Source organism: Nicotiana sylvestris, chromosome 10 (genome assembly GCF_000393655.2).
Source record: "Nicotiana sylvestris chromosome 10, ASM39365v2, whole genome shotgun sequence".
Classification (NCBI taxonomy): domain Eukaryota; kingdom Viridiplantae; phylum Streptophyta; class Magnoliopsida; order Solanales; family Solanaceae; genus Nicotiana; species Nicotiana sylvestris.
In genome coordinates, this window is record NC_091066.1 from 22463871 (window position 1) to 22533982 (window position 70112).

Here is a 70112-nt window from a genome sequence, read left to right on the forward strand (position 1 = left end):
TGCATACCCTCTATCCTCCTAGCAATGCTCACCACCTGCTGATAAGAAATATCCATCTCCAACTCACGATCCATGATAGACCTGATGCTGGTAATAAGCCCCTCAATAAACCGGTGAACCCTCTCGCGAACAGTAGAAACCAAGGCTGGGGCATGTCTAGCCAAACTGGTGTAACAGACAGCATACTCCGAGACAGTCATAGTACCCTAGCACAAATGCTCAAACTTTGCGCGCCATGCGTCCCTGAGGCTCTGAGGAACGAACTCTCTCAGGAACATATCTGAAAACTGAGCCCAAGTCAGTGAAGCTGCTCATCCGGACTGTCTAACTCATAGGTGTGCCACCACTCATAGATGGCCCCTCGAAGATGGAAGGCAGTGAAAGCAACCCCACTCGATCCTGATATACCCATAGTGAGGAGGATACAGTGACACTCCTCCAGAAATCTCAAGGCATCATCTGATGCTAACCCACTGAATATAGGAGGATCATACTTCTTGAAAATCTCAACTCTCCGCTGCTCATCCTCTGAGCCGCTGCCCTGTCCTCGGGCTGACCTGGGACTAGAGGCTGTACAGGAATAATCTCTAGGACCTGATCAACATGCATTCGCTGCTCAAGAGTGCGGGCGGCGGGAGTCTGTGCTCCTCCCTGGCCTGAGATGTGGCTGCAGCAAGGGGAAACAACCATGCCTGAGTCAGAGTGGTGTACATGCTCATGAACTACGCAAGAGTCTCCTGAAGAGCTGGAGTAGTAGTAGTAGTAGTAGGCGTATCAGGTGCCTGGACTCCGGCTGGAACTGCTGGTGGTACCTCGGCGGCAGCTCACGCAGGTGCTCTGGCTGCACCACGTGCGCGTCCTCGGCCTCTGCCCCGGGCCCGACCTCTGACGGCTGGAGTAGGGGACGCGGGTGCCTGATCATCTCGAGTAGCGTGTGTCCTCACCATCTGTGAGAGAATAGATGACAGAAGTTTAGAATTGTCACATCAAAATCTCGCACGAAAAGGAAATCAAATGAAGTGGAATTTTCCTAATAGTTACATAGCCTCTCGCAGATAAGTACATACGTTTCCGTACCGATCTACGAGACTCTAATAAACCAGCTTGTGATTCATGACTCCTATGAACCTAGAGCTCTGATACCAACTTGTCACGACCCCGATTCGCCCTCCGTGAACCATCGTGATAACACCTAGTTTTAATTATAAAGCTGAAAAGTGATTAGTTTGTGCTATTACTAGGACAAATGTTACTATTGGACCCAATATAAGCATGATTTATTTGTAGGTTCTGATAGGTTTTTGTTCTAAGTTTTGACTATATAACCATTTTAAGCTGCTTTCTCCAATAGGTAATAACTCCAGTCTCCATAAGTTGCAAAATAAACACACAAAATAAACAAATAAATAAAAGATCCCCCAAATTTTGAAAGAAATTTTCAAGCAAGAGAAATATTTGATGAATCTGTAATAAGCTAGCACATCAAATCAATGTACCCTTATCCATTTTCTCTTTGACATGAAATGAGACCATAAACCTCAAAAGTTCCAAAAGAATACCAGTAAATTTGACTTCTAAGCTTTAATGAACGTTAACAATGGAGAGAAATGTTTCTTATTGAAAATATTTTTGGTGGGAAATATTTTTTTCTCGAGAAATCTATTTTTTTGAATATTTTCTAGAATTTATGTGTATATAAAAGTAGAGGTTAGCATATAGTACTCATGGAAAACTTTATTTTTTTCAAGTGTTTGTTTGAATAGTAAAATAGATGACATACAATAATCGTATAAGGTGAATGATAAAATATGAAAATACCCCACCTTCAACAAAATAAAGCATAATATCTCTACTAGTGTTAGAATTTTATAAAGGCAACTATTTCGGTCTTATAGGTAAATTTATATAAAAGCTTTGAAAAATATTATCTTCCACAATAAAATAATATTATCTTCCATAATAAAATAATATTTACAGTGAACTGAATATATAATAGTGGTAAAACTTCTTCTACTGAACATACTATTGAAAACCTTTTTACTAAAGTAAATACCGGATGGTTAGCCTTGCATAAACTACTACTGATTGAAGGAAGTAAGAATATGTAGTTTCACTTCCACTAACAATATAACAATTCTTGTCTGATATGATATCACTTTAATGTTAAATAGAAATAATTGTCTACAATAAGTACATATTGAATCCTAGAAAATAAGGTACTTAAGGCTTGTTTGGTACTAGAGATAAGGGATAATTAATTCCGGGATTAAAGTTAAGATGAGTTTATTTCACGTTTGATTGGGATAAAGTCATGATATAACTAATCCTGGGATTTTTGAATTTTTTATCCATATAGGATATTAAGATAACTAATCCCGAAATAATTAATCATGAATAACTTGTTTCCCAACTAAACGACCCCTTAATCTTCCACATACAACTAATTAAACTACATTAATAATATAAAAAAATATTTTGACCATGTCAATATATATAACTCAAATATAAAGAGAAAATAAACTTCCACACAACTAACATAAGTTAATTTCTCTTTCTTTTTGCCAAAATATATTTTCTTCAGGTAAAACATATTTCCAATAATAAAAATGATTTCTCGAGAAAAAAAAGTTTCAAAAAAAATTTGTAATTACTCATTCTCTAGAGAAGAAATATTGCAGTGTTTACTTTTAAAAAAGAGAGGCAAAAAAAAAAAACTATATATAATAAAGTATTTAATACTACTCCTTCACACTGTGTAAATAAAAGGGATAGATAAGATTATTTATCATCCACTATTATCTATATAAAAAAATACTCATCTCCTCTTCTCCAATCCAGTGACCCTAATCCCATTTTCCTCTAAACCCATCTTCTCCTTCCTTCTATTTTCTTCAATTTCCCAGATTCTTCTGGGACTACAGTAGTAATATTCAGGTTCTGATTCTTTTTACCTAATTTTTTCTATGCTTATATTGGTTAATCATATATTAAAGTTTGGGATAATTTATAGTTTGGTATTTGGGTTTCTGTTTATTTGTTTGAAATTTTGAGCTAGTTAATCTGTTTAGTCTCTCAAGAGTTGTACTCGTCAAATTCTTGCTAATTGAGTGGTAAAGTTTGTACCTTTTTTGGCTGTTGTTTGTTTATTTGAGTTGCTTTGAGCTGTTTTTTTTTAACTATTTTATTTTGTTGTATTTTTTTTTTCTCTACTTGTTCCTTAGCTAATTTTTTCTTATTTCTCTTTGCAAATCAAACATAGGGGTAAAGGTAAGATTCTGAGAACTACTAGTTTTGGAAAAATTTGAATCTCTGTCTTAAAAGATAAGTAATTTTTTAAATAATGACAAGTTATTGAGTATTAGAATGAAATGGGCCCAATCAAATTAATTTGGGACTGAAGCATAGTTGGTTGATTGAGTTTGAAAATGAATATGTAAAAATGTGTCTTCAGCTTGTACTAATTGCACTTTGTTAACGTATAGGAGCTTCGTTTGAACATATACTGAGTATTAGAATGAGACGAGGCTAAACTGGAGTAAAGCGGAAAGTATGGATTCATATAGCTGACACCAACTAGTTTGGGTTGAGGTTTAGTAGTTGTTAGTATTTATGGTGGATTCTTAGCTCTTTCGTAAAGTGCCTGTCTTTATAAGGATATGAGGTAGCTCAACCCTTTGAAAACTCTATTAAGCACTTCATAGGGTCGTGGTTGACTTGCTACGGATTTCAACTTCCAGACTCACCCCTTAGCTAAATACTCAAAAGTATTTAATTCTTAGGTGGTATTTAGGGTCACCTCGTGTAACTGGGGCTATCTTGAAGGAATGGATAATTCACTTGTCGTTTTGTTAAAAACCATTTTCTAGAGCCAAAGATCCCTTATAGTTGGTTCTGATTTCCAGCACAATTCAGACTTACTTATTTTGCCACCTGATTTCTCTATGAAAAATTTCGGAAATAGAAAGAAACCAAAGAGCATCCAAAGGGGTAGAAAATGCTTCTGGAAGTTAAGAGGGATTGAGTTTCCTATACAGCACCAATGAGATATGAAGTTAGAGGACATTCATATATATATATATATATATGTGTGTGTGTGTGTGTGTGTGTGTTAGCTTAATTCTTCCCTCTCAGATCAAAGAAGTTAATACATATATATATGTGTGTGTGTCTGTTTGCTAGCCTGCTTAATGAGTCTAGTAGAGGTTTTGTATGTGTGTGTTGTCAACCAAAATCCCCAATTTCTTCCCTCTCCTCTGCATTTCACCAATATCCCCGAATTTCTTCTCCTTCCTTTGCATTTCACCCAGTTCCCCATGTTTTGCATATTCATTGCCTAGCATTGTTTGTTGATATTTTGTTATAATGCAGCAATATTGAATAACTTGAATAGACTTCAGCTACATCCTGATGGAGTTGAACTAAATCCAAAAGATTGAACCAATCTTTTGTCATCCAAAGTTTTGCCCTTTCACTTCTCGTCTACTCCAATACTTTCTCTTACAAATTTGGCGTGTAACCACTGTCATTTTTTTCTGTGGTAAATTCACCTTCCCCAATATCAATTCCCCCTACCTCACCCAACTTCTCCTTCATCTTCACAAGAACAACATTGCACATTTGTCTTTTCGCCTTGGACTGTGGCTCCTCATATTTGTTACTTCATATCTACCTTGTTCTTCACTCTTCTTCCTTCTTTCTTGTCTTATACTCTTGTTCATGTTGTTAGGATTTTGTTTGTACTGAAACTGATGAGTTGAACTAAATTGGGTTATCAGTTTTATGGGCCTTTAAGTGGTCTATCTGGGGTTTTCCAAGAGCTTACAACAACAACAACAACAACAACCCAGTAAAATCCCACAAGTGGGGAAGAGTTTTCCAAGAGCTTGAAATTTGAATAATCTGATGGAAATTACTGAAGTTTTTTTATCATTCCAAATATCGAGGAATAGGGGATAGTTGGTACAAAATGGTGTTGAGTTTAACTTTTTAATAGAGACCAAAAGGCTTCCCCTATCAGTGTGTTGCAACAACCTATTAGGGGCATATAAAGAAGATGAAAAAAGGGGACTATGGTACAATGCTAACCTACTACATCCATGTGGTTAGTTAGCAAAACCCACATGTGTGTGTGATTGTATATTCTCATATTTGTTCAATCTAGCCATGGAACTTTGGCTACTCAATCCTTGATTGTGCTGTTACTACTCGGCAGTTGTGTAGTGTTTCAGCTCTTATATCTAGGAGGCTAGACCAAATTTGGTTTATATGACATTGAATCATGTCTCAGACTTATGGTACATATTCTGTTACATTGATTCTATAATCATGCATTAACTCTTGTCGAGTATGTATACTATTTCTCTAATTTTTCTGGGCAATTCTGTGTTTCAGTTATCACTCTTCTCCTTGCACAGTGCCTATATTTTTTAGCTTCTTCTGGATCAAAAGATATGAACCTTCACCTGGTATCAGGTTTTTGAATTGATAATTTGTTGATTTCTGCTGATTTATCTTTCAATTGTGACATCGCATACTATTATCTGTTAGGCATCTGGAAGATCTGGTATTTTTTTATATCAGAAGAGAGATTTTCTGATTATTACTTTATCCTGGGCAGGTCCATCATGGCTAGAGCTTTAGTTCAGTCGACAAACATCCCATCGTCAGTTGCCGGTGAAAGGACGACAAAATTCAATGGATCTGGGAAAACGAACAGAACTGTTAAAATGCTATGCAGTGCACAATCTCCTTCGCTAAGGCTGCGGGATTTTTCAGGATTGCGAGGATGCAATGCAATAGATACACTAGTTAGATCTGAACAAACTCTCCAATCCAAGGTAGCAGCTGCAACTTCTGTGAGACGACCACGAGGTTGCCGATTTGTACCAAAAGCAATGTTTGAGCGCTTCACAGAGAAGGCAATAAAAGTCATTATGCTTGCACAAGAAGAGGCCAGACGACTTGGTCACAATTTTGTTGGCACAGAGCAGATTCTGTTAGGGCTTATTGGTGAGGGAACTGGTATTGCTGCTAAAGTTCTTAAATCCATGGGAATTAATTTGAAAGATGCTCGTGTGGAAGTGGAGAAGATAATTGGAAGGGGTAGTGGATTTGTTGCCGTTGAGATCCCTTTTACGCCTCGTGCCAAGCGTGTTTTGGAACTCTCTCTGGAGGAGGCCCGCCAGCTAGGTATCCTTATTTAACTGTCAATATTTGTTGAATTACCTTTGAGACTTGCCGTAAAGATGGTTCTCCTGTTGAGTCTGATTCTCGTGTTGCTTCATTAACAGCTTTGGTTATCGTTTCTGTGCCAAATTGGAGTTATTAAAATATCATGATTTTCTTTCCCTTTTGCTTGCCTTTCTAGTCTTCTACATGCACCAACGCGGTTGTTAGTTGAAATATTTATTCAAATTTTTTTTGAGAAAGAAAAAATATTTATTCAATTTATTAACTAGTTGTTAATTCAGGGCATAACTATATTGGTTCGGAGCACTTGCTACTTGGGTTGCTACGTGAAGGTGAAGGTGTGGCTGCCCGTGTCCTTGAAAATTTGGGCGCTGACCCCAGTAACATCCGCACTCAGGCAAGTAGTAAATCTCACATGCTTCCTCTGAGTAGTTTTATTCTACTTTGAGTGTAGTTTAATTTCTTGACTTCATTGTAATCAGAGCTTATTGGTTCTTTTTTCTGAAAATAGGTGATCCGAATGGTTGGAGAGAGTAATGAGGCTGTTGGTGCTAGCGTTGGAGGTGGAAGTTCTGGCCAAAAAATGCCTACACTGGAGGAGTACGGAACAAATTTGACAAAGTTAGCTGAAGAGGTAACTTCAAAAGTATTTATAATATGAGTGGACACTTTTCAATAATTTGAGTTTGCTATTTGTTAGGGAAAATTAGATCCTGTTGTTGGAAGACAACTGCAAATTGAACGGGTCACTCAAATCTTGGGTCGGCGGACTAAGAACAACCCTTGTCTTATTGGAGAACCAGGTGTTGGCAAAACAGCTATTGCTGAGGGTCTGGCACAAAGAATTGCAAACGGTGATGTCCCTGAAACAATTGAGGGGAAGAAGGTACACGTGTGATAACATGCAGAATGTTATGTTTAACTGTCCCCTTTCTTCTACCAGTTGTCGTATAGTATGGTGGATCCAGAAGCTGAGCTACTGTCGTGCTGGTCCAGTCTAGTCTGCTTTTTTATTCACAAGGATTAGGTTCAAATTAATATGCATGCTGTCTCCCTAAATTGAAAGATTTCAAAATCATTTTCCTAGTATCTTCATGTTTTCTTGAAATTTAGATATATATTTTTATGTGATATTTGCTCTCTTGGCTTATTTCTTTTTATTAGTAAATTGATTTATGGATCTATGTTTCTAACTAATTGAACAAAAACGATTTTAGCATCCCTGTTGAACTTAATTCTTAGCTCAAGCTAAAGTGAGCTCAAGTAATAAGGTTCAAACCTATTTGTGCGAATCTCATCTATCTGGAATTAGGCTGGATATTTCGTGCATGATGCAGCTACTTTTCTTCGTGTCCTTAAAGAGTTACTTTTTGGTAATGATTAGGTGATAACTCTTGATATGGGTTTGCTTGTTGCTGGGACAAAATACCGTGGAGAGTTTGAGGAAAGGCTAAAGAAGCTGATGGAGGAAATCAAACAGAGTGATGAAATAATACTATTTATCGATGAAGTGCACACCTTGATCGGGGCTGGAGCTGCAGAGGGGGCCATCGATGCTGCAAACATCTTGAAACCTGCCCTAGCTCGAGGTGAACTACAGGTTAGTTATCCTGGTTGTCTTGTTCTTCTCTTTCTGTCCTTTCTGGAAATTAAAACGAGAATTATGAATATTTCTCAAGGACAATCTAATGCTCTAGCTGATATATCATTGTGTTAACATGCATTTTCCTGGCACAACCCCATAAGAAGGTCAAAAATTATTTAACTACTCAATATGTGAACTAAACAGGAGAATTTTTTTTTATCTCCAAGTACCAACTCAATAGTATTTACTTGGCTTCTTGTCAGTGTATTGGAGCTACCACACTAGATGAATACAGAAAGCATATTGAGAAAGATCCTGCATTGGAGAGGCGATTCCAGCCAGTTAAGGTCCCTGAACCTACTGTTGATGAAACCATTCAGATTCTGAAAGGGCTTCGTGAGAGATATGAGATTCATCACAAGCTTCGTTACACTGACGAGGCATTAGAGGCTGCTGCCCAGCTCTCATACCAGTACATCAGGTATCTAATATATATCCTTTGTACTTTTCTCGCTTTGGGTTGTCGATGCATTGCTACCTTGAAGAAATGTGTTTTGCTTACCGAGTTTGTTTGTACACATAAAGTTCAACTTAGTTTATGATAGTAAAATGTGATAATAAAGGTTGGTATTTTTCCTTTTTCATTTTCTTTTGGTTTGCCAGCATCTAATTACGTTCTATGCTTATTTCTGTCCAGAAAAAAACTTGTCATGGATTCCGTGATATTGATTTTACTGTATGTTTTTATATTTTCCTCATTCTGCAACACGATACATCTTTTCACTTGCATCTTCGGATTTCAGTGACCGTTTTCTGCCTGATAAAGCAATTGACTTGATTGATGAAGCTGGTTCTCGTGTTCGACTTCGCCATGCACAGGTACAGAATGCTCCCTTAATCTCTATTATAATCTGTCATTGCCCTATTATTTGTAGAGTGACAATGCTTTGTTGTTGCCTTGCAGCTCCCTGAGGAAGCAAAAGAGCTTGAGAAAGAGCTTCGTCAAATCACAAAGGAGAAGAATGAAGCTGTCCGCGGTCAGGATTTCGAAAAGGTACTGTCTCTTTTACGTACATCTAATTAATCCCTTTAAAATGCCTGTTTTCTTATCAATAGTGTTGAACTATTTTCTTATCAAGTATTCTAATTGTTGAATTTCCTAATTAGATGGATTTGAATTAATGGACAGGCTGGGGAATTACGTGATAGAGAAATGGATCTTAAGGCACAGATCACGGCCCTCATAGACAAAAACAAAGAGATGAGCAAGGCTGAAAGTGAGGCTGGAGATACAGGTCCGCTTGTGACTGAAGCAGATATTCAGCACATTGTCTCTTCTTGGACTGGCATCCCTGTTGAGAAGGTCTCGACTGACGAATCTGATCGCCTCCTAAAAATGGAAGAAACACTTCACACTCGAATCATTGGCCAGGATGAAGCTGTCAAAGCCATTAGTCGTGCCATTCGACGTGCGAGGGTTGGGCTCAAGAATCCCAACCGACCTATTGCTAGTTTCATCTTTTCTGGTCCAACTGGTGTTGGGAAATCAGAACTGGCAAAGTCACTGGCTGCATATTACTTTGGTTCCGAAGAAGCAATGATCCGGCTTGATATGAGTGAGTTTATGGAGAGACACACAGTCTCTAAGCTCATCGGATCACCCCCAGGTTATGTTGGTTACACAGAAGGTGGTCAATTGACTGAAGCCGTAAGGCGACGACCTTATACTGTTGTGCTCTTTGATGAAATTGAGAAGGCTCATCCCGATGTCTTCAACATGATGCTTCAAATTCTTGAAGATGGAAGGCTGACAGACAGCAAGGGGAGAACTGTCGATTTCAAGAACACACTTCTCATCATGACATCAAATGTTGGAAGTAGTGTGATAGAGAAAGGTGGCCGTCGTATAGGTTTTGATCTCGATTATGATGAGAAGGATAGCAGTTACAATCGTATCAAGAGCTTAGTGACTGAAGAATTGAAACAGTACTTCAGGCCGGAGTTTTTGAACAGATTGGATGAGATGATTGTATTCCGTCAGCTCACAAAGTTAGAGGTTAAGGAGATAGCTGATATCATGCTCAAGGAGGTATTTGAGAGGCTGAAGGGTAAGGAGATAGAACTTCAAGTGACAGAGAGGTTTAGAGATAGGGTGGTTGATGAAGGATATAACCCGAGCTATGGAGCACGGCCTCTGAGAAGAGCTATCATGAGACTGTTAGAGGACAGCATGGCGGAGAAAATGCTTGCAGGTGAGATCAAAGAAGGTGATTCAGTTATTGTGGACGTGGATTCAGACGGCAATGTGACTGTCCTCAATGGCAGTAGTGGTACTCCCTCAGACCCCGCTCCGGAGCCTATCCCTGTGTAGATCAAGTGATCATGTTTTAGAGTTCGTTTCTGTTGGCCACTAAGCTTCCCTGGGCATATGAAGCAACTTGTGGGTTTATCTTTGGGGCCTTTGGGTAAAATCTTGCCACGTTGAGAAGGCAGCATCCTTTCTATGTTGAGCTTTAAGGATTTTACAAAAATATACGATGTTGGATTAATTGGATCAGGATTGTAGTTCTTCACAAGAAAGTGTTGTATTAGCTAGACACTCCTTACCAAAAACATATCTGACTTATTATAGGTGGCAGTTAACCTTGTCCTCAGCTTTGGTCTTGCTGTCCTCATTTGTGATCCTGTGATTTTCTTGCTTCTTTGCCTCTTCTCATTATATTTTGGCTCAGGTCACAATGGCCCAAGGGCTGATATAACAAAGATTCTGCTAAGGTTGCTTCTGAATGTATTTTGTGAGTCCTGCTAGTTTTGTTTGTAATAAATGGTTGAACAACGTGTCTCTTCAAAAAACCCTGTGCCACGTAATTGGCAGTCTTTCTTCAAACTAATGAGTTCTTACGCATTTAAAACACTTGTGATGTACAGTCGATTGACTCAGAAAATTTTGTGCAAGTGGTGGTGACGAAAATGTTACCAAGTGGCACTCTTGTGCAGCAGAGGGTTCAAGGCACACTTCGTAAAGATCACTAAAATCTTAATACCATAGAAAGTCCAGGGAAAGCGAAGCGCTGGGCTGGAAAAGAAGGGAAGCGATGATTGTTTCATTTATTGAAAAGCAGTACACAAGGCTAATAAATTAAAACCAAAGCTTAACATGATATATTGCTCAAAGTTGGAGATGCAGCATGAGGCTTGTTTCGTGGCAGGAATAACTAGCAACGCTAACTCAGTAACATTCTTTTTTATAAAGAAATCAGCAACATCTGTTTGTTGTCCGAGATGTGAAGTTACAGGGAATCACATCAGATACTGAAAGAACTGTAGCTGGCGACTGGACACAAGAGCCAAGGACTCTGACGAGGTGGCTTGCACAAGATCCATGAACTATGATGCTTGTTTAGTGGCAAAAAAGATCAACTTATCAATAGCCATTCAGCAATGCCTATGTGCAGAGCAAGCTGAAGTTTCAAATGAATCACCATCTGATTCTGATGGAGCAGTGGCTGGGTACAAGATCCAGGAAACATCTTATGGTATCAATCCAGCTAACTATCACCAAGGCCTCTAAATGCCCGCATTAATGAACTATGTTCTGCACCCATTTCGATCAACAGAGCCAATTCTGTTTTGTCAGGGCAAGCTCCGCGCCTCCAGTACTCTACCAAATGCACCAAATCGACCCCCTGAAGACTGTCAGTCCAAGCATTTGGGAGTTTACCCCTTATTATGGCTCCCTGATGTTTGCAAAAGGAGCTGGTAACATACGGGTGTCAACAAGGGGTTAAACTACAGAGACAGCAGTAACTTCCTCAATAAGAATTGTTTGCAATAACCAAATACTATGATCTTTTCTTCAACTCCTATGATCAAAATTTGAATGATTACCAATACATGTTCAGCCGGACGACCACAACTGCTGATACAAAATATGTAGGGTACTAGAAGCAGTTGGATACCAGTAGTACATAAATTAACAGGAGACAAGGTATGCTGTGTATCAACTTCTTAATTACATCTAGAGTTGCTAGGATAATTGTTAAAAACTAGGTATGTACATATCGAAATTAACAAAAGCAAGACTATGACCAGGCTGATAATGTGTGTATACTGTGTATAGATAAGTCACCATAAGTTGGCTCCAAAAGGGGTCGAAGCTGCATCTATATGGAGAGACCAGCCATCCAGAAGTTAAAAGGGACTTAATATGGCAGGTAACTACCTTCAGAAATCCCCAAAAAAGCAACAGCTGGGTGGATGTAGTCTTTTCCGCAGATTTTATGAACCTGTCAAATTACATCAAAAGTTGTCAAGTTACTAGAAACTGCAGAAGGGCAACTCTCAGCCCACGTCCCCAGGGCGAAAAATAGCAGAAATAATAAAGCAGCAGCAAATAATTAGCCAACTGAGATTTTCTTTTCCTTTTGTTCTTTTGCATTTTACTTTTCAATACCTCAACTCGGAGGACATGCTAAGAACCTTCAAGACTGGATTCAGAAGGAAGTTGCAGATCCTTCACTTCTTTAGCATCAGAGCCTTCTGCAACAGAAGAATTGTCCTCACCTTTTGAATTGAGAGACCCTGGGTTCATTCGCTGCACCTCTTCTTTCGTGTAGATGAAAATCTTGCACACCATACCACAAAATTCTCTGTTTCACCAAGACCAACAGGTAAAAAAGCAGCATAAGAATCCAGATAACTGCAAAACTTAAGAAGCACCATAAAGATAATCATCTTTCATCCTTTATGCATCACAAGAAAAGATGAAAGGACTTACTGCCATGGATCATCTCCAACAAGCATCATGTCACCCTCATCATCAGTATATACAACCAGCCAGTTCTTGTTCTGAGCCTTGAGCTCACCATTAAAATAAAAAAGGTGATCCAGTTCAGCTATCAATTCTTCATAGTTATTGAACTTTGCAAGATCCACAGACCTTCCAAGGGCTGTACCATGTTTATGAACCTGAATTTAAAATAACCCAAACTATTAACGCTTCACAAAACGTCACAAGCCAAAGTTAAGCCAAATGACTAGGTGTAAACCTTGGTGCAACTCCTTGTTGAATTTATAAGGCCCTTGCCCTCTCTATCTCGAGTACCAAGATGAGACGTTTGGAATTGTTTCTCCTGATCATTAACTGTGATCCCATTATCTAGTACCTTTGATCCCTTTGATTGCTCAGACCTTAGATCAGATTCAGTTGCAGGGAATTGATGTGGATGTATACCAAAATGCATGTTACTTGCTGAGTCGATCAGTGAATTATTTTGCAACTTGACAGGATCTATGGAAGCAGATTTACTTACAAGGGGAATGCCAAATAGTTTGCAATTCCCCTCTTTGGGTTTCACGGCTTCGGGCTGTAGCAAAGCCATTGGTTTAGGCATTATTTCTCCAGAATGAGTGGACATCTGAATATAAGGCAACACAGATTGGGGCATTAACCAATTTCCCTGCTGATTGTCAATTCTATGACCAGGGAGGGTTGGATACTCGTTAAAACCACTACACTTAGATGTTTCCCGCATTTGATAAAGAGTATCAGCCCCCTTCAATCCTGAATCCATCAGATTAAGTGAGAGACCAGAAGACGCTAGAGACCATTGTTTTCCCAGTAAGCTGAAATCATTTTCCTTGTCCAGTGCTTGTCGCTTCACCAAGCTAGCAGGAAGTGCTGTTTGGCCCCCAGCGGGTAAATGGAGACCGTGGGAGGAACTCACTTGCACCCCAAAACCCGATAATAAATCTGTAAAAGATGATTCAGGCCTCCCTAAAGGAAGCCATTTATCTGATAGACATCTCCTTGATGCAGAATGAACATCAGTCTTCTCATCATCCAGTGACGGTGGCCATACAATTGGCTTCTCAGAAGAATCTGACCCATTATTTTCTACAAAATTGCCTCTCAAGGTCGAAATTTCTTGACCTTGCAAGACCCTTGAAAACCCACTGGCTTGTGAAGGGCCTGCAGTTCTTTTGGATGAACCTTTAAGAAAGTGCAAGAAGTACATAACAAACACTCAGCTTGAAATGTAGATATAAAGGCAGTGCAGGATATGGAATTCAAATATAAGGGTGAGTTATATACCTTCCCTAGTAAGAACAGAAGAATCAGGAGACGAGGGCAGAACATTTGATCGAGGCCTTTTTGGCCTTGGTATTGGAAGTGGATTAAGGGCAGGAGGGCTAAGAGCTGGCTCTATTTTCCAGGGTGAAACTCGGTCTGGCCTAGGAATAGCAGAAGTTTCATCCCATCGAACCTTAAAAACACATTCAATAATGATACTTCAGTGTTATATATGGGAGAAAAGATAACCAACCAAAGTGAAGTACCTTCAGGCATCTCCATTTGGACTCAGGCCACCTGTTGGGGTCACCATCTTCAATGCCAACTATAGTGCCAGTAAACCTATAAGATTTTGGAGTAAACTACAAAATCAGGGGTTTTGAGAAAGGTAATTTGTTTACCATAAAACAACACCAAAATAGTATGGTTTTGATTTGAAAGCTCACAAACACAAGTATGCTCGATTAATATCAAAGTCAAAACCACCAAGTATCACATTTAATATTAAAGAAGGAAAATGCTCCTTCCAGTGATGCTAACATACCTCTGTTCTGGAGCTTCTTCACCTTCAAACCTCATTTTAAACCTCATCCCGATGGAGTAATTGTTTTTCACAGACTCCATATACTGGTCATATGGAACTATAAAATCAGCAGGGCTCGTCCTATAATACATAACGAAATTCCAATCCCTTCATCAAATAGATTTTAATTTAAGGAACAAGCTTATACTAATTTTCCACTGGTACTTCGGATCAGTTACCTTGGTTTGTAATATACTGTGAACATTGTTTTCGTCTGAATGGCATGCCAAGCTGTAGCAAGGACACCGAGATGCATGCTATGACTGGATATCACTGATGATGGAGCATTACCCTGCTGTCTCATGGCATGTCTGACTCCAACACGAAGCTCCCCGTTCTCACCTCTAACAATAGAGTATCAACATTTCATAAGTTAAGGATCACAAGAGAATGGAGAAAAGAGAAGGTATGCCAATGCCAACCTAAGAAATATGAATGCATCCCCGGCAACAAGCCTTTTCGAACTTACAAAGACACTCCAACCACTCTGAAGGAGGTGCCTCCTAGGCTGGCCTGAAATTTGACTGATAGCATGAAAACAAAATGTAGGAAACATAACAGGAACAACCAACTAATGCATTGAAATAGCACCCGTTACATCAAGCAATAGTGCTTAACACTCTCAAAAGCAAATTCCCCATGCCACCAAAATAAAGTTAAACGGAAGGGGGTGAAAAGATCAATAAAACACCATTAATCACACAAGCAAAAAAAAAGAAAACATAAGTCTCTGAATCACACTAGCAAATTTTTCTTTACCATCCCTCCTCCAGCAAGAAATCCAAGTGTCTGTTCCTCATCCTGAATCTATCGCGTTGTTGAGAAATCATAGCATTGTGTTGTTTCCTTGAGTTATTTATATAAAGCCCACATTAAGGGTGTCAAACGGGCCGGGTTGGCCCGGTTCCGGCCCGGACCAGCCTGGTAGTAAGGGGCCAGGCCGGGCTGGGTTGGAACGGGAACCGACCTGTGCCGCGGAAAATTTCAATACCGGATAACCGGTCCAACCCAGTAAGGTCTTGTCAACCGTGAACCGGTTATAACCGGACCGGATCAACGGCTAGTTCAAATTTATTTTTTTTAAATAGTCTTGACCGTTGGCAACGGTCAACTGCCATTTTGACCGTTGCCCAACGGCTAATTTGCAATAACAGCCCTTTTTTGGGCATGTTTTTTCAAAAATAACACTTCTATTATTTACTAATTTATCCCTTTGAAAGACTATAAATAGAGCCCCTTTTCTTCATTTCTTCACTCATTTCTCAATTCTCAAACCCAAATTCTGAATTGTCATTCTCTCATTCTTCACCTAAAATGCTATCAACTATTGGGCTCTCATTTTTTTGGAATTTTATTTATGGTATTATTTGAAGTTTGAAGTTTGAAGTTTCAACAGTTGAAGTTTATTCGTGGTAACGTCGGAGTTGCGAAATTCAATTTCAAGACTTCAAAAATCATCAACTGTTCAATTTATTGTGGAATTCGGTGCACTCGTTACAACTCTTTCTCTTATTTAATATTTTATTTGCATATTTAATTTTTATTAGTAGTTTACAATATGTTTAATGCTGCAAAACGGGTTTGTAACAAGATTGCTAATTGGGGTAATCGAGGAAATAGAAAAAGAGGTGCTACTTCAACTTCTGGTAGTAATTTAAATGACTTTACACATGTTTCTGAAACATCATCGGATAACAATATAGATTATGAACAATTATAGGAAGATTATGATATAGAAGATAATGAATTAGAAATTGAAAATGAGACACCACCTACACCTGTAGTGTTGGAGTTGGTAGCAGGGGTGGTGGTCGTGGCACTAGTAGTAGACCACTTGTGGCCCCGACTACTAGTCATCGGAGAAGGAGAAGTAAAGTTTGAAAATATTTTGAGGAAATAGAGAATATTGATAGAGTTAGATGCAAAATTTGTAAAGATGATTTTAAACATAAAATTGGAGAAAGTTCTGGGGGACTGGGACACTTAGTAGACATCTGAGAATTACTCATCCTATAGAATAGGGCTCTAATTTAGATGAAAATTAAGGAACTCTAAACCCTAGTACTCGAGGACTTATGAAATATGATAAAATGAAGGATCTTGAGGAGTTAGCAAAAATGATTGCTTTGGGTTGTTTACCTTTTTCTTTTGCTTCTTCATCATATCTTATTATGTGTATTCAAAGGATTTATAATCCTTTATTTAAAGGTATCCCTAGAAGTACTTGTAGATCTGATATCTTTAGATTTAGACTTCATGGACAATATGAGACATACATACGTTATTTGTTTGACCACCTTCTTTGTAGAGTTTCTCTAACTTCTGATATTGACCATGTTGTTAATGGAAATGATTATTTGACAATTACATGTCATTGGATAGATGATAATTATTGTATGCAAAAACGTATTATCACTTTTAAATATGATGAAGATCAGAGTCATATTGCTATTTTTATAAGTACTACTATTTGCAAAGTTGTTGCATTTAACAATCTTAATAAAAAAAAGATATTGTATGTCTTTTGATAATGCTTCTAACAATAATGACGCTATTTCAATATTAAGACTGCATTTGCAACCACCACTTGATGAAATTTTTCATGTTAGGTGTGCATGTCATATTTATAATTTAATTGTTAAAAGTGACCTTGATTTATTTTTGACTGAGATTACTCATGTTAGAAGAGCAGTTGGTGTTATTCAAGGAAAAAATAGACAATCTAGAATTAGGGAATTTAAGACTAAGTGTACCGAACATAACCTTAACCCCAGATTCATGTCAGATGAAATTGTTACTAGATAGAATTATACATATTTATTTTTAAGATGTTGTTACAAATATAGATTGCCTATAACTGAAGTTGCTAATATGCATTATACTGATCCAAACCGTATGTTAACAACTAATACTTGGGATGCCATTAATGATGTTAAATTTTTACATAAATTTTATACAGCTACTATTGAATTTTCTAGAGCTTATTACCCTACTATTACTATGACTTTAGTACATATAGCTGAAATTTCTTTTCTACTCTCTGATTTCAAGAAGAAAGAAAATATAAGGACGTTGTTGAAAGAATGCAAGCAAAATTCAAAAAATATTTCTTTCCAATTCCTCCTATTTACTTAATTGGTGATGTTTCAAATCCTTCTATTAAGATGTCTAATTATCACCAATTAATCGATGTTTTATATACTTATATGGAGATTGGACCAACTGAAACCCCAGATATATATTGTTGTATGAATAAGCTAAATGATTATTTACAACAATTATATAATTATTATGCAAATACAATTGATGATGATGCTAATAATGTAGGCAATGTTTTTCATTGTACGACTTCTACTACATCTGCTATTATAGGGATGAAGATGAAGGCCTTGATGATTTTAATATTTGGTCTACATTTCTTTCCACTCAAACCAGTAGCAGGAACATTGATGAACTTCATTTTTACTTGCAAAAGCAAACAAAGCCTCGCACAAAGGAATTTTTACCGTTGGCATGGTGACATGAAATGAAAAGCAATTTCCTGTTCTTTCCGCAATGGCTCAGGACGTGCTAAATGTGCCAATTTCAACTATTGCATCAGAGAGCGCATTTAGTCAAGCAAGACAACAACTAGGAGGCACCCGTCACTTATTGGGAAGCAATACTTTGGAAGTTTTAGTATATTTCAAAGACTGGATTAGATCAGAACGAAGAAATCAAGGACGTGAAGATGTTGATAAACCAGAAGACGAGGAACTTGGAGATATATTAACATATGGTAACCCATCTGAATTCAACACTCCAGAAGATGGCCAAGAAGTTCATATTGATTATGAAGAACTTACTAGGGCAATGCAAAACCTTTGAAGTTTGAAAATTATATTTAATAATTCAAATTTGAATTTACTCTTTTTTCTTTAGTTTAGTTGTTGTAAATGCAAACTTTAATTTGCAAGTTTGAATTTAAAAAAATAACTTGCAAATTATAAGTTAAATTTTTTTTCATCTTCAGTGTATTATCTTAAATTCTTAATGAAATATTCAAATATAAGGCTTTTAAAGCCTTTGAAATTTATTCAAACATTCTTTTTATAAGATTGTTTTTATGGTTTACATTTTCACTTTATTTTAATATAAATTATGATAGTTATACAAAATACACCCAAAAAAAAAACTGGGCCAGCCCGGCACATTAGACCCGGAACCGTTCCGATTCAATTTTCCATCGGTAAGACCGGTATTTTGAAACCGGTACCGAGACCAGCCGACTTCCTTTTCCTCTAGCCCGGCCCGGCCCCTTAACACCCTTAGCCAAAATACAATATGACATGTAAGTGGCTTATTACTAAAATACAAGGGATGCCCCTCCCAGTGTTCAGAAAAACGAGCGCTTCGTCGCTTAAAGCGCGAAGCGACTCGACGCGACAATGTGTCGCTTCCAGCTCCTTAAGGCGACGTGATCTGCAGAAGTGCACACTTCACTGGAAAAAGCGAGGAAGCGAGGAAGCGGTGAAAGCGATAAAACGAGCGCTTTTGTGAAAAAAACGCAGGGGCCTTTTTAAAAAAAAAAAACTTTGGGTCTCAAACAAAACAGACCCTAAATTGACAAAAAACCCCAATCCCCTTCTTCGACCAAAAACAGAGGCCTCGACCAGTCGCTCTTCTTCTTCTTCAGTCGACAAAAAAGCTAGGGTTCCATCTTCTTCTTCTTCAGTCGCTCGACCAGTCGACCTCGAAGACCTTACCCAGGTAATTTCTTCTCCTTTCTTCTTCAGTTCTTCTCGTTTTTTTTCTTTTTTCTTTCTTCTGCTTTCTTCTTCAAACCAGTCGCTCTTCTTCTTCTTCTTCATTTTTCTTCTTCTTCTTTCTTTCTCTATTTCTACTTTCTACAGTCCAGAATAGAGTAAGGAACCATTTTTTCTCTTTTTCCTTTTCGTTCGATTATTATATATCAGCATATATATTTAATTATTATATGTATTTCATTTATTATTGTATTTCAGCATATAAAATTAAATTATTATTATATTTCAGCATATAAAATTAATTATATATATGTATTACTTTTAGTTTATGCGATTTTTTTAAATGTATATTTCAGTTTATATAATTAATTATTATATATATTATTATTATATGTATTTTCAGTTTATTGATTATGTTTTTTTCTTATATCTTAATAGGGATATTAAAATGTCTCAAAGTTCGAAAGAGAAAGACCCGGCTTGGCGATATGGCGAGAGAGTTAATGAGAAGAATACAAATGTTGTATGCAAGTTTTGCAACAAGATTACAACGGGTGGCATTTATCGCTTTACATACCATCTAATTGGTGGCGATAGAAACGTCACAAGTTGTCCGAAATGTCCACCGGAGGTGAGAGAAGAAATAAAGAATTTTGTTGAGAAGAAGAAGGTGCAGAAAAATCAAATGGTTCATCAACCAATGGTGACCAATCTTGATGATGATGATGATGATATTGAAGAATTGTCACTTCCAACAAAACGGGGAAGAGATGGGTCAAGCCATGGATCATTGACTAAAGGTCCTATGGATTGCTACTTCTCAAAGAAGCCGGGAGCAAAGGGCGGTGGAAAAGATGTACAAAAAATTGCTAAAGACATTTTGAGGGATCGTGCGGTTAGAGCTTTTGCACGATGGGTCTATGATGTTGGGCTCCCCTTCAATTGTGTCAACTATGACATTTTTGGAGACTTTATTGAGGTCGTTGGTCAATACGGACCTGGAATGAAGCCTCCCACTTACCATGAAATAAGAGGTCCTTATCTAAATAAGGAAGTGGAGGAGACTAATAAAATTGTTGAGGAGCATAAAGTTGTGTGGAACAAGTACGGTTGCTCCATTATGATGGATAAGTGGACGGCAAGAACGGGGAAAATGATTATTAATGTGTTGGTGAATTCTCCCCGGAGAAGTTTGTTTCTTGAGTCCATTGATGCTAGTGACACATCCACTGACCACATCAAAATGTTCACCTTGTTTCAGAACACCATCGAAAAGATTGGTCCAAGCAAAGTTGTTCAAGTGGTCACTGATAATGCAAGTAAAAATAAGAAAGCGGGTGGCATGATTGAAGGAGCGTACAAGAATGTCTATTGGACTCCATGTGCGGCTCATTGTATCAACTTGATGTTCGGTGACATTTTCAGGGAAAAACCCTTCTCTACAGTTTTTGGCCAGGGCGTTAGGTTACATTCTTATATTTCTCAGCGGCCCTTGTTATTGAATATGATGAGAAGATTCACCATGCAAAAAAATTTGGTGAAACCGGGCAAGACAAGGTTTGCCACTGCTTTCTTGACTTTGCATAGTATCTACTGTCAAAAAGACAATTTGAGAAAGATGGTCACTTCAGAGTAATGGAGCAAGAGTAAATTTGCAAAGGAAAGTGCGGGGAAAGAGGTTGCACGCCTTATTCTTTCTTATTCTTTTTGGAATAATGTTCTTCATGCTCTTAAAATTGGTGGCCCTTTGGTTAAAGTACTCCGTTTGGTGGATGGGGAGGCAAAACCATCAATGGGCTACCTCTATGAAGCTATGGATAGGGCCAAGGAGGCTATTCAAGCATCATTTAATGATGAGCAGAAATATGCAAAGGTCTTTCAGATCATTGATGCAAGATGGGATGAGCAACTTCATAGACCTTTGCATGCAGCTGGACTTATTCTGAACCCATCACTCTTTTATGAGCAGCATGAGAAGAATTCATTGGCTAAAGAAGTGTGGACAGGATTCCATCAGGTTGTTATCAAGTTGAACCCAGATGAAGACTTGCAAGAAAAGATTGTAGATCAGCTTGCTACTTACAAGGCAGTTGAAGGACTTTTTGATCTCCGACTTGCTATTAAACAAAGAACGATGAAGTCGCCAGGTGACCAAGTGTTTCTATATTTTATAGCTCTAACTTCAATGTATTTTTTATACTTATTAACTCTTGAACATTTTTTTTGACTTCTATAGTTGAATGGTGGGACCAATATGGTGTAAAGATTTCGGAGTTACAGGCTTTCGCCATCAAAGTTCTAAGCTTAACTTGTAGCTCATCCGGATGTGAAAGGAACTGGAGTGTTTTTGAATACGTGAGAAATAAAAAGTATTATTTCGTGTTTTGAGATAAAGTAAATTATATCTCAATTGTCCAAACTCCTACTAATTAGTTGACACATCTTTTTTGCAGATTCATACAAAGAAAAGGAATCGACTAACCTTGAAGCGCCTCCATAATCTAGTGTTCATAAAATACAATAGAGCATTGAGGCGTCGCTAAAACCACCGCAATATAATTGATCCAATTCTTTTGGACAATATTGATGAGGTTAATGAGTGGCTAACCGGAGTCCCCGAAAACTGTGAACATTTAGAAGTATTTGAAGGCGACTCCGATTTCACTTAGGGTGATGTTGCGGTTGGTAGTGGAGTTGGGGAGGATTCTTATAGTTTAAGGAGATATACTCCAAGTTCAAGTTCTATTAGGAAGGGAAAAAGTGTGGGTACTACAAGTCGATCCCTATCCCTAATTGATGAAGATGAAGGTGATCATGAAGAGGAAGAGGAAGATGATGAGCAATATGAAGATAATAGAGGAATTCAAGATTTTGACAATCTTGAAGGAGAAGAAGAGTAGAAGAATAAGATATTGATTCTAGTAATTTAGTAGCTTTGATTTTGCTTGTCCTATGGTTTGTGGAAGGTTTGGTGGTACCTAGTACCTACTTTTAAGTATTTAAATTGAAGTTTTTGATTATTTATAATTTTACATTATGTTTTTTAAGAATTGCGCTTCACTTTAATAAAGCGTGCGCTTCGCTTTTGAAACGAAGCGAGCCCTTGCCGCTTTTTTGTGCTTCGCGCTCTCCAAAACACTGGCCCCTCCACATCCCTTTTCTTTGTCCAGATTTATGCAAACTATTATCAGCACAAAAATTTTCAATGTTTCCGAAGTCAAGATTTATTGTCACTAACTCACAATATTCCAACTTTGTAATAGGCATGATATATGAACAAACAAATTTTATAACGAAGACATGAAGATACATATTAAATAGGCTATAATCTATGAAATAGCAACGTTGTGATGGTGCAAATTTATGTCTGCAAAGATTGACCCAAAAGGAAGTAAAGGTGGGTATGTCACATAATATAAAGGCACAAGGTGATTAAGAATGCATTGAGCATCATACCCCGAAATATGTGCCTGAAGCGCCACTCATTTGCGTGCAAATCTTTGGCCACCAACTCCTGTGTTGGAGGTTGCCGAGACATATCCTATAACAAAAAATTAACCACCATAAGCCACTTACATTATCCAAATACAGGCACATTAACTGTATTGAGAAACAATTCTTCTGACCAGAGGAGGGAGGCATTCATCAGCATGCCGTCTCAAGACAGAAAAGCCTCCATGAGTGCTGGTATCAGAGGCAGTTAGTGTCTTACAAAAAGAGTGCACATGGAATCGTGGTGGCGAAGGGGGCATCGGTTCCTTTGTAACTGCACTTTCATCTTGCTACAAAGAACATTCCATTAATTTAGATGTCCAACTCGAACATCAGAATTTAAAGTCTCAAAACGATGTAGGAATTTCAAAAAAAAAAAAAAAAAAAAAAGTAATTCTTAGTTAGCAAATTGTAAACTTACATTTGGTTCTGGCATCAAAGTCACTTGTGCGAACACCTCATCAGTATCTGGTTCAGCCTGAGAATACACATGAATCAAAACATTAGCACCAATATTGAATAATCCTTAATGGATTAGCAATCATCAAGAAAAGTTAACAAGGGAAAGCTAAGCTACACAACTATATGGGACACAACAAGACTTTGTATTCAACAATAAAAGTTACCTTCAATAGGACGTTAATTACACGGCAGAGGATCTTAGAAGGAAGATTATACACTGGCATCTGCTGGTCTGAAACTTGATTGGTTGATGCTTCAACCTAGCATACAAACACATCAAATCACTCCAACCTCAAAAAAATTAGTCACAACTACAACTAAAGCTCCTAATTTGCCCTAGAGAACCCCTAATTTGTCTTACAATACAAAGAATTCATGATTAGAAGGTGTTGAATTGAGTGACCACCTTCTAAAAACTTAAGTTGATAAAGAGGTGACACATTTATTTATTATTACTCCTTTCGTCCCAATTCTCAATTTACGTGGGGTGTTTGACTTGGAAACATGTTATAAAGATTTGTATGACTATAAATTATTTTATTAAAGGAAAAACATGAAGTTTAAAGTTAAATGTTTATAAACATAAAAAGATACCATTCTTTTTGGGACATGGGGAGTATTTATATCTTCAATACGCCTCTTGACATCCGGGCCTAATACTTTTTCTGAGTCAAGCATGTGGAGTTCGTTTTGATAATAAGTGGTGGATCTCCGTCTACATACTATGTCGAATTGTTCAACCACCTCAGCTAAATCGAGTGGGAATGGAGCAAAATGGATATGAAGCCTAGTTAATTCATTGACACAACTATGGTTTACGAAATTAATTAAGCTCATACACGGTTTTAGAAAGGACGTGTATAGACGCAAACCTGTTCAATATGACCTTGTGGGAAATAGAACACTAGCTCACCCTCGCGTGGCACTGTCACAAGCGGACCTGCACATGCACGCCATAGCTCCGTGTACAACGCTCTCTCCGCATCAACTTTAAACAAAAAAACAAACGAAAAATATCAAATTATGAAATAAATTTGTAACGACCCGAACCGTTGTTTCCTGTATTTTCGTCTCGTATTCCCCGTTAAATGCTTATTCATGTTTCAATATGTGTACTTGGTGAATTTGAGTCAATTCGGATCGAGTTTGGTATGAAATGGGACAATTAGTCTCTTTAAGGAAGAATTAGTTTGGAAAAGTCAACCGGACGTTGACTTGTGAGTTAGAAGGCTCGGAATTGAATTCCGATGATTCGGTTAGTTCCGGGGGATGATTTAAGGCCTAGGAGCGCAATCGGGATTAATTTTGGAGGTCCGGTGAAGAAATTAGCTCATTTTGGCGAAGTTAGTATTTTGGCGATTTCCGGTTGATAGGTGAAATTTTGATCCGACGGTCGGAATGGAGTTCCGAGAATTTCTGTAGCTTCGTTATGCCATTTTGGATATGTGTGCAAAATTTCAAGTCATTTGAACATATTTTGGTCGAGTTTTGATCGAAAGCGTGTTTTGGAAGTTTTAAAAGAACTTAGACTTATTCGGTGTAATTCGATAATTTTGGTATTAGTCGAGGCGTTTTGATAATTGGAACAAGTTTGAATAATATTATAAGATGTATTGGTATTTTTGGTTGAGGTCCCGAGGACCTCGGGATGATTTCGGATGGCTAACGGGAACTTTTGAAGTTGGAAATTTCATAATAGACGAAAGTTGTAAATGAGTGCGCACAAGGCCTCACTTTGAACGATAATATATCTTGTTATATAAGGATTTGTGTGAGCTACAACCTATTAAATTAAAGCCCTTTGAGTCTAGTTTCCAACGCAACAAACCGTTCGTCATTTGGAAGTGTATACAGGAAGTTATGACCATTTCACTGCTCAGGTGTCAGAGCGCGCGAAGTATCGCGCGAAGTCGCGCATTTCGCGCGTCTGAGGCAGAATGCTCAGCAAAACGCGCGAACAAACGCGCGAACAACGCGCGAACTATGCGACTGAAGGTTTTTAAGTACTCTAAAGACCGGAAATGAAAGGAATTGAGTCATTTCTCAAGCTTAGGGCTTCCTCTACACCCCAATTCGACCAAGGCACCTAATTGCACTCCTAAGGTAAGATTTTTGGAGTATTTTGAGTTGATTACTACTCCCAAACACTTATATTAACATGGATTGATCTTAAAAATCCTTAGATTTTCAAGAAATTCCTTCAAGAACTCAAAGAAGGGTTTTGCAAGATTTCTTCCAAAAGGTAAATCCTACACCTTAGACTCACATATATGGATATATTATGGAAATATGAGTATGAGTCAAGTATTACAACTTATTGTATGGTGGTTGGAAGCCATAAATTCCCTATTTAAATACATGAACATGGTAGGGATTTAGAGGTGTTTATTTGATGGAATTTTTGTTGGTTTGGGTGTGAATGGTTGATCACACATGTGATGTTAGGAGTATAAATTGTTAAAGAATAATAGTGTGATGAATTGTTGGTTAATGGTGATAGTTGGAGGAACCAATGCTATAGTTAAGAGGTGTAAATATTTATACCTACAAGATGTTTGATAATATGCCTAAATGGCATAATTTATGGGATCTAGTACTAATATTGGCCATATTGAGTGTTATATTGTAGATTGAAGTTACATAACTGTATGGGATCATTATAGTATCATTAAGGGGCGAATTTCAGATATGTATGGTTAAAACCCCGTCTTTAGAAATCGAACTTCATCGAGGTTTGTGTGATTTTTGGCAGATTCGTCACACGAGGAGGCCAATTAGAGAGGCAAGGGCATAGCGAGCTAGAGGTGAGTAATAGATGTAAATGTTGTTCTGAGGGTTTGAAACCCCGGACTTTCACATCGTAACGCTATATTGAGGCGTGACACGCACTCCATGGCGAGTGCGGGGTCGGATACTACTGGGGATTGTGACTTGGTCCACCCCGTGTGATGTTTATACTATACTGGTGATTGATACACATACTTCATTGATATTACTGGGCTTGATGCCATGTTTGGGGCCTTGTGCCGATTTGTAAAATCCTTCGAGGATTGATATTACTGCTTAGCATGATTTGCATATCATTTAATTTCAGTCCAAGGTTTTAAATGCTGTTTTGTAAACTCAGCCATAATTCTAAGTGTTGAAAACTTAAATGATATTTTTAAATGTATTCCGGGCTGGGAACTTCTGTTTTGTAAATGCCCAAGGGGCTTATTATATTATTTTCTGGACTGATTATAAAGTGACTTGAAACAGTGGTAACAATGACACTGTGTGATATACTTGAAATAGTGGTAACAATGACACTGGATGATATACTTGAACAGTGGTAACAATGGCACTGTATGATATAAATTGGTCAGGTAACAATGGCTGACCGGTCAGGTAACAATGACTGACCAAGATATTGCGCTTGGGCTGTAGGAGCCCCTCCGGAGTCTGTACACACCCCCAGTGAGCGCCGTCGACGATAAATAAATAGGGATAGCTCGGGCTGCGCGCCGCAGTGGGTACGGGAATGTACCATCATATGCATTGCATTATATTCATGTATTTGTATCTATACTGTTGTTTAGCTGCTCAGTTCCATATGTTGCTGCATATTTGGATTTTAGCTTACTTTGTGTATTTACTAAGTTTTCTTATCTTCGGACTGTAGTTACTTTTATTACTCACTGGGTCGGAGTACTCACATTACTCCCTGCACCATGTGTGCAGATACAGGCAGAGCTGAGTTCGCTCATGAGCGCTGATTCTTTCCAGGCCAGGCGGTGACTAGGAGTAACGAGGTAGTTGTTGACGTCCGCAACCCCGTTTTCTCCCTTATCTTTGTTATTTATGATAATTCTAGACTTTGTAAAATATTAGTAAACTTTGTAGTAGCTCATGACTTGTGACACCCCGATTTCGGGCTGAGTTGGGATGGTTTTCCTTGTTCTATCACGTTTATTTCGCATTTAAGATTATATTGCCCATGATTTAGACTTATTCCTGCTAAGTAATTATAAAGAGATGTACTGTTTTGTTGATTGGCTGGCCTTGTCCTCACGAGAGGCGCCATCACGACCGGGTTGGGATTTTGGGTCGTGACAAAATTACCATTAATTACAGAAAAACCCACTAAACTTACCATTTCCGGCGCCGCCGGCAGCGTTGCGGCCATTATCAGAAGCAGCCATTTCTGTACACATACTTCTCAACACAAATCTTTCATTCTCCAAGCACAAAACTTCCTCTCTCAATATATCAACAACTGTTATTTATATATCTTCAACGATATTTGGGGGTGAAGTGATAGTGTGAGGAGACAAAAGAGCTTATTAATGAAGAAAGCCTTTCGTCATTTTAACCATGGTTAAATTTTAACTAGTGTTTTGAAAACCGGCTACAGCCCGTGGAGTTCTGTTTTTTAACCGGTTGAGAAGACAGTGGAGGAGGGGGGGGGGGGCAATTAATAAAAGCGTTTTAACGGCGTGAGACGTTCGCCGTTAGGTGCTGTCGAATGTCCATTGGTTTACAGTTAACGACGTCCGACTTTGACGTTAATAGAAAGTTGTTCTGTTTTACGAGAAGTGGCCCTGTCGTACTATTAACGGACAGAGTAGGATGGTGGGATTTTTCCCTTTTTAAAATTTTTTTTGGGTTTCACACCCAGTGCCGGTACACATATATTTGAATTCGCGTCGCGTAGGGCCCCATTTGATGGGAAGAGTTTTCTATCAATAATTTTTTCATACTCAGGGTTCGAACCCGAGACCTCTAGTTAAGGGAAGAGTAGTCACATCCGTTGTACCACATCCTTCGGTGATAATATACATATAAGTTGCACGTATATGTTTATATCAAATTTAAATATAAGAAAAATATATTAAAAATTTAGAAACTTTAACTTAAACATGTCATAATATTTATAATCAACCCTTAAATATCTCGTGCAATCAATCATTGATATTTGCATTAGAGTAGACTACTTCCATATGTGGCCCTTCCCGGACCGTTCGTGAACGCAAGTTGTGTCATGCACCTGCCCTTTTTTATTTCTAGTTGTTTGACTCAAAAGATATCGGAACATTTCTGAATAAATCAATCAAAGAAAATAAAAGGGTAAATCTTAGCTAAGTTTAATAATCCCTGAACGAAAGACATACAAGGAGGATACAAAGGATAAGATTTCTTTATCTTGTTCAGATGAACCCTTGAACAATCAAGGCCTCAATTGTTTATGTAAGCAAGTGTTATAGCAAGTGTTATAAGTTAGGGAAATGCCCAGAGAGCTTACAATGTTGTTTTACGCTCTATTTATAAGGGACAGACCCCTTCTAAGCCTTAGAAGACAAATCGTAGGGGATATTCGATAGAATATTCTTAATGTCCCCTAGTAGGCCTACACTGCTGCAAAAGTCGTACATTGTCTTGCTCGCCTGTATGTCGTCCCCTGCAGGATGCCGAGTTATGAGAATTTCGTCGTTTGTCATACCTATCAATGGTCGTGGTTGTTCAAATTTTGACTCATACAGTTAGTCCCTCCGCTTGCCGAGGTTGCAACTTGGTGCGCCTTCGATAAGCGGACACCACGCGTTCTTATGGAGAAATTTGATCCTACGAGGCATTACGGCTTGGCCAATAACAAGCGGTCAACGTGCTCAGCAAGGCAGCAGGTGTGAGCACGTGATTTTTGTTTCGCACGACAATCGCTCCAAAAGAAATAAAAAATAATAATAATTGGCCCTGCTGTACAATTTTCGGATTTCTGTGCGGCACTTTGTTGATTTATTTGTGACTTTTGCCCATTTTTATTTTTTCTTATTTATTTATTTATTTAAAACAAAATACAAAATGTGTGTGTCATGCATAATCTGAACCGTAACGTGGTTGTTAAATAGAAAGGCATAAAACGGGCATCTTTGTCCGTGATTTTGTTTTGTTTGATTTTACTTGTTTTGAAATATTTTTAGTGTGTGTGCAAATAATTGTATTGAGTGTGTATTTAATTTTTATTTTTGATTTTTTGCTTAGTTTTGTTTTTAAAATAAATAAGGAAAAGAAATAAAAATAATAATAATAAAAAAAAAGGTCCCTTCTTCTTCCGGATTGGGCCAATTTATTAAAATTGGCCCAAACAAACAATACCCAAACCAGGCCTGCCCGGTCCAGTCCAGCTGATGCCCAGAGAGTCCAAACGACGTCGTATTGATCCAGGTTGATCTGGGCCGTTGATCTCAGATTGATCAACGGCCAAGATCACCTCCCCATAACCCACTAATGGCCCCGACCCGTTTTCACCCGGACCAACCCAAACCCTTTACCCTCAAAACGACACCGTTCCACTTAAGCCCTCAGATCCAGACCGTAGATCTAGATTGATCTAACGGTTGAGATCCGCCCACCCACTAACTATATAAACCCTTTAGCATACCCTGCCCCCCCTAGCCAACACCCCTGCCTTCGTCTTCACCAAACCTGTCCCCTTCAAACCCTAGCCGCCCCTGTATCCTTCACCATGAAAGCCGGCGGCACGGACGCCGGTGACCTCGCCTTTAACACCATAGAACCCCCTTACCGTCCTGAACCCAAACCTATCAACCACACACCTCGAATCCTATCCCACCTTCTCGAATCTTCATTTGAAGATTCGAGTCGGAACCCGATTTACACCAACCGACCCCAGCTTCACACCAGACACTCCCCAGACCCTCCTCGTGACCAAATCATACTTGGTTTGGTCCGAATCTGATCAGGGAAGCATGAATCCCAGATCTGAGTCTTGGAACTTTGTAGTTCTTCGTCACTGGTTCAACCGAAGATATTAAGGTCTAATAGACTTTAATCAAAGTGTTTCTCATCTGAGAAACACTTCGATTAAAGTCCGTTCAGCCTTAAGAAAGGCCTGACCGAGTCCGAGTTAAGGTTTTGATCTTTTACGGTTTAAGGTGAGTTCTTTCTTTTCTTATTTGTTTTGGTTCATTTGTTTGTTGTAAGGGTCTGTTCATGTGCTGTTTGTGTCCTTGACTTTTATCAACTGTGCCTTGACCACTTTGCCTGAACTTCTGTTGTTTGATTAAGCCCTTCCATTTGTTCTGATATTGTGTATGAAAGTGTTGTGCAATTAGCTGATTTTCAATTTGGACTGACTAGTTGACTCCTCGAGTGTAATTCTGTTTAGTCAGTATAATTCGAATCATGCATCGATACTGTTTAAATGTCTGATTTTTGGCTACGATTGTGTATGTTAATGCTAATATAGTCGAGTCGACATATGTCGTCAATTAGTTTCAGCTGTCCGAACAATAACAAATCGACTTACTTCTGCTAAGCATTTGTTGAATCAATTAAGAACCAATTTTGTTTACTTATAGCTGTTGATTTGGATCAGTAATGTAAAAGGGATGTTTGGTTTAAACTCTGAATTGGAGGGCATGTGCACTCGTGCACAGCATGTGCATTGGTGCACCTCATGTGCCTTGTGCACAACCTGTGGCTTGCATTAAAGGTCTTTGTTAAGTTTTAAATAATTTGACAGCATATGCTGTCAGATACATTCTGCTGCCCATACTCTACTTTAACCTCAAAAAATAATAAATATTACTTAAAGTGAGTCTGCCATGGAATATCATGGGTTTTGTTCATACTTAATTAGCCAATTGGAATCTGAAAATGAAAGGCACATGGGAGGGGTACTGTGATATTCTAAACAGGCTGTTAAAAGGGGTAGTATTAAGGCTTATAAATAGAGGGAGGACATCTGATAGAGAGATAGACAGAGATATACACACGGACCCTAAGAGAGAGAAAAATTAGAGGAGGGGAATACACACACTGTGAGGAAAAGGAGGAAGAAAAAGAAAAGGGAGATCTGATAATAGGGACATACAGACATAGAGGGATACCTAGACTGAGAGGATTGAAAAGGGATAGAACTGATTTTAGGAAAACACAGATAGAGAGAGGTTAAGAGATAGAAAGTATACAATCAACAATCAGAAACTGTTGCTTCCTATTGTTATTTGGGTTTCAGTTGTTCAACTTGTTCAATCAATTCTGATTCTTTGAAGTTCCAGTTGTGTCTACTAGTCGAGTGTTTTCATTGGTTTACTACTGGTTTGGTCTTCCTGGAGTTCTGATTTTACTCCACTGGGTGTTGCTGTCATTTGGCTACTTCTTTCTATCGGCCATAGTTGCATTTCTGCACTCGAGCCTGTTCTTGCTGTGTTGCTTTGTTTGCTGCTATCCTGTCCTGCTGCTACTGTTAATTCTGTTTCTTGCTGCTGCTGATTCCCCCATCTTCTTCCTCTTCTCCTTTGCATTTTTCAGTATTTCCAGGTACACATCTCAAGTCTCACATTGGTGTAGCTGATTGTAACATTGAAAAGCATGAATAGAAAGATTTGAAGGAGTTACAATCGCCTGTTATTTACTGACTGCCTTTTCATAAATGTTGTTAAGTTGTGTAAATTTCAGTTTATAGCTAATAGAGAATACATTAGTAAGTCTGTACTTAAGTAAAGTTTATGTTAATCTGAAACTGCAATATTTGATTCGTCTAGTAGCATACAGGATGTAAATACAGTCCATGGAATGTGATACTACTTATACAATTGTTAAACTTAGATTCATTTTTTTAGCATGCTTGAATAGGTAGGGGCAAATGGCTGTTAAATCTAGCCAAATATAATACAGTTTTGAATCATCCAGTTTCGATTCCTTTAGGCAGTTTATAGGACTAGTTTTGAACATCATCAGCTACATCTTTTAATAAGAAACTCCCTTAATCCTGTTTAAGCGATTTGGTTTGAATTCGACTTAAGGATGTTGTTCGGATTTAAGTATTGCATTTCATCAACCTCATATGTAATCTCTTTGTTCGACCAAAGCATTTTCGTAAGGCATGACGTCTTTTCACTTTATAAGTAATTAATCAGAAATTGATAGGAGTCTGGTTTAGGCCAAAGCATATACTTCAATTAGCATACATTTTTCTTTCTTCTATCTCTGGAAACAAAATAATAGAAATGTAGTCACTGTAGGATACCATTTTAAAATAATGAGACGAGCCTCGCCAAATAAAAATGTAAATTGCGGGGCCCTCAATAATTGATCATAATAAATATTTTAGAATTCAGACTAGGCCGTTTAGTGAATCTCACGGCCTTCCACCAAATAATAACGTGCTAGACTCTTCAGGCACGGTTTAAGTAAATTATATTCTTAAATTCGGGTGCACATTGATGTGACCCAAATCCAAATCTCAACAAAGTCAAAATGTGTTGACGATCACGGGCGCATTGATTGTGACGTGGTTCGAGATGCATTTTCACGACGTTGCAATTCTATAAAAATAAGTGATAATGATAAAAGCGGTTTTAAGTTTAATAAAAGCACGTAAGTCATAACATGTATTTAAATCAGATATTTAGCCTTTATAACAATTTAAGCGACCGTGCTAGAACCACGGGATTCGAGGGTGCCTAACACCTTCCCTCGGGTCAACAGAATTCCTTACTTAGAATTTCTGGTTCGCAGACTTCATTTGGAAAAGTCGAAAATTTCCTCGATTTGGGATTCAAGATAAACCGGTGACTTGGGACACCAAAAGCCAAACCTTTCCCAAGTGGCGACTCTGAATTAAATAAATAATCCCATTTCGAATATTGTCACTTAAATTGGAAAAACTCCACCCGCGCATCTTACCCTTCGGGGCCGGGCACGCAAAAAGGAGGTGTGACAGCTCTGGCGACTCTGCTGGGGATTACCCAGAACCACTGGTTCAGGGTTCAAGAATTCGAGCTTAGAATAATTGTTATATTTGGCTTTATTATCTGATATTTATTACATGTTTTGATACAACGTGCTGAATGTTGTCTTTTACCGCTTTGATATTATCTGAACTGTATATAAACTGTGCCGAAACCTTTCTCTTCTTACCTCCGGGGAGAAGCTCGCTGGTCGAGACTCCCTATTCTGTTAGTGTCAATACCTGAAATAAGAAAGAGGTCGGACAAGTTACAAAGCCGGACGATCTCGCGGGTCCCCGGTACGTAGCCCCCTCCTCGACTCGAGTTGTCCGCTCGGGTACACAGTCTAGAACAAATACCCAGGTTACGAACCTAGAATAACTTGACTTCATGCCGGATCCCTAGTAGGAACGCTTATTTGCATCATGTTGCATTTGACTTAGGGGACTCAACACAGGGGTTGGGTCCGTCTAGGACAGGCAACCTGAAATGAAAAGGCCACCCTGCTGCATCCTTTTGTTTTGCGCATTTATGTGCTTTGGTTCCGCATGCTGACCGGTTTCTAAAAAAAAAAAGAGGAAATAGCAGCGTAGGGAGATAATTACTTACTTTGGGAAAAATAAAACCAATGTCCAAGTAGTGTCAAAACCTCGCCGGATTTTTTTCTAAAAAAGAATAAAAGCAAAATTTGTTTTCTTAGTTTGAATTATAAAAAAAAAATATACAAAAATTTTCTTTTCATCATTTCCAAAATAAAAAAAAAGGGTATTTATTTAAAAGAAAAAAAAACGGAAATTCATAATTCAAAAAAAAAAAGAGCGTTGTTTCTTTTGTAGTACCCCTTTTTATAAATTCAGGCTAATAGTCCAAATATTTCCAAAAAAAATTAGTGATAAATATTTTCTTTAATCTTTATCTCTTTTCAGAAAAATAACAAAAAATACGTATTCTTGATTTCTAGGTTTATTTGATTTTCTCTATTCACAATGGCCCGAACTACGCCGGTTTGATTCTCACCGAATGTGAGATACGTAGGCAACCCTCGTCGGGTTCAACCCCCATTTTTGCTAAAATAGCCAAAATCAAAAAAAACAAAACAAAAAGAGTCGTAAATAAATCGGGTGACGCTGTCTTGGCATAAATAGCCGAATGTTCCCGAAAGGGACGCCGGAAGGCTGACTTTGCATAAATAGCCACCTTCGGGTCTTATTTAGCATTTTTATCCAGTAGACCCACACAGCCTTAAAATCTTCGTCCCCGAAATGTTTAAAGGCCGTGTTTTAAAACTCGATCCCCTCTGTAAAAAAAAAAATTGAGTCAGTTCGTTTTGTTAAAATCACCTTAATAAATGTGCAGGATGAGCACGATGCAAAATGAACATTTTTCAATAATGACCAAAATCCCTGTCAAGTTACGGCTATGGTGGAATGATCTAGGTGTTGAAGGACAAAATGAGGTTAAGAAATATCTGAAAGGTCTTGTGGGTTTGTTGGAAATCCAGCCTCGGGGAGATATCATAAGAGCTTTGGTTACCTATTGGGACCCGGCGCACAATGTTTTCCATTTCTCTGATTTTGAACTCACCCCGACTTTGGAAGAAATGGCCGGATACATCGGGAATACTGAACTTCCCTTAACGGAAAAATACTTGGTCGCCCCAAGAGTCGTCACGGTACATCGGTTCCTGGATTCATTGAAAATACCTAGAACAGTCCACAACCCGGATCTGGCAGCCGGATTTTGTACTCCATGCTTCATATATGATAGGTACGGTCACGAGGGGGGATTCAATAATCCAATCAACAAACTGTGCAGCAAAAGAGTTCGTCAGAAGTGGGACGAGCACAGACGGGTAGCGTTCATGATAATGTTCCTGGGCCTCCTGGTATTTCCAAGGAAAGATGGAAATATTGATTTGAAGATATCTGGGGTCGTCAGCACTTTACTCACGCAAAGTGACAGTACTCTCGCGCCTATGGTGGTATCTGACATCTTTCGAGCTCTTACAACTTGTAAAGCTGGGGGAGATTTCTTCGAAGGTTGTAACTTTTTCCTACAGATATGGATGACTGAGCACCTCTGCCATCATTCCGAGATTTTGAGCCATGGTTCCCCGGAAAAGACCTGCATAGAAGAATCTTACACGAGAACCAAAGAGATCATTTTGCCCAAAGGAGTCTTGGCATGGACTTCATTCTTTCAAGCTCTTACGGCCAGCCAAATACAGTGGACGTTGGGATGGTTGCCTGTTGATGAGATCCTATATATGTCTGCAGCTAAAACTCATTTCTTGCTGATGGGGCTTAAGAGCATTCAACCTTACGCACCCTGCCGAGTTTTGAGACAGTTCGGAAGATGCCAGACAGTACCTCATGAGGAAGATCTTAGCGCTCAAGCAGTTGAGATAAGTCCTAACGGACAATTCCCAGAAGCAAAGATTCGCCAAATCTGGAGTGAGTGTCAATATTTGAAATCAGATACTCGCGTACGGGATCGAGCCAAAGGAGAGACGGCGCCAGGTTACCTTGCATAGTATAGAAGGGAATTCGAGCATGAAAGGCCGGCTAAGAGACCCCACATCCGGAATTTTACCGAATCATCACAAAGGCAGTGGGATTGGTTAGCAAAGGAAAGAGGCTATTGCGCCGAAATCAGCAGGTTAAAGCAACAAGTGGAAAGCTTGAAATATGAACACAACGTGCAAGCTGCTACCGATCTAGGAGAGCGGAACAGGTTAATTCAAGAAAATGAAATGCTCATAGCCCAGATCAAACAGATAAGGGTGGATGCGGATAAACAACCAAGGCGTCGATCAGACGAGCAGCTGATAAAAAGGCAAAAAGGTGAAATCAGGGAATGGCAAGATGGTTTGGAGGAATCTGAAAACATCATAGCAGAGCTCAGGGCACAGTGGGATGCAAGAGCAGATGAGCATCGCCGGTACCTGAATCAATTGGAAGGCAACCACGAGAAGACTGTGGCTAAAGTAAAGAGAGAGATGGCTGCACTTGAGATCAAAACAGCTAGTCAGGCCAAGGATTTCCAAATTGAGAGCAGATACTGTTACGACTCAATGGCCCAGATGAAGTTGGAAGTACGGCAACTGAAGCATCAGCATATACAGGATACTCAAGTATTCAAGATATGTAGCGATCAGATAAAACGCCTACTCGTAGAGAAGAAGCAAACCAGAGATAGGATCAAGGCCATTGCCCATGCCATCACCAGACGATGTCTACGATGTGAGAACATGTCCAGCGTTACCGTCCTCTCGGCAGTGATGGGTTATGTCAAGCAGACTATGCATGAGCTGGAGCAACTTGAGAGGGATCTCACGCCTAGGACTGCGGCAAGGCCGAACGATGCCCCGCGGAAACCAATTTTCAAAACCATAATGCACTCATAAGTCAAATCTGTATCTTAGCATCTTCTGCTTGTTTTTCCATCAGGGTGATTTTTAGTCTATTTCGAGTCTAGGTTTATTTTCGAGGTTCGCTTTTTCTTTTTGCAAAATGTAGTTTGTAATAGACCATCTCAACAATAAAGAGGTTGCTTCTTTTACGCTCATTTGTGTTTTTCGAACTACGTAATGATCTCATTCACGTAGGCATCGTGATACGTAGGCAATCCTCATCGGATCCGGTCGCATTTCTTTTACTGCAAAAATAAAAAAAAAAATAATAAAAGAAAAACAAAAGAAAAAAGAGGGGGAAAAACTAATAAATGCCGGAATGACGCATGCTCTCGTAGCAAACATATAGTAATCCACTTAACTGTATAGGTGCATCATGTCCAACGTGAGATTAACTATCTGTTATTTGCTGCAAATTAACCGTGCGTTTGTCGATGAGTTTCCAGGGTTTTCGAAAAGACGGTTGGTTTGGTGAAAGTCTGGCCTCGCACTCATACTTCACGAGGTCAAGGAGAAGTGTTCAACTACCTGTTGTTAGGACCAGAAGCAGTACTCACACTTACTTCACCAGGTCAAAAGGAAGTGTGGAAATGTCTTCAGAAATTCCATTGCAAACAATCCCTGTTTCCGAGGAAAGCTCGATCTCAGCCGTCCTCACACCTGAATCCGCAACTGCGGAGGAAAATAGAATCCTACGGCTCCGCATGTTGGAAATGCTGGACGATTGGAATAATGGGAAAGAGCCGCCAAGTGTCGTCCCCGGATTCCCTGAATTATTCTCCAGGTCAAGTGGAACGTCTAATGTCCCCATAAATTATCCTGCTACCCCATTTGGGTACCCAGCCACCTCCGCCTTCTCTGCTGGATCACCTTCTGAGCCTCATCCCCGAATGTCATCCACTGATGCAAGCATGAACATCTTTACTGCATCGCCTTGCCCGATTACGGCACAGCCTACCACGTACAAACCAAGCTTTGACTCATCCTCTTTTACATTCCAAGCACCATCGTTCTCAATGGAACCAACTAGGTTCGCCACCAGTACTAATCCTCTACCGCCTCAGTGCGAGCTTGCACCCGGGCAGGATCAGAACCCCAGAATTGCAGAACAAAATGAGATTGCCAAGAGAATGAGAAGCCTTGAACAAAGTTTGAAGAATATGCAAGGATTGAGCGGACAAAAGAGCGTCTCTTACGCCGACCTGTGCATGTTCCCTCACGTGCACCTGCCAACGGGTTTCAAGACCCCCAAGTTTGAGAAATACGATGGGCACGGTGACCCCATTGCACATCTTAAGAAATACTGCAACCAATTGCGGGGAGCCGGCGGAAAAGAAGAACTGCTAATGGCATATTTTGGGGAAAGTCTAGTAGGGATAGCTTCAGAATGGTATATGGATCAGGAAATGTCCCGATGGCATATATGGGATGATCTCGCCAGAGATTTTGTAAAACAATTCCAGTATAACATCGACATTGCGCCAGACCGAAACTCTCTGTCGAATTTAAAGAAGAAACCTTCTGAAAGCTTTAGAGAGTATGCTATTAAGTGGCGTGAGCAGGCGTCGAGAGTGAAGCCTCCCATGGATGAAGTGGAAATGGTCACTACCTTTCTCCAGGCTCAAGAGTCTGACTATTTCCAAAACATGATGTCAGCCATGGGTAAGCCATTCGCGGAAGCGATCAAGATTGGAGAGATGGTGGAAAATGGTTTGAAAACAGGTAGGATTCTGAGTCAAGCAGCCATAAGGGCAACCTCCCAGGCCGTCCAAAGCGGGTCCGGAGGAACGACGAGGGGGAAGAAGAAGGAAGAAATGACTATGGCAGCCTCTGAAGCAAGGGAGTATCGTCATCCCAGGCCCCATTTTCCGGAAAGAGCCCCACAACACTACTACCCCCACTCAAATTTGGCATATGCTCATCAACCTTATATGGTCATGAATGCCCAACCTTATAACCATCCACCACAACAAGCCAACCGAGGCCCAGCTCCACCTCCCAGAAATCAGCCTCCTTACCGCAACCACTATAACCCACAACCCCCGCAGAATAACTACCGCCCCCAGGAGCCACCTCGACGGCGGACTTTCACGCCCATCGGTGAACAATACTCTACTTTGTTCCCTAAGCTAGTCCAGTTGGGTTTCTTGCAACCAATTCCCCAAACGAGGCAAAACCCAACATCACCTTCTTACAAAGCCGGAGTCAGATGCGCCTATCATTCAGGGGCCGAGGGACATGATACAAATGACTGCTGGTCGTTGAAAAGAGTGGTCGAAAATTTGATAGAGCAAGGGAAAATAGTGCTAAGGGACGAGGAGATCCCGAACGTAACTAACAAACCATTACCTGCTCACAATAATGGGCCGCTGATCGGAATGATTTGTGAAGACAAAGAGTTCGATCCTGCTTTAAAAGCTATAATTGCCATTGTCGACATGGGGAAGAGGCCCGAAATGGACCAGAAACTAGAAAAGGAGGAAGAGGTCAAGGCTACAAAAAGCAAGCCTGAAAAGAAGGTAGAGAAGAAAGTGGTATCTGTAAAAAATGAAGTTCTTTACATACCACGAGGTCGAGCTGAGAAGACGCAGAACTTCGGGATCAAAAAGACAAAACCTATGTACGTACCGAGAGGGGCCTATGTGGTCTGGGGGACGATTCAACCACCTCGGCTGAATGAGCCAGTGGTTATCGGACGCGTGCCACAAAAGCCAATGACCAACCCGTCCACAGTGCCGTGGAATTATCAAAAGACTTTGGTGATGTACAAAGGTAAAGAGGTCATGGGAGAACTTCCAGAAAATACTTTCATTGGAAGGTATTCAAATACCCAAGAACTGAACAACGCCACACAAAGGCGCTTCCCTCCAAAGAAGCCCGTAAGTGTTGAAGAAGCGGAAGTGTTCCTCCAACAAATGAGAATGCCGGATTACGAAGTGATAGATCAGTTGCGCAAGTACCCTGAGCAAGTATCCATGCTGTCATTATTGATGAGGTCGACCGAGCATCAAAAGATCCTACTGAAAACCCTGAATGAAGCATATGTACCGGTTGAAACCTCGGTGGAACAACTAGAGCGGATGACAGAAAGATTCTTCGCCGTTAACCAAATCTCTTTCAGCAAGAATGATTTACCCCCGGAAGGAGCAGCACACAACAAGGCTTTGCATTTAACAGTTAAATGCGAGGACTACTATGTCAAGCGGGTAATGTTGGATGGGGGATCAGGTGTTGACATTTGCCCGCTTTCCACGCTACAAAGGATGGAAATTGGGACCGGAAGAATCCGACCCAACAATATCTGCGTAAGAGCTTTCGACGGCATCAAGAGAGACACCATGGGAGAAATAGACCTGTTGTTGGTCATAGGACCAGTCAAATTTCAAGTAACCTTCCAGGTGATCGACATGGATACATCCTACAATTTTCTCCTTGGCAGACCTTGGATTCATGCGGCAGGAGCCGTGCCTTCCACTCTTCACCAGATGGTGAAGTTCGAGTACGAAGACCGAGAGATCGTGGTCCATGGGGAAGATGAGCATGCCATTTACCGGGACCCATCCATCCCGTATCTTGAACCGAGAGAAGGAAGCGAACACACGGTCTATCAAGCTTTTGGGATTGTACGGGCGGAGCGGCACGAAGAGGGAATACCCTGCCCCCAGCCTTTCTTGTCTAACGCCTCGGTCATGGTGGCCAAAGAGATGATCCGGCATGGATTTAGGCCAGGGAAGGGACTTGGACGAACCCTTCAGGGAATAACAGAACCCATTACTTTGCCAGTCATCAAGAAACCTTTTGGACTAGGTTTCAAACCTACTCCAGCAGACGAAGAGTGGGCAAAGAAAAGGAGAAATGAGGGTTGGAAGTTACCTCAACCACTGCCGGATTTATATGCAACTTTCATCAGGCCAAGGTACGTTGAAGAAGAAGATGATGAGGTCTTCACAGCTGAGGAAATCGAGGAGATATGTGGGGTAATGAGGGAAATGCTCTACGAGGTCCACATGGTTCAACCGGGTGAAGGCACAAGCACTGCTGAGATGATGTACATGGGGCCAAACGCCAAACTCCAAAACTGGGAGACCACGCCATTCCCGATTAGACGGAAGTCCGGGTAGACCTGTCCTGCCACCTTTCCTGTGTCACAAGTTATCTCCAGGACATGACTTGAGCGTTTTCTTCCTTTCAATTGTTGTTTTGAATTCCTAAGTTGTAAACATCGTTGTCTTCCAACTTTCCAAAGAAAAATAATAAAAAAATCATCATTGCTTTCCCATTCTTTCTTTTGTTCTAATTTTTGTTATTTTTCTTTTTTTTATCTTTCTTTTCAGTCATAATAATGTGGCTTTAAATATGACATGCTTGCGGACTTCACGCCCAGATCACAATGAGCTATTTAACTACGAATTAATGAACCCAGAACCAGAATATGATGCGGAAGAGGCTTTTAGGGAGATAAACCGAGAGTTGGAATATTTCGAGAATAAACCTAAGCCAAATCTGAATGACACTGAACCGGTAAACTTAGGAACCCCGGAAGAAGTCCGGGAGACCAAGATAAGCATTCACACGGACAAGGAAACGCGAGAGGCGATAATTCAACTTCTTTTTGAATTTAAAGATGTGTTTGCTTGGTCATATGATGACATGCCGGGGCTAGGTGTTGATCTAGTGGTTCATAAATTGCCGATTCATCCTGACTGTCCCCCAGTTCAACAAAAGCAACGAAAGTTCAAAACTGAGGTCAGTGACAAGATTAAAGAGGAGATCACCAAACAACTGAAAACGGGAGTGATTCGGGTAGTCCAATATACAACATGGTTGGCAAATGTGGTTCCAGTACCAAAAAAGGACGGGAAAACTCGAGTATGTGTAGATTACCGAGATCTGAACAGAGCAAGTCCTAAAGATAATTTCCCGCTGCCCAACATCCACATCCTCGTTGATAATTGCGCCAAACACGAGATACAGTCTTTTGTAGATTGTTATGCTGGGTATCATCAGGTATTGATGGATGAAGAGGACGCCGAGAAAACTGCCTTCACCACGCCTTGGGGCACCTACTGTTACCGGGTCATGCCATTTGGTTTGAAGAATGCTGGGGCTACTTACATGAGGGCCATGACTGCCATTTTCCATGACATGATGCATCAGGAAATAGAGGTGTACGTGGATGACGTGATAGTCAAGTCCAGGACGCAGGATAATCACATCCAAGACTTGAGGAAATTCTTCGAGAGGCTAAGGAAGTATGACTTGAAGCTAAACCCAGCCAAATGTGCTTTCGGAGTTCCGTCGGGCAAACTTTTGGGCTTCATCGTAAGCAGGAGAGGTATCGAGCTAGATCCAACTAAGATAAAATCCATCAGAGATCTGCCTCCCCCAAGAACAAAGAAAGACGTGATGAGTCTTTTGGGCAGGTTGAACTACATCAGTCGGTTTATTGCCCAGCTGACAAGCACGTGTGAGCCCATATTCAAGCTGTTAAGGAAAGATGCGGCGATTAAGTGGACAACTGAGTGTCAAGAAGCCTTTGATAAAGTCAAAGAATACCTTTCGAATCCCCCGGTCTTGGTCCCTCCAGAACCGGGAAGGCCACTTTTCTTATATCTAACAGTCTTGGAGAACTCTTTTGGCTGCGTCCTCGGGCAACACGACGTAACCGGAAAGAAGGAGCAAGAAATCTACTACTTGAGCAAGAAATTCACCGGCTACGAGGCCAAATACACACTGTTGGAAAGGACATGTTGCGCTCTCACATGGGTTGCTCAAAAGCTGAGACATTATCTCCAATCCCACACTACGTTCCTCATAAGCAGGTTGGATCCTTTGAAGTATATATTTCAGAAACCAATGCCTACTGGGAGATTGGCTAAATGGCAAATCTTGCTTACGGAATTCGACATAGTTTATGTCACTCGCACGACAATGAAAGCCCAGGCGTTAGCAGATCATTTGGCCGAAAATCCGGTCGATGAGGAATACCAGCCATTGGATACCTACTTTCTAGATGAAGAAGTAAACACTGTAGAAGTAATCTCGGAGGAAGCTCATGTTTGGAAAATGTTCTTTGACGGAGCCGTAAACGCCAAGGGTGTAGGGATTGGGGCAATTTTGATCTCGCCTTCCGGTCAGCATTATCCCGCCATAGCTAGACTTCGTTTCTTTTGCACAAATAATACAGCTGAGTATGAAGCCTGCATTATGGGCATGCATATGGCAATCGATCAGGATGTCGAAGACTTACTGATTATGGGAGATTCTGACCTGATCATCCGGCAAGCTCAAGGCGAATGGGAAACTCGGGATGTCAAACTTATCCCATACCGACAACATGTGGAGGACCTCAGCAAGCGCTTTACATCAATAGAATTCAGGTACATTCCGAGGTGTCACAATGAACTGGCAGATGCACTTGCTACTTTGGCTTCAATGCTACCCTACCCGGGCAACGCCCACGTCGATCCTTTGGAAATCCAAATCAAGGAAAGACACGGTTACTGCAGTGTAATCGAGGCGGGATCAAATACGCAGCCTTGGTACCATGACATCAAGAGGTTCCTGAAGACGCAAGAATACCCCGAGCACGCTACTGGAGATCAAAAGAGGACCATTAGGCGACATGCAAGTGGTTTCTTTTTGAGCGGTGAATTGTTATATAAGAGGACCCCGGACCTCAATCTCCTAAGATGTGTCGATATCGAGGAAGCGAGAAAGATCATGCACGAAGTACACGCAGGTGTGTGCGGACCTCACATGAACGGGTATGTCTTAGCGAAGAAAATCCTTAGAGCAGGTTATTACTGGATGACCATGGAAAAGGATTGCTTTAGCTTCGTTCGGAAATGTCATCAGTGTCAGGTGCACGGTGATTTGATTCATGCACCTCCCACGGAACTGCATCCCATGTCCGCACCTTGGCCATTTGTCGCTTGGGGCATGGACGTCATTGGACCAATTGAACCAAAGGCTTCGAATGGACACAGGTTTATACTGGTTGCCATCGATTACTTCACAAAATGGGTAGAAGCTGTCACTCTCAAGTCGGTCACTAAGAAAGCTGTGGTGGATTTTGTACACTCAAATCTTATCTGTCGCTTCGGTATTCCTGCGACTATCATTACAGATAACGCAGCAAACTTGAACAGTCACTTGATGGGAGATGTATGCGAGCAATTCAAGATAACGCATAGGAATTCCACTCCTTATCGGCCAAAAGCCAATGGTGCCGTGGAAGCGGCAAACAAAAACATCAAGAAGATTTTGAGGAAAACGATCCAAATTTCCCGACAGTGGCATGAGCAGTTACCTTTTGCATTATTGGGGTACCGCACTACGGTACGCACATCGGTGGGAGCGACTCCTTATCTTTTGGTTTATGGGATCGAGGCTGTAATACCGGCAGAGGTAGAAATTCCTTCGCTTCGAATCATTGTCGAAGCAGAAATCGAGGACAGCGAGTGGGTCAAGACTCGGTTAGAGCAATTGACGTTGATTGATGAAAAGCGAATGGCCGCAGTTTGTCACGGACAGTTATACCAACGAAGGATGGCCCGTGCTTACAACAAGAAAGTCCGACCCCGGAATTTCGAAGTAGGTCAGCTGGTACTGAGGCGTATTCTGCCGCATCATGAGGAAGCAAAAGGGAAGTTTGCTCCGAATTGGAAAGACCCATACATCGTAAGGAAGATATTGCCAAGAGGAGCATTGTATCTAGGTGATATCGAAGGAAATGACCCCGACACAGCAGTAAATGCAGATGCAGTCAAGAGGTACTACGTCTAAATCATACTCCAGTGGTCCTGACACGTTTGAAAATGGCGAAGGTTTTATTCCCCACTACTCCCCAAACACTACCCAATTCTCTCTACCAACTTTTGAGCCGCTTACAAAACAAAAACAAAAAAAAACAAAAAAACAAAGCATTGATTGATGCCTGAACTACGTTTGACTTGATTCCGAAAGGATACGTAGGCAGCCTCTCCCTGAGGTTCAGTCACACCAACAATAAAATCCCATTCACCCTGAAATTGAAACCGGGGCACGTCGAGCAGTTTAGAAGTTAGTATCAGCTACCTCTCTTTACCAAGTACAAGCCTTCAAATCAATTACCAAAGATAGTGGGAAACCAATAAGCATCACAAATGGAAACCGGCACACCCTGAGTTGAGAGAAATAAAATGAGAGAGCCTCGGCGGTGAAAACCTTCGGGCACCACGAGGCGACGGGAGAAGAGAAACCAAAATGAGAGAGCTTGTTTAGTAAAAAACTCACAAAGAGTGCTATCAAGCGATGACAGGAAGAGAAATGAGAGAGGTCAGCCAGCGAAAACCCGCAAAGGGCGCTGTTGGCCGAAAAAGAATGACTCCACCCCAAGAAGGTTTCGGCAAGGTGCCACCGGTTTGGAATCACATATCCGTTCTGGTTCAGGAAAACGCAAGTTCTTAAAAGGTCAGACGTCCAGTCCAAAGAGCATGTCATGTCATTTAAAGTCAGCGTTATCTTCCTCAGATAAGTCTTTCTCGTCCCGAAAAGGACACTCCTTTCCTGAAGTTTGTTTTCTCCTTTCTTTGTTTCTTTTCGAATCTTTTTTATGTCTTAACCCCAAGTTCAAGATACACCGGAAAGGGCAGGTGGCAGGTTTTTTATGTCTTAACGCCATTTTGTCCCCAGCCATCAGCATTAGGGTTTTAAACCCTAAACTGAATTTTTCCTTTAGTCAGCATTAGGGTTTTAAACCCTAAACTGAATTTTTCTTTTAGTCAGCATTAGGGTTTTAAACCCTAAACTGAACTTTTCCCATTCAGCCAGCATTAGGGTTTTAAAACCCTAAACTGAGCTTTTCCATGCAATCAGCATTAGGGTTTTAAACCCTAAACTGAATTTTCCTTTCAGCCAGCATTAGGGTTTTAAACCCTAAACTGAGCTTTTCCATGCAATCAGCATTAGGGTTTTAAACCCTAAACTGAATTTTCCTTTTAGTCAGCATTAGAGTTTTAAACCCTAAACTGAACTTTTTCCCTTTCAGCCAGCATTAGGGTTTTAAACCCTAAACTGAGCTTTTCCATGCAATCAGCATTAGGGTTTTAAACCCTAAACTGAATTTTCCTTTCAGCCAGCATTAGGGTTTTAAACCCTAAACTGAGCTTTTCCATGCAATCAGCATTAGGGTTTTAAACCCTAAACTGAATTTTCCTTTTAGTCAGCATTAGGGTTTTAAACCCTAAACTGAACTTTTCCATTCAGCCAGCATTAGGGTTTTAAACCCTAAACTGAGCTTTTCCTTTTAGTCAGCATTAGGGTTTTAAACCCTAAACTGAACTTTTTCCTTTCAGCCAGCATTAGGGTTTTAAACCCTAAACTGAGCTTTTCCTTTTAGTCAGCATTAGGGTTTTAAACCCTAAACTGAACTTTTTCCTTTCAGCCAGCATTAGGGTTTTAAACCCTAAACTGAGCTTTTCCATGCAATCAGCATTAGGGTTTTAAACCCTAAACTGAATTTTCCTTTTAGTCAGCATTAGGGTTTTAAACCCTAAACTGAACTTTTTCCTTTCAGCTAGCATTAGGGTTTTAAACCCTAAACTGAGCTTTTCCATGCAATCAGCATTAGGGTTTTAAACCCTAAACTGAATTTTCCTTTTAGTCAGCATTAGGGTTTTAAACCCTAAACTGAACTTTTTCCTTTCAGCCAGCATTAGGGTTTTAAACCCTAAACTGAGCTTTTCCATGCAATCAACATTAGAGTTTTAAACCCTAAACTGAATTTTCCTTTTAGTCAGCATTAGGGTTTTAAACCCTAAACTGAACTTTTTCCTTTCAGCCAGCATTAGGGTTTTAAACCCTAAACTGAGCTTTTCCATGCAATCAGCATTAGGGTTTTAAACCCTAAACTGAATTTTCCTTTTAGTCAGCATTAGGGTTTTAAACCCTAAACTGAACTTTTTCCTTTCAGCCAGCATTAGGGTTTTAAACCCTAAACTGAGCTTTTCCATGCAATCAGCATTAGGGTTTTAAACCCTAAACTGAATTTTCCTTTTAGTCAGCATTAGGGTTTTAAACCCTAAACTGAACTTTTTCCTTTCAGCCAGCATTAGGGTTTTAATCCCTAAACTGAGCTTTTCCATGCAATCAGCATTAGGGTTTTAAACCCTAAACTGAATTTTTCTTTTAGTCAGCATTAGGGTTTTAAACCCTAAACTGAACTTTTTCCATTCGGCCAGCATTAGGGTTTTAAACCCTAAACTGAGCTTTTCCATGCAATCAGCATTAGGGTTTTAAACCCTAAACTGAATTTTTCTTTTAGCCAGCATTAGGGTTTTAAACCCTAAACTGAACTTTTTCCTTTTAGTTAGCATTAGGGTTTTAAACCCTAAACTGAACTTTTTCCTTTCAGCCAGTATTAGGGTTTTAAACCCTAAACTGAGCTTTCCCATGTGATCAGCATTAGGGTTTTAAACCCTAAACTGAATTTTCCTTTTAATCAGCATTAGGGTTTTAAACCCTAAACTGAATCTTTCTTTAGTCAGCATTAGGGTTTTACACCCTAAACTGAATTCTTCCTTTGTTTGGCGTTAGGGTTTTAAACCCTAAACTAAACCTTTCCCCAGCTAGTCGGTATTAGGGCTCCAACCCTGAACTGAGCATGCATATCCTCTTTCATCAATTTTATGAACTTCCTGGCGAATAATTAACGGAATTTTCCTAGTGAAACTGGGGCAGAAAATTTCGTTCGTTTGTTTTCTCCCGCAGGTCTAACCTCGACCCACATGGATCGAAATGACCCCGCGAGATGAGTCCCAGTTCGGAATCAACGAAGAAAAAGAAGAAAAAAGAAAGAAGATGTCCCGAGATATCGGAGTAGATGGAAGGCGGATTGACTCCAACATTTGATTATGGTCCTGAACCCTGCCAATCGCGTCTCACTCAGTATCCCAGAGATTAAACAAGTCGCCGCAACTCGCAAGCATCAAGATTCAGATCGGAGTCTACAAGCAGAATCAGCTAAGACCCAAGATCAAGTCGTAAAAGAATCATAGATAGGAATCTTGTAACTAGCAGTTGACATGCATATAAGTAGTTAGTTCAGTTTCCAATTTTCGTTTGGTTGTAATAAGGCGGTCAGTGACGCAGCAGTGACAACAGCAACAGCAGTAGCAGCAAGCATTGCAATCCCATGGTAGTCCCAGCTACCAAAACTTCTCGAACTACATTGACCTGATTCCTGTTTAGCCCAGGATATGTAGGAAATCTTTGAAGCAAGATTCGGTCAGATCTTTCAAAAACATGCTTCATACGGAGTGGTCCATAGGCAAAAATCGCTCATACACGCTCACTTTATCTTTGCACGAAAACTCTTCGTGTTTCCGAACAAAGAGGGGCAGCTGTGAGCACGTGATTTTTGTTTCGCACGACAATCGCTCCAAAAGAAATAAAAAATAATAATAATTGGCCCTGCTGTACAATTTTCGGATTTCTGTGCGGCACTTTGTTGATTTATTTGTGACTTTTGCCCATTTTTATTTTTTCTTATTTATTTATTTATTTAAAACAAAATACAAAATGTGTGTGTCATGCATAATCTGAACCGTAACGTGGTTGTTAAATAGAAAGGCATAAAACGGGCATCTTTGTCCGTGATTTTGTTTTGTTTGATTTTACTTGTTTTGAAATATTTTTAGTGTGTGTGCAAATAATTGTATTGAGTGTTTATTTAATTTTTATTTTTGATTTTTTGCTTAGTTTTGTTTTTAAAATAAATAAGGAAAAGAAATAAAAATAATAATAAAAAAAAATAAATAAGAAAAGGTCCCTTCTTCTTCCGGATTGGGCCAATTTATTAAAATTGGCCCAAACAAACAATACCCAAACCAGGCCTGCCCGGTCCAGTCCAGCTGATGCCCAGAGAGTCCAAACGACGTCGTATTGATCCAGGTTGATCTGGGCCGTTGATCTCAGATTGATCAACGGCCAAGATCACCTCCCCATAACCCACTAATGGCCCCGACCCGTTTTCACCCGGACCAACCCAAACCCTTTACCCTCAAAACGACACCGTTCCACTTAAGCCCTCAGATCCAGACCGTAGATCTAGATTGATCTAACGGTTGAGATCCGCCCACCCACTAACTATATAAACCCTTTACCATACCCTGCCCCCCTAGCCAACACCCCTGCCTTCGTCTTCACCAAACCTGTCCCCTTCAAACCCTAGCCGCCCCTGTATCCTTCACCATGAAAGCCGGCGGCACGGACGCCGGTGACCTCGCCCTTAACACCATAGAACCCCCTTACCGTCCTGAACCCAAACCTATCAACCACACACCTCGAATCCTATCCCACCTTCTCGAATCTTCATTTGAAGATTCGAGTCGGAACCCGATTTACACCAACCGACCCCAGCTTCACACCAGACACTCCCCAGACCCTCCTCGTGACCAAATCATACTTGGTTTGGTCCGAATCTGATCAGGGAAGCATGAATCCCAGATCTGAGTCTTGGAACTTTGTAGTTCTTCGTCACTGGTTCAACCGAAGAGATTAAGGTCTAATGGACTTTAATCAAAGTGTTTCTCATCTGAGAAACACTTCGATTAAAGTCCGTTCAGCCTTAAGAAAGGCCTGACCGAGTCCGAGTTAAGGTTTTGATCTTTTACGGTTTAAGGTGAGTTCTTTCTTTTCTTATTTGTTTTGGTTCATTTGTTTGTTGTAAGGGTCTGTTTATGTGCTGTTTGTGTCCTTGACTTCTATCAACTGTGCCTTGACCACTTTGCCTGAACTTCTGTTGTTTGATTAAGCCCTTCCATTTGTTCTGATATTGTGTATGAAAGTGTTGTGCAATTAGCTGATTTTCAATTTGGACTGACTAGTTGACTCCTCGAGTGTAATTCTGTTTAGTCAGTATAATTCGAATCATGCATCGATACTGTTTAAATGTCTGATTTTTGGCTACGATTGTGTATGTTAATGCTAATATAGTCGAGTCGACATATGTCGTCAATTAGTTTCAGCTGTCCGAACAATAACAAATCGACTTACTTCTGCTAAGCATTTGTTGAATCAATTAAGAACCAGTTTTGTTTACTTATAGCTGTTGATTTGGATCAGTAATGTAAAAGGGATGTTTGGTTTAAACTCTGAATTGGAGGGCATGTGCACTCGTGCACAGCATGTGCATTGGTGCACCTCATGTGCCTTGTGCACAACCTGTGGCCTGCATTAAAGGTCTTTGTTAAGTTTTAAATAATTTGACAGCATATGCTGTCAGATACATTCTGCTGCCCATACTCTACTTTAACCTCAAAAAATAATAAACATTACTTAAAGTGAGTCTGCCAGGGAATATCATGGGTTTTGTTCATACTTAATTAGCCAATTGGAATCTGAAAATGAAAGGCACATGGGAGGGGTACTGTGATATTCTAAACAGGCTGTTAAAAGGGGTAGTATTAAGGCTTATAAATAGAGGGAGGACATCTGATAGAGAGATAGACAGAGATATACACACGGACCCTAAGAGAGAAAAAAATTAGAGGAGGGGAATACACACACTGTGAGGAAAAGGAGGAAGAAAAAGAAAAGGGAGATCTGATAATAGGGACATACAGACATAGAGGGATACCTAGACTGAGAGGATTGAAAAGGGATAGAACTGATTTTAGGAAAACACAGATAGAGAGAGGTTAAGAGATAGAAAGTATACAATCAACAATCAGAAACTGTTGCTTCCTATTGTTATTTGGGTTTCAGTTGTTCAACTTGTTCAATCAATTCTGATTCTTTGAAGTTCCAGTTGTGTCTACTAGTCGAGTGTTTTCATTGGTTTACTACTGGTTTGGTCTTCCTGGAGTTCTGATTTTACTCCACTGGGTGTTGCTGTCATTTGGCTACTTCTTTCTATCGGCCATAGTTGCATTTCTGCACTCGAGCCTGTTCTTGCTGTGTTGCTTTGTTTGCTGCTATCTTGTCCTGCTGCTACTGTTAATTCTGTTTCTTGCTGCTGCTGACTCCCCCATCTTCTTCCTCTTCTCCTTTGCATTTTTCAGTATTTCCAGGTACACATCTCAAGTCTCACATTGGTGTAGCTGATTGTAACATTGAAAAGCATGAATAGAAAGATTTGAAGGAGTTACAATCGCCTGTTATTTACTGACTGCCTTTTCATAAATGTTGTTAAGTTGTGTAAATTTTCAGTTTATAGCTAATAGAGAATACATTAGTAAGTCTGTACTTAAGTAAAGTTTATGTTAATCTGAAACTGCAATATTTGATTCGTCTAGTAGCATACAGGATGTAAATACAGTCCATGGAATGTGATACTACTTATACAATTGTTAAACTTAGATTCATTTTTTTAGCATGCTTGAATAGGTAGGGGCAAATGGCTGTTAAATCTAGCCAAATATAATACAGTTTTGAATCATCCAGTTTTGATTCCTTTAGGCAGTTTATAGGACTAGTTTTGAACATCATCAGCTACATCTTTTAATAAGAAACTCCCTTAATCCTGTTTAAGCGATTTGGTTTGAATTCGACTTAAGGATGTTGTTCGGATTTAAGTATTGCATTTCATCAACCTCATATGTAATCTCTTTGTTCGACCAAAGCATTTTCGTAAGGCATGACGTCTTTTCACTTTATAAGTAATTAATCAGAAATTGATAGGAGTCTGGTTTAGGCCAAAGCATATACTTCAATTAGCATACATTTTTCTTTCTTCTATCTCTGGAAACAAAATAATAGAAATGTAGTCACTGTAGGGTACCATTTTAAAATAATGAGACGAGCCTCGCCAAATAAAAATGCAAATTGCGGGGCCCTCAATAATTGATCATAATAAATATTTTAGAATTCAGACTAGGCCGTTTAGTGAATCTCACGGCCTTCCACCAAATAATAACGCGCTAGACTCTTCAGGCACGGTTTAAGTAAATTATATTCTTAAATTCGGGTGCACATTGATGTGACCCAAATCCAAATCTCAACAAAGTCAAAATGTGTTGACGATCACGGGCGCATTGATTGTGACGTGGTTCGAGATGCATTTTCACGACGTTGCAATTCTATAAAAATAAGTGATAATGATAAAAGCGGTTTTAAGTTTAATAAAAGCACGTAAGTCATAACATGTATTTAAATCAGATATTTAGCCTTTATAACAATTTAAGCGACCGTGCTAGAACCACGGGATTCGAGGGTGCCTAACACCTTCCCTCGGGTCAACAGAATTCCTTACTTAGAATTTCTGGTTCGCAGACTTCATTTGGAAAAGTCGAAAATTTCCTCGATTTGGGATTCAAGATAAACCGGTGACTTGGGACACCAAAAGCCAAACCTTTCCCAAGTGGCGACTCTGAATTAAATAAATAATCCCATTTCGAATATTGTCACTTAAATTGGAAAAACTCCACCCGCGCATCTTACCCTTCGGGGCCGGGCGCGCAAAAAGAAGGTGTGACAACAGGTAGTGTATTTTACCGGGAAATGACGTCATCTCAACGTGCGTCATCATTATGCATGTTTTCGAGACAGGGGTTGATGGCTTGTCGCTTCGATTTCGGTGCCACTCTGTGACCTTCCGCTTCGATTCTGGCGCCACCCAATCCAATAAATAAGTGGAGGGTTTGTTTTTTCAAAAATTCTTGGCCATTTCATTTCTGACTACCCCTTCTCATCCCTTCCGAGTTTGTTCTAACAACCTTCTGTTTCTTCTTCTCCCATTCTTTGCTCACAACCTTTTCTGCTGCTCTAACATATTTTTTATCGAAAACATGCCAAGATCACATCGATTCCGCGAGGGGGTTTCTGGGCCGCCCCATTGTCCGTGGCGCATCCCTCAGGCGGTGAAGACATGATGGTGGAAGAAGGGGTAGCCTTTCTACGGTGGAGGAGTTGTTGCCGAGACACCCCATGTCTCGAAGTGACTTCCTCAAAGATCTTTCTCCTACTCCTACCCCCGTACTCTCTGAAATGGAACAAGTTCATATTGACGCTCTCCGTGCAAAGTACGGCATCCCCGCTCATGTTGACATGGTTTCAACGGGAAGAGATTTCGTGGAAGTCCATAGACCTAATGAGTACCCTTTCGTGATTGGTTATTCTTTCCCCCTCCTTCCATTAGCAGAAGAGTTATGTAGATTCTATCAAGTTTGCCCGGCACAACTTTCGCCATACACGCTCAAGATACTCCTGATGTTGACAAAGTATGCGGAGTTAGCGGAATGCGAGTTTACTATTCACCACCTCTTGCACCTGTTCTCGCCCAGCTTCCACAAGGGTACTATGGTGCATTTGAGGCACCGTGGAACAAAAGGGCTAGTGGTTGGGACCGACGACTGTGCGAGTCGTAAGTTTTGGCATAAGTACTTCTTTGTCAAAATCGAACACATTATTTCTGACCCCGCCAGGTTCCTAGAGCGGTGGAACGAGACTCGTAAGTGTCGCCACTTATTTTACTCTTTATCTTCCTCTTCATTCATTATAGGGTTTGGTTGTTTCTCATTTGCAGCTATGGGACGTCTGCCCCGCCCTATTGTGGGTGTGAGAGATTGGGTAGCTCGTCTGTTTCCCCATGCAGCAGAGACCCGAGATTAGCCCGCCTTCATAAAATGTTATGGCCCGAGAGTTTCATCTGGTAAACAATTTCCCCTATCACTTTGTTGATTATACATAGTCGTCTATTGATACGACTCTTCATGATGATAGATCGAGGAGCTTCCAGGCGGAGGGCACCAGTCCCTGCATTCCGACAGGCTGTCACTGCTGCAGGAATGCAGTTTACTTTGACTGAATCTGTTCGAGGGGGTTGTCCTCAACCGATTCAAATGGAAGGTCCCTCTCAGGACATAGTCGTAAGGGAGGAAGCTTTCTCTGTACCGACCCCTCATATCTTGGACGAATCCTCCAACGGGGACGAGTTGTTATTGAGAAAAAGGAGGAGAATAGAGCTTGGGAAGGATGCGGTCGTGGATGCCGGTAGAAGTAGGGCATCGCATACAGCACCTGTACCCACATTTATGGCTGACGCCATCTTGGCAGGGAGGTCTCCCCAAACAGAAGGGAATTACCCGAGGGTCGGCTCTATGCACTCCGCTGAAGGTGGCGCGTCATCCAATATTTGAGGAGGCCGGGGTATCGAAGGCGAAGGCTCAGGTTCAGATGTCGACTCGGAGGACATTCACGAGTTTGTGGGTCGCCATACTCGCGTGGAGGTCAGAATGGAAGGGTCTGATCGTCACATAATTATCCTGGGGGACTACAACCTGTTGTCGAACTGTGACCAAGTGGCATCTATTTTAGCCCCTCTATGTGCTGCCCCTGAGAGCGAGGTGCTTAGAGCGGTGAGCGACATGGAGTTGTCTTAGAACGTCGCCGGCATGGCCTTGCGGTAGGTGTCTTTCTTTTCCATTTCGTCGTTGGGCTTGCATTTTTATAGTCGACCTGTGTTTCTATCTTAACTTCTTTCTTTTTGTGTTAAACCCTTATCATGGAGACCGAGCATGAGCGTCGAGAAAGAAAGAGTATGGCCATCTACAGGAAGATGTCTTCCAAATATCAACAGTATCGCGCTAAGCATCGTGCAATGGCCGATATCTACAATCAGGAACCTGATTTTCAATTGTTTCGCGAGGGACTCAAATAGAGGGAGGACCAACTGGCGCGCAAGGTCTAGGAGTTGAGGGAGCGAGATGAGGAGCTTATGAAGGTTGTCGCCCGCAATAGTGAACTCGAGGCCTCCCTTAAGGTGAAGGAGGATGAGCTTGAGTTAAGCAGGGGGTGATGTCCGAGAATGCCAATTTGCAAGCGAAGGTGGCCAGTTTGACTGCTGAATTGGGTACGAAGGTGGTGAAGATTGAGGGGATTAAGGGCGAACTGAGTGTCGGTGCTGATAAGCTGGCGACTGCTCTTTCTAGAATGGCGGCCTTGGAGAATACCCTCCGTGTTTGTAGGTCGGAGCTGACTGAGGAGAAGAAGGCATCTAAGCTTAAGGTAGAGGGGCTTAAGAGGCGTGTTAAAGAGTTGGAGGCAGAGCTATCTGTGTTGAATGAGCAAGTGGCCTTGCTGAGAACGGAGGATGCGAGTCGATGCTCACAACCTTCTACGTCTCGTGCCTTGGTCGATCCGGTCGTGCCTCATCGCTTATATGAGTTGTGGGTCCATGCTGAGGCCCGACTTGATGTGTATAGGGCTCTTCATGCCGAAGGGAGGACATCTAAAGCAGAACTACAAGGTGTGCATGTCAAAGCTCGTGCAGCTCGTGAGGCATGCGGGTACGACCCTCTTACACCTGACGGGGATGACATCAGCTCTGATGATGTGAACCATCTTGTTTCTGACTCCTGGTATGAAGATGTGTATCCAACTGAGGATGATGTGTAACTTTTTGTTTGTACTTACTTTTTTCTTTGGGACTTTTGTAAGGGCATGCTTGAGCCCATTGTAAAGATAGGTGTAACATTTTGAGGTAATGTAGAATTTGTTTCGTCGATTCGGTGATTGCACTTGTCAAACTATTAAGCTGATTTTGCTTTGGGTGAGGTTGAACCTTTCTCTTTTGGCGGTGGCTTTAGCCTTTGGGATGCTACTTTTGAACTGTCGTCGAAGTGGGATCCCGTTGTAGTTCGAGTGAAGTCGGACTTACATTTTCGTCGATGGCCTTAGCCTATTGGGATGTTACCTTCAAACTGTCGTCGAAGTAAGATCCTGTCGTAGTTCGGACGGAGTCGAACTCATATTTTCGTCGATGGCCTTGGCTATTGGGATGTTACTTCGAACTGTCGTCCAAGTAGGATCCCGTCGTATTTCGAATGAGGTCGAACTCATATTTTCGTCGATGGCCTTGGCCATTGGGATGTTACTTTGAACTGTCATCAAAGTAGGATCCCGTCGTAGTTCGAACAAGGTCGAACTCATTTCGTTGATGGCCTTGGCCAATGGGATGTTACTTTGAACTGTCATCAAAGTAGGATCCCGCCGTAGTTCGAACGAGGTCAAACTCATATTTTCGTCGATGGCCTTGGCCATTGGGATGTTACTTTGAACTGTCGTCAAAGTTAGATCCCGTTGTAGTTCGAACGAGGTCGAACTCATATTTTTGTCGATGGCCTTGGCCATTGGGATGTTACTTTGAACTGTCGTCAAAGTAGGATTCCGTCGTAGTTCGAACGAGGTCGAACTCATATTTTCGTCGATGATCTTGGTCATTGGGATGTTAGTTTGAACTGTCGTCGAAGTAGGATCCCGTCGTAGTTCGAACGAGGTCAAACTCATATTTTCGTCGATGGCCTTGGCCATTGGGATGTTACTTTGAATTGTCGTCGAAGTAAGATCCCGTCGTAGTTCGAACGAGGTCGAACTCATATTTTCGTCGATGGCCTTGGCCATTGGGATGTTACTTTGAACTGTCGTCAAAGTGGGATCCCGTCGTAGGTCGAACAAGGTCGAACTCATATTTTCGTCAATGGCCTTGGCCATTGGGATTTTCGCTCATACATTGGAGGTTTGATCATATTCCCGTAGGAAATACATGTCGACTTTATACATACAACGGAGATTTGATTATATTCTTGTAGGAAACACATGTCGACTTTATGCATACAATGGAGATTTGATTATATTCTTGTAGGAAACACATGCTGACTTTGTACGTATAATGGAGATTTGATCATCTATATCCAGTCCCTTCATTACTCGGCCTGGAGATCACGTCGAAGGGCGGGGTAATGAACAATACTTCAGACCTTAGGACGTCCCCTTTGCCGCCTCATTAAAAACCTCACCGAGAAAACCCGATTGGGACAAAACCCGGATGAGGAAAAAAGAGTACGACTTGGATGGCGCCTCCTTTCAAAAGTGGAAGTATTTGAGATGGGCGACATTCCAATTATTTTGGAGTAGTTTTCCTTCCATTGTCTCTAACTGGAATGCTCTTTTGTTTGCTGCCACCGTGATTTTGTATGGTCCGTCCCTAGTTTGTTTCCAGTTTCCCCTCGTTAGGATCTTTTGCTGCTTGTGTTTTAGCTTTGTGGACACAAGCAGTCTCCGACCTTGAACGGTCGTACTTTGGCCTTCTTGTTATAGTACCTTTCTACTTGTTGATTTTGGGCTACCATTCTTACGTAGGCCATATCCCTTCGTTCTTCGACTTCATCCAGATCTTGTAGCTTACTTTTGTCGTTGTTTAGTCCGCTTTCGTTGGAGTATCTCAAGCTAGGTTCTCCGATTTCGATGGGTATAACTGCATCAGTCCCGTAGACTAGTGAATATGGTGTCTCGCCTGTGCTAGTTTTGGCGTAGTGCGGTATGCCCATAGTACTTCTGGTATTGGTTCAGGTCATAGCCCTTTGGCGTCCTCGAGCTTCTTTTTCAAAATATTCAATATCACTTTATTGGAGGATTCGGCTTGGCCATTGCCGGCGGGATGGTATGGTGTGGAGAGTATTCGCTTGATGTGCCATTTTTCGAAAAACTCGGTCGTTTTCTTTCCGACGAATTGAGGTCCATTGTCGTAGCTGATTTCTTTAGGGATGCCGAAGCGATATATTATATTTTTCCATATGAACGTTATAGCTTCTTGCTCACGTATTTTAGTGTATGCACCTGCTTCCACCCATTTAGAAAAATAGTCAGTTAGAACCAAAAGGAAGCGTACCTTACCTTGTCCTTCCAGGAGAGGCCCGACAATATCCATCTCCCACTTTATGAATGGCCATGGCGAGGTGACGGAATGCAAGAGTTCTCCTGCTTGGTGTATTGTAGGGGCATACTTTTGACACTATTCACACTTCCTGACGTAATCTGCGGCTTCTTTTTTCATGGTAGGCCAGTAGTATTCGGCGCAGATGAGGCATCGGACGAGGGCGTTGTTTCCCATGTGGGTGCCGCAGTGCCCCTCATGCACTTCTTCTAGTTCTCGCCTTGTTTGATTTGGCCCTAGACACTTGGCCAGGGGGCCGCCGAACGTTCTCTTATAAAGATCATACTTTACGAGGTTGTATCTAGTTGCCTGTATTCGTAGCTTTTTGGATTCTTTCTTATCTTGTGGGAGCGTTCCATCCTGCAAATATGTCACGACACGGTTGCACCAGTCCCAAGTTAGGTTTACAGAATGTACCTCGACCTGGTCTATGGCGGAATGGAGAAGAGTGACCACGTTTTCCTTGTTGATATTTCTGGTGGCTGCCGCTAGCTTGGCGAGACCATCTGCTTCAATGTTCTGCGCCCTGGGTATTTGGTCGAGGCGGCATTCATTGAATTCTGGTAGCAGGTTGTGAATTTTTGACTGGTACTTTTGTAGTCTCTATTCTTTGATTTGGAAAGTCCTAGTGACTTGGTTCACCACGAGTTAACAATCGCAATGAAGGACGAGTCGTCGAACGCCATATTTGAGGGCTAATTTCAATCCTGCAATCACAACTTCATACTCGGCCTCGTTGTTAGTCATCTCGGGGCATCGTATGGACTGGCAAATTACTTCGCCCGTAGGAACTTTGAGGACGAGTTCCAGTCCTGATCCCGATGCATTAGATACGCCGTCGGTGTAGAGGACCTAGAGGTCAGAATGTGTAGAAGCGCAGAGCACCTCCTACTCTATTTTAGGCAATATTTTCGCACTGAAATTGGCGATGAAATCGGCAAGCACCTGCGACTTAATAGCAGTTCACGGTTGGTATGTTATATCATGCTTGCTTAATTCTATGGCCCATTTAGCCAGCCTACCCGATAGTTCGGGTTTGTGTAGGATGCCCCTGAGGGGGAAGGTTGTCACCACTTTTATGGGTGACATTGAAAATATGGTCTAAGCTTTCATAAAGCTACGACTAATGCTAGAGCTATTTTCTCAATGCGAGGGTACCTTGTTTCGGAATCAATTAAGGTTTTGCTGATGTAGTAAATCGGAGATTGCGTACCTTTATTTTCGCGGATCAAGACTGCACTTACCGCGACTTCGGAGACTGCTAGGTACACCAGTAGGCATTCACCCGCGTCTGCCTTGACGAGTAGTGGCGGCGAGGATAGATATGCTTTCAGCTTTCTCAAGGCGTAGACGCATTCTGAATTCCACTGTAGTCCGTGGTCTTTCCTTAGCACATTAAAGAATTTATGGCATCTGTCTGACGATCGTGAAATAAACTGCAATAGGGCCGCTATTCGTCCTGCTAATTTTTGCACCTGCTTCTTGCTTGTTAATATCTCTGGTATTCCTTTGATGGCTCTGATCTGATCCGGGTTAACTTCGACACCCCTTTGTGATACCAGAAAACCAAGGAACTTTCCTAAAGTTACGCTGAAGGCGTATTTTTGGGATTCAGTTTCATTCCGTATTGCCTCAATATCTCGAAGGCTTCCTTCAGATGACCAATGTGATGCTCTTTCTTTTCCGGCTTCACTAGCATGTCGTCGATGTAAACCTTCATGGTCTTACCGAGTTGTTCTTTGAACATCTTGGTGACTAACCTTTGATACGTCGCCCCTGCATTCTATAGGCTGAACGACATGACTTTGTAGCAGTATGTTCCTTGGTGAGTGATGAAAGTGGTTTTTTGTCTTCTTCAGCCATTAGAATTTGGTTGTAACCAGAATAAGCGTCTAAGAAGCTCAATAGTAACGGAAAGGAATCTTTAGGGCATGCTTTGTTCAGCTCGGTGAAGTCGACACACATCTGCCATTTCCCATTCTTCTGTTTTACCATGACCATATTGGCGACCCATTGGGGATATTTTGATTCTCAGATGGAACCATTAGCGAGTAACTTATCAACTTCTTCGCTGACTGCCTCGTTGATGGTTGCATTGAACTTTCTCCTCATTTTTCGTACTGGCGGATAAAGAGGGTCAACATTCATCCTGTGTGTGGCGATGTCCCGTGGGATTCCTGGCATATCTGAATAGGAAAAGGCGAACAAATCGTCATTGTTAGTTAAGAACTCATGATACTTACCTGATTCTGAGAGGTTATATCCGATAAAAGCCTTTTTCGTGCTATCGATGTTGTCTAGTTGAACGGGGTCGAGGTCTTCTACGGTTGCCTTGCAAGCTTCTGCGACATCAGGGTCTTTGATGACCTCTATTTGTAGGTCGGGTTTGGTTTCCAATATGGCTGATTATTATGCTTCCGCACTTGCCCCCTTTAATTGTTGGGTGCGTGTGCAATCTTGGGCGATTCAGTAGTATTCTTAGGCGGTGCGCTGCTCGCCTCAGATGCTGAATATCCCCCATAGGGTAGGAAATTTGATTACTTGATAGAAACTTGACGGGACAGCTCGCATGGCGTGTATCCATGGACGTCCTATGATGGCATTGTAGGCTGTCTCCTGATTCATAATGTGGAACGTCGTTTCCAGGGTGACTCCCCCTGCCCGAATGGGTAGCACTATCTCTCCAAAGGTTAGTTCCATTGTATTATTAAAACTCGTTAGTGTTATGCAACGCGATACTATTTTATCCTCGAGCCTCATTTGTATGAGGACTCGTGGGTGAATAATACACACTCTGCTTCCGTCATCTACCATTATTCTCTTTACATCGGTATCACGATGCGTAAAGTTATAACCAAAGCATCATAGTGAGGGAAAGACAAACCGTTGGTATCTGACTTATCAAAGATGATACTATCTTCGAGGTCGTCATACCATTCGTGGGCGACTGTCCGTTTGAGTTTGTGTGTGGTGGTGAATTTCACATGGTTGATTAATGTATTGTCTCCATCGCCAATGATCATTTGTATGGTACGAGCTGGTGACGGTGGTTTTGGAGGTCTTTGAGGTTGATCGCGTCCACGAGCGAAGTTAACCTGTCCTCGGTCGCTTAGCATTTCTTTCAGGTGTCTCTGGTTTAGCATTCTTACTACTTCTTGTCGTAGACCTATGAAATCTTTGGTCTTGTGTCCCCTTTCCTAGTATAATTCACACAAAATGTTCGATCTCCGAGTGCTCGGGTCTGACTTCATCTTTTGCGGCCATTGCACCTTTGTGCTGAGCTTTTCTAGTGCATACACTATTTCTGAAGGAGAAACACAAAAGTTATGAGTAGATAACAATGGAGGCATACCTCTTTCATTTTGGGGTGGTGCAGTGTGTCGAGGCGCGGCGTCTGCATATCGTGGAGGAGGTGGGTTGGATGTTCGGATATAGGACAGGTGCCTTTCTTGATTGAAATGGGGTAGTTGGTTCCTTCGGCCATCGTTGCGGTGATCTCTCCTTGTTTCGGTTTGGACCGATATTAGCCGCTGGATGAGGCCGTTTAGGTCATCCTCTTCTGCCCTTATTTTGGCGCAATAGGCATTATGGATTTCTTCCCACGTGGTGGTGGGGGGTACTTCATTAGTCTACTTAGCAGCTTTTTGGTTACTTTTGACCCGTTTCTGTTATACCCATTTTGGAAGGCTGCTACCGCCATCCCTTCTGACACGTTTGGTAGGCTCATTACCTTGTTGAATCGGGCTAGGAAATCTCGAAGTCCCTCGCCTGTTGTTTGCCTGACGGAGAAGATGTCATTTACCTTGGCCTCTACCTCTTTCGCTCCAGCGTGAGTGGTGAAAAACTTATCTGCCATTTCTTCGAACGTTGATATCGATCGTGCTGGTAGATGGGAATACCATGTCAACGCTCCCCCTGTCAGAGTTTCACCGAACTTTTTCAGCAGCACCGATAGCACATGTTCTTTCGATAGATCGTTACCTTTTACCGCAGTAACGTAATGGATTAAGTGATCTTCCAGGTCCGTGGTGCCATCATATATTTTCAAATATGGCGGCATTTTGAAGGTTTTCGGAATAGAGTGGGGAGATACCCCTTCACTATATGGTTGTTCGACGAATCGGCCCACGTCACGCTTTGGTAGCAACTTCGGAGCGCCGGTATTTTATCAACCCTTTCCTGATGCTCTTTCATATGATCGCGGAGTGTTTTGTTCTCATTTTCCATCTCTTCCATTTTCTTTAAGATGGCCGCAAGTGCATCGTTACCTGCATCAATGACGGTATAGGTGTTACCTGTTCGTGGAGTTTCTAGCTCATCGGCGACAGTTGCAGTTCATGCGGGTATTGTGCCTTCGATATCCCTTTGAACGGGTTTATCGAGTATATTGCTCAAGGTGTTCATCAACCACTCTTCTAATAGCCTTTTCATAGTCGGTGGAGCTTCTCCTGCTGCGGATGTTGAGGTTTCCCTCTCGCGCGAGACAGTCACGCCCTCGTGCGGGGGGGGGGGGAGGGGAGGGGAGAGGGGGGGGAGATCTCTCCCTCAGGTGTAGCATTTGGCATTGCATTTTCGTTGTCTTCCCTATCGGCTTCATTGAGGGAATTCAGGAGGCTGTTCGTGACACCTACTATTGCCTTTAATCTTGCTTCTCCCTTTCCTGCCATTGCGAGGCTAAGAAAAGGTGATTATTTCTTTTAAGGATCTAGACGAAACTAAGATCTTAACTATAGAAATCCCCACAGACGGCACCAAATTATTTGACTCAAAAGATATCGGAACCTTTCTGAATAAATCAATCAAAGAAAATAAAGGGGTAAATCTTAGCTAAGTTTAATAATCCCTGGGACGAAAGACATAAAAAGAGGATACAAAGGATAAGATTTGTTTATCTTGTTCAGATGAACCCTTGAACAATCAAGACCTCAATTTCTTATGTAAGCAAGTGTTATAAGTTAGGAAAATGCCTATAGAGCTTACAAGGTTGTTTTACGTTCTATTCATAAAGGACAAACCCCTTCTAAGCCTTAGAAGACAAATCGTAGGGGATATTCGAGAGAATATTCTTAATGTCCCCTAGTGGGCCTACACTGCTGCAAAAGTCGTACGGTGTCTTGCTCACCTATATGTCATCCCCTGCAGGATGTCGAGTTATGAGAATTTCGTCGTTTGTCGTACCTATCAATGGTCGTGGCTGTTCAAATTTTGACACATACAGTTAGTCATCTCTTAGAATGTTGAGAGTATAAGTTAAAATAGTTTCAATTTAAAGGAATGTCGCTTCTTTTTTAAACAGATTAGTAAGGAAATAATGTGAATTTTTTTAATATTTTAATGCTTATTGAGTTCAACAATATTAAGTTGTTTGATGCAGAAAATAATGTATTGCTTTTTTTGTTTGTGCGTTTGGACTTGTTGACCCAAAAAAAAAAAGAATAATTAGGACTTGGTATAAAAAATATTTTTAACCTTATAAGGTACATCTCAAGGTGAAGTTACTATTTGTGGCTGCAACATTTGTCTTCATCATACATTTACCTTTGTTTTGGCTATAAAAATACTTGGCCATAGATTAGATTCGTGATAGTGCATAGTGCTATTTCGATTTAAAACAGTAACCTAATAATCACATATTTAAGAAAAAGTATTTAAAGAAATTTTTTGATAAAACATACTCCTTCATTTAAGTTTTTTTTTTCTAAAAAACAAATCATTGCAGATACATATTGTGATATTATTTCAATCTAGAAACTATTCTCTCATCGACAAAACATGATCCATTCTGTAAAACCCCGTAAATTCTTTTAGTTAACTCTTACTAATTTTGAGCTTGAGAATGCAATGAATTAAATTTGAGCTACATGATTATTCGAGTGGAACAAAGTTATTGGAATGCTTAGGGACAATATCGATAGTTAATCATTGAATTAGTAGATGTTACAAGGTCATCAAATGCATTTTGAGCATTTCAAATTTCTATTCATAAGTGCTGAAATTTTAGGAGTTCAATGGTATATAACCAACTTGAAGAGTTGGAATTTAATAAGAAAAACAAGGATTTAAAATCCTAGTCTTCAGATGGCAACGAGAAAGGATTTAGAAAACTAGGAAAAGTGGTTGGCCAACAAAGAGACAAGTGGGGAAAATGGAATTAATTAAATAACAAGGATAAGGAAATAATGGAAGTAATTATGAAACACAAAAGCAAGTGGGAAATAGAATGATTAAAGTTGAAGACCAAAATGTTGCTTCTGTGATGGAATAAATTAGAACTCAGTGAAGGCGTGCAACTCAGCACCCGAAATTTAGAATCCACAGCTGAAGTTTTTCTAGGCATTTGTAAAGAGAGAGATTATATTATATTTTACTTGGTTTTGGAGATTAGAGAGAAGAAACAGCTATTTACCATTAATACATCTTCAAGGTAAGAATTAAATGCCTTTCTTTGATAAATTCGATTCATTTATTACATCTCTTAACCCTCCAACATCGTGAGATTCATAGATTTTTGAAGATAATCTCAAGGACATTTCAAGAAACTCAAATCTTGAAACTTTTAGGGTTTGACAAAGAGGTAATTTCTTCACTCCAATCTTATGTACCATACTCCACGGGCGTAGTAGAGTATATTTATGAAGTTAGATTTATATTTAAACATCTATTCATAAAATCCTAGAAGCTAGTCTTGAAATTGAAAAGTTGGTTGGTAAGAATGATGAATAGCGATGGGTGTTGTTTGGACGATGTTATTTTGAGTTTATAGTAGAATGACTGGATTCCATAACAAGTTTAATGAATAAGTTGGAGTTAAAATTCAAGGATTGTTATTCAAATAATCAAATGAGGATTTTTGTTAAACTTACAAGATTAGATTTAAGTGTTAGACACTTAGTTGGTTTAGTAGGTATCATTGTGATTCATTCTTGAATTATGTGATTTCATATATGTAGATTGTGACTCATCGGCGTTATTGAATCATTTGTGATAAGATTGAAAGCAATTTGAGGTATGTTGAAACTTACTACCCTCAGAACTTTTCTCCAAACTCATATCGAAACACAATTAAATCGAGTTTCAAAAAGCGATTCCTAGCTTGTGGGGATGAGTGAGTTGGGATTTTACCATTCTTGCATCATAAAAGATTTAAGTGATATGAATATTATTTTCCTAAAATGTTGTATCTTAATTAAAGAAAGAAAAACTAAATAAATAAGGAATAGCACTTGTAGTATTTTGAAATGAAAATACATGAGTTGTAAAATATCTTGGATATAACTATTCTCAAATAGTTGATTTGGCTATAAATATCATCATTGATAAAGGTAAAGGTTTTGGGAGTTACTTAAATTCACCGAGATTGACCTTGGATATTTTTCCTCATTAGGTCATGAAACTTCACGTACCGGTGTAGGCGTAGAACCTACCTTACGGTTGGGGACTACGGCAGAGTACTTCCCATTAGGGGTAATATTGTGCTACTTTATTAGCATGGTTGAGTCGATTCGTACGGCACAACGATGAGACGACCTGAGCAAGTAGGATATATGATACTTTCTGCTAGGTACATAACCTAGTTGACCTTCTTTCGTGTCGGTGATGGTATAATGCTCCCGGTAAATGAAAAATCTAACATGATTTTGCAAAGATCAATGATAAAGGAAGATTTTGAAATATATTTTACCATATTATTTTATTGTACTTTTTAAATTGTTAATTGATATGAATACTTCTTTCTTGATATCAATTATTATTGCATATCTTATGTCTTTTTTTTTTGGGAATGGTTTATGATTCGTACTAGGCATTTGGAGTTTAGGCTTTTCGGCCACATTTCCATTTTTTTATTTTCAGGGACTGGACCTGAGCAACTTGGACCACGTGGATAGGGCAGCTCTACATTTTCCGTTGACGTTATTTGGTGAGACTCAACACTTGTATTTGTGGAGGACTTTATTATATTAATATCCTTTTGAGCCACCGGGTAATGCCTTGGCTGTCTATTCCAGTTCGTGTCATAGAGATTCCATAGACAACAATAGTATTTATTTTGGGTTGTAATCCTATGGTTACTTACATGGCGTGCATGAACGAAATTTTCTTTTATCTTTATGAAGCTTTGCCTTCAAAGGAAAATATTTACTTAAAGACATTATTCATGTTTTGCGTATATCTTAAAATGATTGAAATTGAAGAGCCTTTCGCATACTCATATTAAGTATATAGATGTGTATTAATCTATAGGATGGTTCACTCGGGTCGGGTAGAATACCGGCTATCGGTCACATAGTTTTAGGGCGTGACAAACTTGGTATCAGATACCTAGGTTCGAATTCGAGTCCTAGGAAGTCTATGGAATCATTTCTGGTAGAGTTCTCTTTATTGGTATGTTGTGCACCATAATTATATATCTAGAAGGCTATATGGACATTATAAGAATACTTCACTATTTCTTCTTATTCTAGAATCGTGCAATAGAACTAAGAAATATTTCCTAACTCGTGCGCTATATCAATTGGCAGAAGATGGTGAACACGTGTGGCGGTAATATGAATCGAGAAGCTGCTTTTATACCTGATGCGGCTTCGAGAGGGATACCCGCTAGACCTAGGGGCTGACCTCCGAAGGCTGCAAGAGCATGGACTGTACCAGTTCCAATGGCTCCAAGGATGGTCCAGGAGCTCGAGGAAGAAGTTGATGAGGCACCTGTTCTACCTCCAGAACCAAATCACTTGGAAAAGACCCTCACTGATATTAAAAAGGTTATGGATACTTTTGCTGACCTCATGGCTATGCAGACCCAACAGAACCTTCAAGTGGGTATTCAGGCACTCTAACAAGGAGGGATGAGAGTATCAACGGTTGAGGACATGGCACATTTGGCCATGAAATTTGTGATACTTGAGCCGCCAGTTTTCATTGGTACAGATCCTACTGCATACCCTCAAGACTTCTTAGAGGAAGTTTAGAAAGCTACTACTTTGTTGGGAGTTAAAGACTACCGAGTGGTTCGATTGGTAGCCTACCAGTTGAAAGACATTGCTGACCTCTGGTTCAAAGGGGTAGAGAAAAGTCGACCAGAGGATGCACCTCCAATAATTTGGGCAAAATTTAAGAAGATCTTCATTAAGAAGTGGTTACCACCAGGAGTGAGAGCCGCCCTTGCGATATTGTTTGAGACCTTAAATCAGGATACCATGATTGTCCTTAAGTATAGCATCAAATTCGAGAAGTTATCCTGTTATGCTCCCCACATCTTCCCCACCGAGGATGAAAAGATTGATCGCTTTGCTCGTGGCTTGATTTCGGGCATAAGAAAAGATACAGCTAGTAGGAGAAGGAACGCTACCTTTACTGACTTTATAAATCTAGCAATGGATCTCGAGAGGATTTATCAAGAGGAGAGGGATAATAGGGAGCAGAACAAAAAGGCTCGAAATTTTGGCACTTTCAGTGCAGTGCCTAGTTCGGGCAAGGGGCAGAACAACAGAGGATCATCTGGACCACCGCAGTCTAGGATGCAAACAACTTTCAGTAGCCCTCCAGTGGCATACAATTTCGAACAAGGAGGCCAGTTTAGGTCCATTCAGAGTGAGCACCGTACTGCACAGCAGGGTCAGAGTAGTGTGGGTTCTTATTAGCATCGGCCTAGTGTTACTAGGGAACCCCGTGGTCCGTGCTATGGATGTGGTTTGACGGGTCACATCCGAAAGTTTTGCCCTAATGGGCAACAGGGTTCGAGAGCTCACCTGACACCTTCTATGGCTACTACTTCAGCTGCACCACCCCCACCTAAGGGTAATGGGGCCCACAACAGATGCAATGCAGGAAAGTGCCACAGACAGCTGCTACTTCTCAGAGAACTCATCCTCGTTTCTATGCCATGCCTACTCGCCCTACTACAGAGGCTTCAGGTGTTGTCATCACATGTATACTTAGAGTTTGAGCTCTAGATGCTTATGCTCTTATGGATCCTGGATCTACTTTTTCCTATGTTACTCCGTACTTTGCTTTGGATTTTGGCATAGAGACAGAACAACTATTTGAACCATTTTCTGTGTCGACTCCAGTGGGAGATCCTGTTATTGCCTCCCATATTTATAGGGGTTATGTGATCATAATACAAGATCGAGAGACTACTATAGACCTCATTGAACTAGAAATGGTTAACTTTGATGTGATTATGGGGATGGACTGGTTATACAAGTGTTACGTCCTTCTTGATTGCCGTGCTAAAGTGGTCAAGTTTGAGTTTCCTAATGAGCCAGTTCATGAGTGGAAAGGCAATATTACTGAGCCTCAAGGTAAATTTATTTCATACCTTAAGGCGAAGAAGATGATCACGAAGGGATGTCTCTATCATTTAGTTAGAGTCATCGACACAACTGCGGAGGTAACAAACATTCAGTTTGTGCCAGTTGTTAATGAGTTTCCTGATGAGTTTCCGGGTATCCCACCAGATCGGATCATCGACTTTGGGATAGATGTAGTGCCAAATACTCAGCCGATATCTATTCTCCCATACCGAATGGCTCCAGCCAAATTAAGAGAATTGAAGGAGCAATTGAAAGATTTATTGGATAAAGGATTTATTAGACCTAGTGTATCACCTTGGGGTGCGCCAGTGCTGCTTATGAAAAAGATAAATGGTTCTTTGAGGATATGTATTGACTACACGCAACTTAACAAAGTGACCATCAAGAATACATACCCACTACCTCGGATAGACGACTTATTTGACCAGTTTCAAGGAGCAAATTTCTTCTCAAAGATTGATTTAAGGTCGGGGTATCATCAGTTGAAGATTCGAGAGAAGGATATTCCGAAAACGGCCTTTCGGACCCGCTACGGGCATTATGAATTTTTGGTGATGTCATTTGGACTAACAAATGCACCCGCGACCTTTATGATCTAATGAATCAGGTTTTCAAACCAGTTCTTGATAGATTTGTGATTGTTTTCATTGATGACATATTAGTCTATTCGCAAAGTCAAGAGGAGTATGCCAATCATTTGAGAATAGTGTTACGGACGCTTTTGGAGAATGAGTTATATGCCAAATTCTCTAAGTGTGAATTTTGGCTCGAATCCATGGCATTCTTGGGTCATGTAGTATCTCGTGAAAGCATTAAGGTTGATCCTCAAAAGATTGAAGCGGTTAAGAGTTGGCCTCGACCAACTACACCGACGGAGATCCGCAGTTTCTTGGGATTAACGGGTTACTATCGGTGGTTTGTTGAAGGATTTTCTACTCTTGCATCTCCGATAACCAAGTTGACGCAGAAAGCAGCGAAGTTTCAGTGGTCGGATGCTTGTGAGAGAAGTTTTCAAGAGTTGAAGGCTAGATTGACTACGACGCCAGTGTTGACATTGCCAACAGGTATGGGTGACTTTGTGGTTTACTGTGATGCCTCTAGAGTTGGGTTGGGTTGTGTCTTGATGTATAAAGGTAAGGTTATCTATTATGCTTCTAGATAGTTGAATATCCATGAGAAGAACTATCCAACCCATGACTTGGAACTTGCCGCGGTTGTTTTTGCTTTGAAAATCTGGCGGCATTACTTGTACGCTGAGCATTGTGAAGTATACACCGACCATAAAAGCTTGCAATATATATTCAAGCATAGGGAATTAAACTTGAGGCAAAGGAGATGGTTAGAACTATTGAAGGATTATGATTTAAGCATTTGTTACCATCCCGGAAAGGCGAATGTGGTAGCCGACGCGCTAAGCCAAAAGTCAGGAGGTACCTTAGCACATTTACCGATAAGTAAAGAGCTTGTCGCTTGTGCCATAGCACGTTCCTCTCTTATTGAGCGTGTCAAGGCTAAGCAATTTGAAGATCTAAATTTGGTCAATATTCGAAATAGTGTAAAATCTAAAGAAATCCTTGCATTTTCTCTTGATGAGGATGAGGGTGTTGAAGATGAACGGTTGCTTGTGCGTGCTAGATGTTGATGGGCTTTGTAATGAAATTATGGATGAGGCACACAGTACTAGATATTCTATACATCCAGGGTCCACAAAAATGTACAAAGACTTGCGGGAGATCTATTGGTGGAATCGAATGAAGGAAAACATTGCGGACTTCGTGGCTAGATGTTTAAATTGCCAACAAGTAAAGGCTGAGCATTAAAGACCTGGTGGGTTGGCTCAGAATATTGATATTCCACTTTGGAAGTGGAAGATGATTAATATGGACTTTGTTGTGGGTTTGCCTCGCACTCGCTTGAAGCATGACTCTATTTGGGTGATTGTAGACCGACTTATGAAGTCAACGCATTTCTTACCAGTAAAGATGACTGACACGGCACCACAGTATGCTAAGTTGTACTTGAAAGAAATTGTTCGACTTCACGGGATTCCAACTTCCATTATATCTGATAGAAGGGCCCAATTTACTGCTCATTTTTGGCAGTCCTTTCAAGAAAGATTGGGTACAAGTGTCAATTTGAGTGCCGCTTTTCATCCACAGACTGACGGACAAGCTGAAAGAACTATTCAGACACTTGAGGATATGTTGCGGGCTTGTGTCCTTAATTTTGGTGGGAACTAGGATGAACACTTACCTCTGATCGAATTTGCCTACAATAATAGCTATTATGCTAGTATCCAGATGGCTCCATATGAAGCTTTGCACGAACGACGTTGTAGATCACCTATTGGATGGTTTGAGCCGACAAATGTAGGACTACTTGGTCCCGATCTTTTATATGATGCCTTAGAGAAGGTGGTTTTGATTCAACAACGGCTTAAGACTGCACAAAGTCAACAAAAAATCTATACATATGTACATCGACGTAAGTTGGAGTTCAAGGAGGGTGATCAAGTGCTCTTGAAAGTATCACCAATGAAGGGCGTTATGAGATTGGGAAAGAAGGGAAAGCTAAGTCCTAGATTCATTGGCCCATATCGTATCTTGAAAAGGATTGGGGAAGTAGCCTATAAGCTGGAGTTACCTGCATCGATGACTTTGGTTCATCCTATTTTTCATGTATCGATGTTACGAGGGTATGTGCATGATCATGCTCACATCGTCTCACCAGAAGTAGTAGAAATAAATTACGGCTCAACTTATGACGAAGAACCTATTGAGATTCTTGATAGGCAAGTCCGTAGGTTGAGGACTAAAGACATAGCTTCAA

At 40.7% G+C, this 70112-nt stretch overlaps 2 protein-coding genes and 1 pseudogene across 6 annotated transcripts; 2 read left to right on the forward strand and 1 right to left on the reverse strand.

The window, feature by feature from the left end:
• Window positions 1–2791: 2791 nt before the first annotated feature.
• LOC104244419 (ATP-dependent Clp protease ATP-binding subunit ClpA homolog CD4B, chloroplastic) lies at window positions 2792–10428 on the forward strand. Of its 2 annotated transcripts, XM_070160022.1 has the most exons (11): window positions 2815–2934; window positions 5392–5472; window positions 5618–6189; window positions 6471–6586; window positions 6701–6823; window positions 6890–7075; window positions 7574–7789; window positions 8038–8255; window positions 8578–8653; window positions 8739–8828; window positions 8964–10428. In XM_070160022.1, the coding sequence occupies exons 3-11, from the start codon at window positions 5625–5627 to the stop codon at window positions 10143–10145; spliced, it is 2772 nt and encodes a 923-aa protein (XP_070016123.1). In that variant the 5' UTR covers window positions 2815–2934; window positions 5392–5472; window positions 5618–5624; the 3' UTR covers window positions 10146–10428. The 2 variants fall into 2 exon arrangements, with proteins under 2 accessions (XP_009798134.1, XP_070016123.1); XM_009799832.2 differs by lacking the exon at window positions 5392–5472 and having other exon boundaries at window positions 2792–2934.
• Window positions 10429–11617: 1189 nt separating this feature from the next.
• LOC104244420 (auxin response factor 2B) lies at window positions 11618–27450 on the reverse strand. Of its 4 annotated transcripts, none has more exons than XM_070160024.1 (15): window positions 27262–27450; window positions 24002–24117; window positions 23294–23389; window positions 23089–23145; window positions 22802–22957; window positions 22632–22716; window positions 14853–14943; window positions 14610–14774; window positions 14392–14511; window positions 14114–14189; window positions 13869–14040; window positions 12823–13745; window positions 12552–12742; window positions 12228–12423; window positions 11618–12060 (listed from the first exon to the last, which is right to left on the reverse strand). In XM_070160024.1, the coding sequence occupies exons 1-14, from the start codon at window positions 27320–27322 to the stop codon at window positions 12246–12248; spliced, it is 2487 nt and encodes an 828-aa protein (XP_070016125.1). In that variant the 5' UTR covers window positions 27323–27450; the 3' UTR covers window positions 11618–12060; window positions 12228–12245. The 4 variants fall into 4 exon arrangements, with proteins under 4 accessions (XP_070016125.1, XP_070016124.1, XP_070016127.1 ...); XM_070160023.1 differs by having other exon boundaries at window positions 12823–13766; XM_070160025.1 differs by having other exon boundaries at window positions 11973–12060; window positions 12338–12423; window positions 12823–13766.
• LOC138880302 (uncharacterized) lies at window positions 19091–21455 on the forward strand (annotated as a pseudogene).
• Window positions 27451–70112: the final 42662 nt, after the last annotated feature.

What these genes read in the sequence shown, in the direction of transcription:
- LOC104244419 (XM_009799832.2), top strand. Translation starts at nt 5,625, where the DNA reads ATGGCTAGAGCTTTAGTTCAGTCGACAAACATCCCATCGTCAGTTGCC. An exon ending in CCAGTAACATCCGCACTCAG is followed by an intron (nt 6,587 to 6,700) that starts GCAAGTAGTAAA and finishes TTCTGAAAATAG; the next exon opens with GTGATCCGAATGGTTGGAGA. An exon ending in TTCGACTTCGCCATGCACAG is followed by an intron (nt 8,654 to 8,738) that starts GTACAGAATGCT and finishes GTTGCCTTGCAG; the next exon opens with CTCCCTGAGGAAGCAAAAGA.
- LOC104244420 (XM_070160023.1), bottom strand. Translation starts at nt 27,322, where the DNA reads ATGTGTACAGAAATGGCTGCTTCTGATAATGGCCGCAACGCTGCCGGC. An exon ending in TGCCGGCGGCGCCGGAAATG is followed by an intron (nt 24,118 to 27,261) that starts GTAAGTTTAGTG and finishes TTTTGTTTAAAG; the next exon opens with TTGATGCGGAGAGAGCGTTG. An exon ending in GAAGAAGCTCCAGAACAGAG is followed by an intron (nt 14,190 to 14,391) that starts GTATGTTAGCAT and finishes AAAATCTTATAG; the next exon opens with GTTTACTGGCACTATAGTTG.